The sequence below is a fragment of the Elgaria multicarinata genome, chromosome 21, assembly GCF_023053635.1.
Source record: "Elgaria multicarinata webbii isolate HBS135686 ecotype San Diego chromosome 21, rElgMul1.1.pri, whole genome shotgun sequence".
Classification (NCBI taxonomy): Eukaryota; Metazoa; Chordata; class Lepidosauria; order Squamata; family Anguidae; genus Elgaria; species Elgaria multicarinata.
This window is the reverse complement of record NC_086191.1, coordinates 1,093,759-1,162,050: the sequence shown is the minus strand read 5'-3', so window position 1 is coordinate 1,162,050 and position 68,292 is coordinate 1,093,759. Positions and strand designations below refer to the sequence as shown.

Genomic DNA, 68,292 nt, shown 5'->3' with positions numbered 1-68,292 from the left:
CAGAAGGTGGTGCTGGGGGATTATTGCTCTGTGCCGTGGCTCCTAAGCCATGGGGTTCCACAGGGCTCTATCCTATCCCTTATGCTGTTTAACATATACATGAGGCCACTGGGGGAGGTTATCCGGAGATGTGGTCTGAGGTGTCATCAATATGTGGATGATACCCAGCTCTACCTTTCCTTTTCATCAAACCCAGGTGAGGCAGTGGCTGGTCTGAATGGACTGGATGAGGGCTACTAAACTGAAACTTAATCCAGACAAGACAGAGGTACTGTTAGCGGGTGGTTCATCTGTCCGGCGAGGTGATGTTTGCCCTGTCCTGGACGGGGTTGCACTCTCCCTAAAGGATCGGGTCCGTAGTTTGGGGGTGCTCTTCGATCCAGAACTGTCACTTGAGGCACAGGTGAACTCAGTGGCAAAGAGCACCTTTTATCAGCTCAGGCTGATATATCAACTACGCCCTTATCTGGACAGAGATAGCCTAGCTACAGTGATCCATGCTCTGATAACCTCTCATTTGGATTACTGCAATGCATTATACGTGGGGCTGCCTTTGAAAACAGTCCGTAAGCTTCAACTGGTACTAGACAGGGCAGCACGGTTACTAACAGGGATTGGCCAACGAGACCACATTACGCCAGTCCTTTTCCAGCTTCATTGGCTGCCAGTCCAGGTCCGGGCCCGATTCAAAGTGCTGGTATTAACATTTAAAGCCCTAAACGGCTTGGGGCCAGGTTATCTGAAGGAACGCCTGCTCCCATATGTACCTGCCCGGACCCTAAGGTCATCCTCAGGGGTCCTTCTCCGTGAGCCCCTGCCAAAGGAAGTGAGGCAGTTGGCTACCAGGAGCAGGGCCTTCTCTGCTGTGGCACCCTGGCTGTGGAATGAGCTCCCTAAGGAGGTTCGCTTGGCAGGTGACGTTATATGCTTTTAGACGCCAGGTGAAGACCTTTTTATTCTCCCAGTATTTTAACAGTTTATAAATAAATTTTAACTTGGTGTTTTAAATTTGTAATTTTGCATTGCTGCTGTTTTTATCTGGTTGAGCTTTTATATTGTATTTTGTACTATGGTTTTATACTGTTTGTTTTATACTTTGAATGTTTTTAATTTTTGTGAACCGCCCAGAGAGCTCCGGCTATTGGGCGGTTAGAAATGTAATAAATAAATAAATAAATAAATAAATAAGAACAGGGGGCAGGATTTTACCAGGAGCCAGAAAAGAGAAACCGTTGGGATTTGGGCTTCCTCTGAAACTTTCAAGGGATTCCTCAATGTAGGAATGGTGAGGTGTGGTGGGGGAGGTGGGGAGGAAATCATTGCAGAACAGGCGGAAGATCAGTGGAGATATAACCTATTGAGCCATTGGCTAGAATTCTGCCCGGATGCAGGATTTTATTTTTTTCATCCAGAAGTAAAAATCCCCTTTTCCTTAATCGAAAGCTGAAATATTGGGCTGGGGTTTGAAACCTCCCCATAGAACCTCACAGGGCCCCCATCACCACCACAGCCTCTGAGGTTCATCAGATGACTGTTTTATTTCTACTGCCCACTTACGGATGTTTGTGCATCCTTGATGTCCGCCTCCCGCTCGTTTTTCCATCACAAAATAGACCCCCAAAACTCTGACTTTTTAAAAAAGAAAAAAATGAATGCGCCACGATCTCCTGCTGTGTGCAGGAAAAGCAGCGTGCTAGAAACAGCCCCTGAATGGGCCACGCAGGGCAGGCAAGCGGCTCCCACCCCTCACAAGTGCTTCAGCTGCTAGAGCAGCAACAGCCCTACAACATACCTCTCAAAATAGTTTCAAATGCCAGTTCTACGTTTGTTGAGTCCAGCGCAGACGTCTCCATAAAGAGCAGGCCGTTGTTTTCTGTGAAGAACAACAGTGAGACCCTCTCAGACCTCTCCCAGTTTTTTTGAGGATAAATGTTGAAAAGAAGTGGATTTGATTTAAGTGAAGGCACTTGTAAAAATTAGGGCCATGCACTGCTTCGGTTCCCAGGCATTTAACAGCATTTAACAATGCTAAGTTTGTTTTTTAACAGACCCCAGAACTTTTGTTTTTAAATGGATACTGTTGTTTTTATGTTTTTGATGGTTTTAAATTTTGTATACTTTTTTAACGTTTACTGTTTTCAACTTTTGTAAACCGCCCAGAGAGCTTCGGCTATGAGGCGGTATATAAATGTAATAAATAAAATAAATAAATAAATTCATGAACCGAATCCCGAACCGAAGCAGGGTGATTTGGACCGAATCGATCCGAATCCAGATCAGGACTGGATTAGTCCAAAGTGGTCCAGAGCGGGGACCTAGGAAACCGCATCCAACCTGCTTCAGACGTCCGAATCTCGCTTTGGATCTGGATCCAAAGCAGGGCAGACAAGTCCAAAGTGGGCCAGGAAATGGCCTTTTTCAACCATTGTCGTTTGCAACAGTAGATCTACAGCAGGCCAGAGCCATCATCTTCCTTAAAGATGGGCAGCTCTCCTGGAGAACAGGCAGCTTGCCAGCATGAGCCAGGGATTCAGGTAAGTCCTGCAGTTGGCTGAGGGGCAACAACTCACCAGGTTCAGGGGCTAAGCGGGAGGGGAGGGGAGTCTTATGGACTCCTGGTCGGCCTCATGCCCAGCTCTTCCAGCACCTGTGAGAAACCAACTCCAAAGTGGGCCAGGGTGGTTTCGAGGCACCCCAAGGCGAATCTGCCTCCAAGGTGCACAGCCCTACCAATTTGGAAGCTCTGAATCGGCCTCTGAAGTAGGTTCAGGGGTCCGTACACAGTCCTACTAAAAACTTGCAACAGGAGCAAACATGTCTTGGAGGGGGTTGGGTTGCAACGGGCCCACCAAAGAAATTCTAAGACGTTAAGCTTCAGAGCTTCCTCTGCACATGCCACCAAAAAAAGAAATGTTCACATCTAGGGAGGCGCTAGAGGTGATCTTCTCAAATGCTTCCTCCTAAATCCCCATTTACTGAGATAACACACCCTCCCAACATTTCAGAGCTGTTTTAATGGAAAAACAGAGGGTTTTAATGGAATTGTTTTATATGTTATTGTAAAGCACCTTGATGCCAGAAATGGTGAAGCAGCGCTATAAAAATGCTTTAAATAAAATAAATAAATAAATAAATAAATAGAAACGGGGACACACTTGATTCACTTGATGCTTGGGCCAACAATCACTTTGTGAGCACACACACACACACACACTTACACACTGAGAAAGACCTTCAAGGGGCAGCAGGAAAAAAGACAACCAAGAAGTCTGTCTCATGAAAGCGGTCAAAGACTACTGGGAGTATTATTGGGGTGTCATGTTTAGCTGATTAATCCACTGGAGTAATCAATTTAAAATGTGCCTGTGGTGGATTGGGCAGTAGATGCCATTTTTAAACAATAGATTATTATTTTTTAAAATGATGTATAAGAATGGCAGGTGTCAAAGCCGCCCTCTTAGAAGAGACATTTCCTCAAGGGTGAGCAAGACCGGGAGAGATGCCTCTTCTAAGACGAGGCCCAAGTGGAGGCTGCTCCCACATTATGGGATATCGTCTAAAGACGGAGTATGCTGGCTTTTTTCTTTGGAACCATTCTTTTTTCCTCAGATGCAAATTGATTAATTGTGCAGATTTCTTAAACCAGGTAATAGACCCAACTAACAGGGCAACCCCGTTTCCTTCCTATTGTTGCTGCTAGCTGTTCACATAGATGCATGCAACCTCTTCTCTGGGCCCAATGTGTTCCTGAGTCCATAGCAAGGCAACGTCTGATGCCTAGGTGAAGCCACAAACCTGCTCCTACCTGCATACATCTTTGCCTCCTCTGTCGGGACCTCCCGGGCTTGGGTCAGGTCCGTCTTGTTGCCCACCAGCATCACCACTATGGTGGCCTCTGCATGGTCATAGAGTTCCTTCAGCCAACGCTCCACCACGTCATACGTCTGGTGTTTGGTGATGTCGAAAACCAAGAGGGCGCCCACCGCTCCCCTGTAATAACTGAGACAACAGAGAGGGAGAGATCAGAATGGGCATGTGGAGAACTGGAAGCTGCCAGAGGGAAGGGAAACGCACGTGAGCTGGTCCACTGTCCTTCACCAGGTGCCACCTTTGCTTGGGGCTTCTTGCCATCACATCTTAAAGAGGTCTTCACTTCCATCACTTCCTCATTTCCCACCTTGGTTTGGCACCTTCTGTAATGACACTATTAGAGTCCACCCCAGCCAGGGTTTCCTCAGACGTGCTGGACTGCACCATCCACCAGCCCCATCATCCGTTGATTGCTTCTGTGCTGAAGTGTCTAATGAGGTGGACATGCCAATATGGGTCAGATTACTTTTTGGCAGAGGTGGGGGGAGGGTAGTGGTTTTAATGGTATAATACATTTGTGATCATTTCTTACCAACTCAACTATTCCATGATTCTATGAGTTTTGTCTTGATTCTGGAATTTGTTTAGTTTTTTTCAAGGGAGTTAAGAGTAGTTCTTTCTTGTGGTCATGTCTCAAAAACTCATGAGGGAGAGAAGACCGTCTGTAACCAAGCAGCTGTTTACCCAACACAACCATGGACTTTCCCTCATCAGGCACAGCTGCACGGGGTTCTGCACATGTTCAGAGCACATAAGGCAACAGTGAGGCCAACACCCAACTGGTGCTCTCCATGAATTAAGCATATGCCTTAGAATAGGCCCTAGGACCATTTGCCATCTGATCGTATTCTTCAGTGGAGGTAAAAAGAGGCCTTCAAAAGTCTGAAAACTACAGAGTCTCCTTAGAGAGCCAGTATGGTGCAGAGGATGAAGTGTTGGACCAGGAGGCAGGTTCAAATGCCTGTTTTCCTGTGAAGTACAGCCCCTGTCCACAAATGCCTTTCGATTTGGACGCTACTCTTCCTCTACAGAATTTGGAGCAGCTGCTATGGACTTCCCAGCCAGCTTTCCATTCGTTAAAAAGCCCACACAGAAAGACAGAAAAGCAGAAATGTGTGTTTGTAGATTTCCAGAGCAGTAGCCATGGTCTTCACTGCTACATATCCAAGAGTCTTGTAGCACCATTAATACTAATAGCTTCAAGTTTTCTTATTCCAGTGCGCACTTTGCCAGGTGCACCTGGTGCCATGCGTTCTTTCCGCAACAGCTCATGCTGCAATAAACCTGATGGTCTTTAAGGTGTCACAAGACTGCTGTTTTAGCATTTATACGGTGCCTTAGGGTGCAGTCTGTGCATAGTAAACATACATACATCTGGGCTGTACAGATATTTGGGGAGCTTCACAAACACTTGTTTGGAGTACTTCACAACATGCGATAGGGATTACAACAGCCCTGTCAGGTGGTCCGTTGCTTTTATCCCCATATTACAGATAAAGGTGCTGGGGCTGAGAAAAAGAGAGGCTTGTCCAAGGCAACCTGGCGAATGTGTGGATGAGAGGAGATCCAAAGCGGTGCTTAGGCCCTGCCTGGTCTGCAGGGGAATCCCTCCCAGGAACTCCTCCCCCCTCCAGCATCCCCGCTCACTGCTTACGCTGAAGTGATGGCGCGGTAGCGCTCCAGCCCAGCCGTGTCCCAGATCTGGGCTTTCACCAGGGCATCTCCCACCAGAATAGTGCGGGTGGAGAACTCCACTCCAATGGTGGTGCGGCTGTCGTGGTTGAACTCGTTGCGGGTGAAACGGGAGAGCAAGTTGGTCTTTCCTACCCCAGATTCTCCAATCAACACCACTTGGGGAAGAAAAGAAGAAAGTCCAGTCAGGCAAAATGCAAAGTGCCTTTATAAATAAATTACACAGAGAGAGAATACAGAGGATGTCCACCCCCCACAGTCCAGGAGGGACAAACTAACCAGCTTTTGTGTGTTCGGAGCACTTCACGGGCACTCTGTCAGGAACCAGTAGGACAAAAGGGGGATGACCCTTCATCTTGCAGGGAAGGGCTGAGGCAGAGAGAGCAGCACTTTGCATGGAGGGCACTTCCAGAGGAGGCGTTTAGGGTGCCGTTGCTTCACCTCAGTCATGGAGGCCCAGACAATGGGCCTGTTCAGAAGACAGCTTAAGCCCTGCTGGTTAAGGCTTTGGGTTAAGCATCAGGGTTTAAGGTGTCCTGTGTGATGTGTTTTGCTAACCCCTGCTCACTCACTAACCACAGTCGGACCGTCTGCAGCAGGGTGAGCGGCTCGAAGTGTGGCTCCAACTGTTGTGCGCGACAGAAGGGCTTGTGGTTAGTGCAAACCCCAGAGAACCACAGTTTTGTCAACCCCAGAGCCTGAGGGGTCGTCTGAACAGGCTCAACGCGACCCTCTTGTGTTTGCTTACCGCTGCTTCCATCTTTTTTCCTACCACAGAAAAGTTTATGAATTTAATTTCTACCCCGCCTTTCCACCAAAAATGTGCCCCATGTGGCTAACAGTAAATTCCAGATTAAAGATGAAATTTTAAATTTTAATAAAAGCATAACATATAAACAAGTAAACTAGTAAAACCAATTATAAGCACATCAACAGAAGAAACGATCAGCATCCAAATTAAGCTCCTCTTCAGCAGCAGGCCAGCTTTCATGGCAAAGCCCGTCTGAATAAAAACCCCTTTGCTTGCCAATGGAAGGACAACAAAGAGGGGGCCAACCGAGCTTCTCTCAGCAGGGAGTCCCAGAGCCTGAGAGCAGCCACCAAGAAGGCCCTGTTAAGGACAAAAGCCCAGTACAGCTGCACAAGGCCTCCTCGTTGCTAGATCTACGAGCCCTCCCTCTGGAGGCAGCCTGTGTGGGTTGGTATTGATACTGCATCTAGCACAGTTATCATACAAGGCATTGTAAGGAGCGACATGAGCTGGAGAGAAAGAGCTCACTGGGAACTTACAATAAAAAAAACGGGCGGTGGAGGAGACAGCAAGGAGAGGAAACAGTAAAGTCAACAACAGAAGAACGTGACAGGGAAATGCAGGCACATACATACATTTAACCTTCATTTCAGTTGGGGGTTGAAGGTGTAACGCCAAATATTTCTCAGGGGAAACAGGGGCACCTGTTGCTTGTCTGATTTTGGGACACTGAGCTTCACAGGACACACTGACTGGGTTCACACAGTGCACTAACTCACACTCAGCAGCTGATTCTTCTTGAAAAAGCCATCTTGAGAGCCCAGGGCTTGTTGTTGGGTTGTTTGGGGTGGTTCACAAGCCACCTTGCAGAACAGGTCCTGAGTCCAGCAACATGGTTCAGCTAATCCATGGTTCAACTAACAGCCCACAGTTCAACAGCAGGCCACACTCAACCACTGAGTGTGGGGTTAGCATGTTGTGTGAATGGTCCCATTCCCTGGCAGACTCTGCTCTCACTGCTGTACTGCTATATTCATCGGTTCAGTAATACTCTCTCCTGTTGCAGGTTCTGAACCACCTCGATTAGTAAATGGACCAAAAGGTTCCTTAAAAAACCCCATTGAATATATTTAATTTCACGGAGGAACTGCTCCTACTCAGCTTCAATGCAAAACGCTTTCAGCAGCATTTACTCTCCGGAGAGGCTGTGGTGTTGGTGGAGATGGGGGCAATGCAAGCGGAGGTGTGCCCCAATACGTTGGGTTCATGCGTGAGCATTTACACACATGCGCACTAAGGCCACAATATAATACTCTTGGGTCAGGGAACCGAAACCTGAAAAATCTGAGCGCACTTCTGTGAACGTGAACAAAAAAAAATGTAAAATGCCTTCCCTGTCTCTTTGGGAAAGATAAAATAGGGTCAAAATAGCCAGTGTGGTGTAATGGCTAAAGTGTTGGACTGGGAGTCAGGAGATCCGGGTTCTAGTCCCCTCTCGGCCATGGAAACCCACTGGGTGACTCTGGGCCAGTCACAGACTCTCAGCCCAACCTACCTCACAGGGTTGTTGTTGTGAAGATAAAATGGAGAGGAGGAGGCGGCCTTGGGTTCCTTGGAGGAAAAAGGGCGGGATATAAATGCAATAAATAAATAAATAAATAAATAAAAAATAGGGCAGAGACAAGGGTCAGAAATATTATCAACAATACAAAATATACCTCGTCAGCCCCAGGATGTGAATCATCCTACACAATACAGCTACTTAAGGGCGGATGAGGTAAATGTAGGGAGTTAAACCACAGGCTGCATAGGAAAAAATGGGTCTTAAGGGCCAAACTAGGCGAGGTGACAAAGAACAGCAGTTTGATTTCCAGCTTCTAAAGTTTCACAAAAAGCACATGGGGGGGAGGGGAGGGGGGCTGGGGGGGGCATTTCCAATGAGGGTTGCCTTCCCCTACTGCTTTTCCCATTAGGGAAAACGTAAGTGTACCTGCAAATAGCATTGTTGGATCAGTGATCTTCATAAGGAAAACAGTGAGAGGGAAATGAATGAACCGCCCCTGCCCCGCCTCCCCACGCACACACAGCATTGCAGCCCCAGCCCGAATCTGTGCACGAAGATCATCCCTGGTTGTGTTTTGAAAAAAAGTAATGAGAAGGCAGGCCTGGTTGTGCACATCCGCCATCTTGTCCACTTTGGCCCTAGAACACCAGGCAATGCGCAGGCTCCCATTTCACATCCTGTGGCTGCCCAAGTGTATTTTGTGTTGTTGATTTTATTGGCTAGGGCAATGATGTGCTTTTCAGGTATAGTTTTAACTATCCCAACACCCAGCCAGCTTTTAAGTCAGTGGGAAGGCGGCCCTTGGAAAGGGCAGATTCCGCCAACATTGAGTGGCACCATTGACTCCACCATACCATGAATGATCATGAAGAGAAACCAGCCACTGAAGTTCAGGGTTAATTTTAACGCCCTTTGCTGTTGCTAAACAACCTGGCCTAGCACAACCTTCTGCCAGCTCAGTGACTTGTTTACTTACTGCATTCCTTCCTCCCAACCAAATTCACACTTGGACCTACCTATCTACCTTTCTTTCTTTCATTATTTGTCAGCGACTCCATCTCTTTGTAAAACCTCGCCTCAAGTCACAGCTCCCACTGCTAAGAAATTCCACTGGCCACTCCCCAACCATCATGCACCACAGAAGTCCATTTCCCACATTCACAAGCTGGGGGTTGCAGTGCAAAAACAGGTTCAGGGGGGGCTTTTTAGCTGGGATGCCTCCTATTCTGCAGAATCTATAGCAGTTGCCCAGATGTCAGGTTTTCTTTCCAGTCCCTGTAGAGTTTTTGTGGGAGACCAACACACCAGTTGGCATCCTGGACTTCCACCACCTTGCTGTGATCACTATTATTGGATTAGCAATAATCACTATTATTGCTAATCCAGCTGTTAACGGTCAGCACTGGGTTTGCAGGCATCAGAAAGGCAAGCAACTGTAATGTTTCTAACTCTCTACCTGCTCCAATTAAGGCTCTGTGTTGGTCTAAAAACCAAACAAACAGCATGAGGAATGAGGGCTTCTCAGAAACCAAAACATATTGTTGTAAGTTGGGGGTCAGTCAAGCTGATCTCTTGCAGGTCTCTTCCAGGCCCAGAGTTCTTGGTTATTTACTAATACAAGAGTGGAGATTTCACAGTGTAAACTTTGCTCTGAAATCTCAACTTGTATTTCAATATTAAACAAACAAAAGGCCTTAAGTCTTCTGTGACCTAATTCAAAAGGAGCCAAACTCCAGAGTAAGAGCTGCAAACCCTGCTTGGAGATTTGGGGTGGGGTGGGGTGGGGTGGGGCACAGGACAATATAGGTTGGCATTAATCATTTGGAGCTGCTCAATGAAGGAGAACAGCAAATGTTATAAATCCAACTCGCACATGGATTTGGGGGTGGTTGGATGGCAAATCTTCTCCCCCACCCAACATAGCGGCGGGGTTGGGGGGCTGCACAAGGCTTGGAGTGTGGCTCCATCTCGCACGGAAGGGTGGCCCACACTGGCCTTGCCAGGACTGCCCGAAGATGTGGCATCAGAAGGCATGAGAAAAAGGAGGAGGCATGATCAGAACAACTGGATGTCAACATGGCTAGTTGACATGTGTGGCGTTCAGCCCAAGGCACGGCTGGCTGACGGTTCCTTTCCAGGCTCCATTCAAGGTCTGGGTTTTGACCGCTAAAGCCCTGAAGAGCCCAGGGCAGAAGACCTCAAGCAGCACCTTCCGCCACACGTGCCCCCCCCCCCTCGCCCACCCAACGCAGCTGGGTTCATTTCCTGGGGTCTCGCTGTCAGGAAGGGCGGGCGGGGGCCTTTCCCTCTGGGGCCCCGGAGACTGCGAACAGCCTCGCTTGTGGGCAGGCGGAGAAGACGGTTTTATTTCCACATACTTGGGTGTAGGGTTTCGTGCTGCTGCCGCCGCCGCCGCCTTCTTTTTCCTTGCCAGATTGTCATTTCCGATACTTTTAGTGTTTCCCTTTGGGTGGGACGCAGCAGGCTTCGCCACGCCTGGAGCGAGAGGCAGCCCCGGGTCCCACGCCGAGAAGCGCCCGCGCCCCCGCCCTGGCGCCCTGGAACTGGGGACGCGGGACGCCAAGCTGGGACCTCGGACAGGCGAAGGCGCTGCTTCTGCCCCGCCCTCGTCCCGCAAGCTCGCGTCGGTTCCGCGCGTGGACGCCGCAGCTGCCCCCTCCCCGGCTCAGCGCGGAGCTCGCCGACCCGAAGCGAGGCGCCGCGGGCAGCGGCCCGGAGGGCGGAAGGCGCTCACCTTTGAAGACGAAGTTGTAGTCCTCCTCGGACGCCCCCATGGCTCCTCCTGGGCTGCCCCGGTGCGCCCCGCTCAGCCGGCAGCAGGGCTTCGCTCGCGTCCAGCCCGCCAGGCAGGGGCGGCGCCGGCGGCGAGAGGAAGGAGCAAAGTTTACCTGGGCAAAGCGGAGGGCGGCGGCTGTTTGGACGGAGGGCGGCGGCGGCGGCCGGGGGGGCAATGGAGCCCGCTGCCGGCGAGGGCGAGGGCGAGGGCGAGGGCCGGGCAGGCAGCTCAGGTGCGGGCGCGGCAGGTGGAAGGCGCAGCGCTGCCTGAGTCGGCGGGGCGGGGCGGGGCGGGGCGCTCTCAGCTGTTGCGCTGGTTCGGCCGGTCCGGGCGGCGCTCACCTGGGCGGGTCGCGGGGGCCCGTGGACGCCCGGGCCGCTCCCCCGGAGGTCAGGGGAAGGGGAAGCGGAAGGGGGAGCGGGGGGCTGCCTGGATGGCGCGGCGGGGGCGTCGCTGTGCCAGCAGGGCTCCTCTTAGGTTGCATTATATGGCTAGGATGATGTTAGAGGAATAGGCTTATTTATTTATTTGTTTGTTTATTGCACTTCTATACCGCCCCCATAGCCAGAGCTCTCTGGGCGATTTACAGAAATTCTAAAATTGAGATAAAAACAAGTATACGAAATTTAAAATTCTAAAACACAGAACATACACACATAAAGCATTAAAAACCGTTTAAAAAAACCTAAACATGTTGGTGATTAAGATGTGCCGCCATATGCCTGGGCAAAGAGGAAAGTCTTAACCTGGCGCCGAAAGATAGCAGCATTGGCGCCAGGCGAGCCTCGTCAGGGAGATCGTTCCACAGTCTGGGGGCCACCACGGAAAAGGCCCTGTCCCTCGTTGCTTTATCAAACAGTATCAAGGCAGCTTGCCAGCAAGCCTAGACCGATAAATACATTCCTTGGGTTACTCACAGCTCCACAACAGGCTGAAGTTCAGCAGGTAACACCTTGAAGAGGCTGCTGAACTTCAGCCTGTTGTAGAGCTGTGGGCTTCAGCTATTGGGCGGTATAGAAATGCAATAAATAAATAAATAAATAAATTGTTGAAATTCCTCTTCATTTGTCACCTGCTAAAAGTGACAGGATGTCTTCCAGACGGGGCAGCCCTATGGAAACCCCTGGCCCTGGCCCTGTGAAATGGAGGCAGCCAGCGCATCTAGGCCTCTATGCACATGCAGGGCACCATGGTCCCAAGGTCAGATGGTGCCTTGCATGCCTTCAGGCAGAGAAATGACACAAAGGTGAGAAATGAATAAATACAATAATAAACCTGTCCGGGTTGTTGTGCATCCTGATGACTCATGATGGGGGGGGTGGGGGGAGGTGCTGAGAGGTAATGATCTTATGGCAGAAGTAAGAGTTGGCGATCATCCTCGCTCACAACCCACACTCTGCATGGCACACCAGCTCACAACTCAGCAGTTTTCACAATCTGCACACTATTTCCTGAAGGAGGCTGTATTTTATTTCTATTTGGTGCTCAAGGCAGCTAACAATAATAAAATGCAAACAAAAAAATAAAATCTGACAAAACCCAATTAAGAACACAACAATAAAAGAAATATGTTTTATAGCTAGGTAATGTTAAGACTCCGAATGCAACAGCCTAACTGCAGGAGCAGCGGCATCATTTTGCTCACACCAACAACTGGTGCATCAGCTCCACTGCAGTCTGGGAACCCTCCTGCTCATAAGGCTGAGTGGGGACCTAGACCTCTGCTCAGAGTAGGGCCCTAGACCTCTGCCCGGAGTGGAGGCCTAGACCTCTGCCCAGAGTCCTGCCCTGTTGGAACCGGAGTCAGGAAGAGGAAGGTTTTCCATTTTGGATTCTGGGCCTATTTGAGGTGGTCTCATTAAGGACCTAAGAGTCAGGGCAGTCCAGTGTCCCATCAGTGGCCAACCAGCTGCCCATCAGAAGTCCACAAGTAGGACGTGGGTGCAAGCCTCTTCGTTGTGCCTATTAAGCAGTAGTGAGGCTGGCAAAAAAATCTAATTATGCCCCTTCCATTTCATCCTTAAAATGCCGTTTGGCAGAACTGTTCCGAGTGGTGAAGAGCTGTTGGGAAGAGGCTCAGGCTCAGAGAAGCCAGGATTGGAACCCTCGGTCATCTGCTGTAACAAAAATCGCTAGGCATTTTGAGGAGAGAGTTGCTCGTATTTGCTCAGAACTTGATGCCACAGTTAGCGCAGAGCCTGGTCATGTTTCCTGGGATCAGTTCCAGTTGTTGTAGCCTGATGATGTGGAGAAGACGCTTAGATCAGTCCATCCCACCACTTGTAAGCTTGACCCTTGCCCATCTTGGCTAATTCAATCCAGCAGAGGTGCATTGATTGGATGTGGGTCCAGGGGGTGGGAAATGCCTCACTCTGTCGGGGTGGTGGTGGTGCCTGCTGCCTTGAAAGAGGCTGCAGTGCGCCCTCTCCTGAAGAGGATGTGAGAACTGCTGCCCCATCGCTAAGATCCCCTTTTGGGGCAAGGTGCCTGAGCGTGTGGTGGCGGGGCAACTTCAGACGTTCTTGGAAGAAACGGATTATCTGGACCCATCTCAGTCTGGTTTCAGGCCTGGGCAAAGTGCTGAAACAGCCTTGGCGGCTCTGACTGACGACCTACTCTGGGTGAAAGACCGGGGGAGCGCTACCCTCTTGCTCTTCCTGGATCTCTCGGCAGCTTTTGATACCATCCGGGGTCCCAGGCAGAGCAGGCCCCTTCCCTTCACCCAATGCCTGAAACCTTTGAACTGGAGATGCCGGGACTCCAAGCATTTGCAGGCAAACCTGGTGCTTCCCTACAGCAAAAGAACTACCAACTTTTAAGTCAAGCGCTCTAGAAGTGGATTCTTTTTCAACAATGGAAGTTGGAATTATTGAGATTGTTTACCATTGGATTCTGAATCAGAAGCCTACACTGTGCTCTCAACAGTGCTGTCACAAACTTGCTTAATTTCTAGCCTCCCTGCCATAAACCTGAATAACTAATCCGGTTAGACCGGAAGAGTGGAATGCAGAAAGTGATGATAACCTCAGGTACATAACAAGCTCAAAATGCAGCCTGAGGGGTTGGCTGGTAAACAAAATGTCCCAATAGTATCATTTTCTGAAGTATTTTTAGTTTATTTATTTATTTATTACAAAAAACAAAACAAAAAACAAAAAAACTTGATGAGTTTGTTATTTGCAATTAAAAAGTAAACCTCATTCAAAGCAGAAGCAGCAATATTGTCACTACAGGAACTGCTGGTGTTTCCCTCAGTGCTTTAAAGATGAACATGAAAGTTTTCCAACTGTTCCTGAACTACAATTCAGAGTCTGCCATTCACAGCTAGATAAGCTACAATTGCAACACCAATTTTCCTGAGCTACAAATGAAGAAGCTACTTCTTCACATGTCCTTCAAGGTTCAAGCAGTTCTAAGTGGAGTTCTTTGAACAGGAGACCCATGCTGGATCTCAAACTGCTTTCTAACACTCCTAAATCCCACCCGCTCCAGAAGTGGCTTGCCCTGGCTCAGCTGCTCTTTCAGAAATGGAGAAAGCAAATTAAAAATTCCTTCAGGCATGCAACGTGTGTCAAACCAGTTTTAACTCTCATGGCTTGCTAGGAACTGCTATTGCACAAAGGTGTTGGGGATCACACACATCCCTCAAAAACCCTCTTGCTACACTTCGATTCCCTAGATTCCTTTGACACATATGAGCCACCCAGGCGCAATCAGACCAGTTTAACACTGCCATGTAGACACATCCTTCACATAGGGCTCCCTAGATTGTGGACCCAGGAGTCCAATACTAGAAATGTAGATAGCTCTGGCTTGTGCCATCACAAATGTCTTGGTGACTTTAAAAATGCCTAAAGATCCTGTTGATTTACTACTATAAAATTCCCAAAGTCCAGAATTTCGAGTGACAAATTACATCCGAAGTGTGACGGGCCATTGTCATTTGCTTTACTTTTTTATTACTTGTACTCAAACAAGCTTAGCGTTGCCATTCAGAAGCAGGAATGAGCTGGTTATTATACATGGCACTTCCTGTGCTATGAAACTGGGATTTATAATCTAAGTGAAAACAAAACAAAAAAACTGAAAACAAAACTCCCCAATAGCAAAAGAACTACCAACTTAAACTCAAGTGCTCCAGAATTTGGCAATGCTTCACAGGAAGGTGCATTCAAATCTCCCTTCTCAAACAGGTAAAGATTCATTCAGGACAGGATGAGAAGGAAAACAAAAGCATTAAAAGATTAACACATGACCACACACATGCTGCAAATCATCCACTACTACTTAAATGGCTCCAATTCAAACCGCGTGGGATGCTGTTTAAAGAGACTTCAACAGGCTTTGGGGTGAGAGAACATGGGACTCCTGAGAAGATTCCTCATAACAAGTATAGCCCTTCTCCTTTGATGGGACTGAGCAAACTGGTTCATATTTTATCGTTCCATGTGCACATGGAATTCCATCCACTAAGCCACCCCTGCGAATGAGCAACGCAGTGCAGGTTGTTCACTGAACAACCTATGGTACACTTGACAATCATGCTTGTCATGGGTTGTTCTGCCGCACCAATCACTACTCCTTTTTGTTCCCCAGAAGTTGTGTTTTTTTGTTTGTTTGTTCTTTGGTGCCTCAAATATACGCAACTGAGACTTTCGCAAGTGAGCGCTGACAGCTGTCAGATATATGTGTACACTTGGCTGGTCAATTTCCTTGTATGTTTTAGGAGTCAAAGGAAGCACCAAAGGAAACATACAAGGAAATTGACAGGACGAGATTGCATAGGCTAATTTTTATGCAGCTGCAAAGGACCAGGGGAGAAATAATACTAAGGGGAAGGAAGGACCCGATTGTGAGGGAAAGGCATGGGTTAACTTGGATCTGGGGAATGAAGTTGTTTTAATTGCGTTTTATGGTTTCGTAGGAAGATAAGGAGGCCAGGCCAGCTGTCTGGGGGAGAAGAGACCGGAGCCAGACCAGCCATATCTGTCAACTGGCCTTGAGTGATTAAGCATCCTGGTCGAAAGGTGTGAAGACACTTCAAGAATCAAAGCTGGAGGGAGGGGGGGAAAGATTGAAAAGAAAGTATAAAAAGCCCCCTGTGAAAGCAACAGGGTGGTTGTCGGCTGGAAGCAGAGCGTGGGTGACGTAAGAATTATTAGAGTCTAGTTTTATATTGCCTGTACTGGGTTCTTATATTATGCATGTTTTTTATTGAGATTTTACCTTGCCTATCCCATGTATTCCTACCCTTAGCCTGAATAAAAGGTCTTAAACCTCACGTTGTGAGCTTGTGAGTGTCTATGCCTGGGGATCCGTGCTAAATCCAGTAAAGAGCCGGCAGAGCGCTGGGGTCTCTTCCTTTACACCGATAGCGCAAGCCAGAAGCACTGGAAAAGGAGGGGGAGCCGAGGCAGCAGGTGCACCAAAAGGGACTGATGCTGCTCACTTCCCCCCACTTTCCCAACACTTCCACGAGTCTCCAGCTAATCCAGAATTTGGCAAGGAGGAGGTTTTGTGCTTTTGTCCATTTGGTGCTTCTACATGTTTGGTTCCCACCCACCCACCCACCCACCCACCGCACCCACACACACACACTTTTTTTTTTTTTTTGCTTCTGAATTGTGCTACCCGGTCTCTCCTTCCCCTTACTATTATTTCCTCCTTCCCAGCTATGCGCAAATGAGCCTGCGCTTCCTCATCTTGTCAATTGCCTACTCCACTTTGACAGCTGAAGCAGACAAAGAAATTGACCAGGCGAGACTACACCTACCTGGCAGCCATAAAATCGCACCTAAGCACTTGTGAACGACTGACAGCAGCAGCAGCAGCAGCAGCAGCAGCAACTTCAACTGCACATTTTGAGGCATTAAAAAATGAAAATAAAAACTGCCTGGGAACAAGCGACCGTCCTTCCGAAGTGCCATTTCAGCCGCTGACAAGACTGCAGAAAGTGGGCGGCCCGGGCTCTTCTACTGCTCTCGCAGGGCAGCTCTGTCGCTGACCATCGCAGCCCACAATGAAACCCTCTCACAGGTCTGGAAGACGATAACTCACTGTGGGGGGAAATAACCCCAACAAGCCGTGGGTTCTTGGCGTGGCTCGTTCCAGAAAAATAAGCCACCCTGCAGGAAGCTCTCTGGGCTTGGACAGGGCAACCCACCACAGCTGTCTGTCCATGATGCGTTCTCGTGTCATGTGAATCCAGTCTTTTGAGAATCAGCAACTTCTATTATGAATAAAAAGAGCATGTTTTTAGCCCTCATTATCAAGTGCTGAACAGATATTAAACGACGACACAGACAGAGTCTCGAGGGTCACAATATATGATGGAAAAGGAAACGAGGGGAGAGGAAAACCAGCACTGGAGCAGCTGCCCTTTCCCCGACCCATGGATGGGGCCGGGCTGGTCTCCCCCTTGCCATGGCGTCCTTCCTGAAAGGCTGGAGCTGGAGGTGCCGCTCCCTTCCCTCCTGCAGCCCCGGGCCAGCTGGCAGGGAGGGACATGAGAGCCTAGCAAATGGGCTCGCACTGCTCTTCTTGGGAGACAGGTGGTGCAGCCAACCAGTGGCCATTGGCACAGGCCAGGGCCGCCTCTCTTCAGCTTTACAGTCCCAGGCTGGGTTTTTTTTAATATATCCCAGAATACATCTGGAAAGTGTACACACCATATCGGCAAAAGGTGTTTTGTTCAAAGGACCATGTCCCCACCACCATGCATGTTGGGGATGCTGCAAACCAACCAACACAAAGGAACTAGTGCAGAATGCTGCAGCTCGGCTGCTGTCTGGAGCTGCCCCTTTCCAGCATGTAACTCCTCTGCTGAGGGAGCTGCACTGGCTGCCTATTCACTACCGGGCCAGGTTTAAAGTTCTTGTACTTGTGTACAGAGCCCTAAACAACTTGGGACCAGGATACCTGAGAGAGCTCTGCCTTCTCCCTTACCAATCTGCCTGGTCACTGAGGTCATCCGAGGGCAATGCTCCTAGTGGTTCCACATTGACCCATCCGTCAATTGGAAGCCACCAGGGGAAGAGCCTTCAGTGTGGCGGCCCCCCCTCCTATGGAATTCCCTGCCACCAACTTTGGGTTCCTTTCAGCCTTTCCTTAATGACCAGCCACAGTTCACTGTACATTTTGCTTCTTTTTAAATCTATTTTAAAGTGTTTTATTCTGTTATTTTATCTTGTACACAGCTCCGAAATTTTGAATGGGGAGCGTTATATAAATATTGTAAATAATAATCCACAACTCTGTATTGTTAATTTGGCAGGCACCGTTCTGCAGCTGTTAAACATCCATGCATGTACTATTCCCAGACTGGTCTGTGTAGCCTTTTATCATTTGGAAGATGGAGTGCTTTGAAACGTGAAGCCTGATACATTAAACTCAAGCAGGTTTGCTCAGGTCAGTCCTACTGAGTTCAAGAGGACTTCTTCCGAAGTGCAGAGAAGGCAGCAGCCTCAATATGGGCCTTCATAATCGTTTATTTACAAACATACAAGTTGACAAAGTATAAGGGAGTGCGGAAACAAGCACACAGACCAGCTGTATTAGGCCCAGAGCATCATCTGAACTTTGAGAATTCAAATCGAAGCTGATTCCATCCTCTGCTCCTTGTGTGTGCACACTAGAACAGGCAGAAGCACCTTTAAGATCCAAGTCCAGGAAGCTTTGCACAAAAAACAGCTTAACATCTTGTTACAGTGCACTATTAGTGTCAAAATCCTTGCAGGCCAAACCCTGATGTGTGTGGGGGGTGGGGGGAGGCACTGTCTGCCAAGTGATTTACAAATTCATGCTTCCCCTACTGGAAATAAGCCCATCCTGAATAGCAGGTGGGAATATTTGCATGGGAGAAGGCAGGCTTGGGAAGGCTTAAGCAATGCAACACACACACCCCCCTCTCAGTGACTGATTCTTCAAACGTATTCTCTGAACTGAAAGGAGCAGGAAGGAAGGTTTTAAGAATGCTTTTTTGATCCTTTGCTGCCACCCAGAGGCCGCCTTCAGGACAGATTCCCAGCTTGGCAACAGAAACTTTAAAAAATGGTTTTGCCTCCAGAGTTTTCTGATCCAGGTTATATCTTCAACACTAGACTCAGGCTGCAATAAGGAACCCAGTGGCACAGCCCAGTGCTACGCAAGTTAACTTGGAAGTAAGCCCCACTGTGTTCAGTAGGATTTAGTCCAAGTAAATGCGTGAAGGATTGTAGCTGTACCGCATGTGCTCATTTCTGTCTCTGTGTATATGCAACACTTTCCCCTTTTTCCTTCATGCTCTGTTGAAAATGGCAGTGATGCCAGGCCATGACTCACTTGAGGGTCCCAATCCATTCAGGGATACCCAATGGGGTGGACCAGTACTTTAAGTTCCATCTGCTGCTTTCCACCCACCCATCCAAACGGTTACCAATCCAGCCTTTTATGAAATGATTTATTCATTTTATTGTTAACAGCGCAGTTCTACACTTAAGATCACTTTGGTCTCCCAAAGGGTGCCGCCCCTCCCCCCATCCTGAAAGAGACAGAACTCAAGCCACCCTTTTATTCTCTTCCCACCGCCATTTCCATCTCTGAAATCCAGGCCATGCCAGAGCCCCGCGCGACCCTCAGGGCTGACGGGAGGCAGAGTCCACAAGGCAGAAAAGCATCTTTGGCGAGCAGCTCCGGGCGAGAGAGGCTCCACCGGCTCAGGACGCAGCCACCTGGGTGAGGGGGTCTTCGAGGTATTGGACCAAAGCTTGAGCCTGGGAAAAAGCACATGAACAGGCTGGTTGGTCACGTGGCTCCCACAGAGGCATTGGCCCAACTCCGATGCCACTCCAACCGGGGTTCACTCTGGTTTACTATCATGTCTGAACCGCAGTAAGATGGCAAACCCAAATCAGAAACCAGAGCTTCAAACGGCCTCACAGAATAGTTAGTGCCAACTATGGTTTGCTGAGAAGCCTGAAAACACACGGCCATTGCTCCACCTCCAGAGGCTGCTGCACAGCACCCAGACGTGGGAGCGCTGAGCGGATAGGAAACGAAAGCACACACAGACACGGGCATTCACATGTTGACGGCCAAGTGGGGAGCGGCCACGGAAAGGGGCAACGGCAGGCCTCCAGAGGGGCAATTGCACCAGTTACTGAGGCAGTTGCGTGACCAGTGTAGGAGCTAGTGGTGTTTGCCCCACAGGGCCACGAAAACAGAAATCAGCTTGCAGAGGCTGCCTCCCACTGGCCTTGGCCTGCGAGGACACCCGGCCACTGACCACTGCTGAGGGTGGAGGCGATAATCAAAGACCCCTGGCTTTACCCAGATGAGCTGCCACCTGCAGAGTTGCCCCATTGCTCAGTCTGACTGGCATCAGCTCTGCAGGGCCTCGCGCCGAGAAGGGTCTGTCCTGACCCCTGTTAGCTGGGAGGCAGCCAAGGACGGAACGCCAGCCCTTCCGCATGCAAAGCCGGGGCTCAGCCACAGACCTGCGGCCTCGTTCGCCCGTTCGCTCCAAGATGGCACCACGGAGAGGGGAGGGGAGGTGAAGAAGCAATACTGTTCCTGCCAAGTGCCAGAGGGGATTCTTACTGTATTAAAAATCATTGGAAAAGCATTACTAGGTTCAAACATGTAACTGAACTAAACTGGTTTGATAAATATTATAAATATTAATAACAGAAGTCATGAATACAGTATACCTTTGGATTTTTCAGTGAAAAATCATAGAATCATAGAATAGCAGAGTTGGAAGGGGCCTACAAGGCCATCGAGTCCAACCCCCTGCTCAATGCAGGAATCCACCCTCAAGCATCCCTGACAAATGCTTGTCCAGCTGCCTCTTGAAGGCCTCTAGTGTGGGAGAGCCCACAGTTGAAGTTGATATGCCATAGTTGAAGTTGATATGGTATTGATCTTATATATAACTTCATTAACTAAAACAGATTCAGAGAAGATGGAAAATACCAGATGCTCCAAGGAAAACAGAAACCTTATGGAAGTTCTGGAGGACATGGGATTTAACGGAACTAAATGTTTGATTTGGCTGACAACTGGAAGGAGACTGGATAAAAGCCGTTTTCTCACACTTCTGGCACCGATATAGGAATTGGTGGGCTAGCCTGCATGATACGACAGCCACGCATGGGTTGTTTGACTCCCAGTGAGGCTGCACAGCCTGCCGACCGCCATTTTGCATCTTTAACCTCCAACCGAGGGTTGTCGTGTCATGCGAAGTCGTCCAGCACAGGTCATGAAAAGGTCAGACAACCCTGTGGGCAGGTTTACACAAGCTGGCAACTCCTGGTCAGAGGCTAAATATGCAAAATGGCACCTGTGGGCTCTGTGGCGCACCGTGGGTTGAATGTGTCGCCAACGCTGGAGTTGGTGGGCCAGTCTGTGTGTCGTGTGAACCAGGTCAGTGAGAGCTGTCCCTTTGATTTTGTTGCACCGCTCTGATTCTTATTCTTTTCGATCACTGTATCATACAGGCCCAGGAAGCAAGAACGTGGGAGCCCAGAAGGAGGGTGAACAGCAAGGGCAAGTCGAGAGCCAGCCAAGGGCCTATGAGTGAGCCAGGGGGCGTGGGGGCCTTACCTTTGCCTTCAGCATGCCGAAGCCCACCGTCTCTTTCGCGTACATGCACAGCAGCAGGTTGGCAACTCTGGTGATGGCAACATGGCCCTCCTGGGATGTCGTTTTGTTTTGCAGGATGATGAAGAGAAGTGGAGGAAGAGATAAAAAGGAAGTAAGAGTACACAGGAAGTGATTCATAGATTGCAGAATCCAGAAGTGTTGCTTTATACTAGGGGTTGGTGACTTGTGGCCCTTCAGATGTTTTGGCCTACAACTTCCATCAGCCCTAGTCAGTGCAACCAATGATGTGAAGGATAACGGCAGTTGTAGGCCCAAACATCCAGGGGGCCACGAATTGCTCACCCCTGCTCTATAGCAATTGGTGGCCATGGTGTCGGTTATACTGGACCTGTAGAAGTACCACCTTCTTCCTCAGTTCTTAAAGGAACAGGAGCCTCAAGGTCTCTAAGCAGATGTCACTCACAAGCCTCCCTTTGGTAGCTGCCACGAGGTGACACAGAAGTGGAGGTTTTCCACCCCGCTCTTGTGGCCGTTGCACAATGCCTGTGGTGCTCAGGCCATGGCCACTGCTGGTAGCCGCTAGTCTCCACGGAGATGGGCGTGTTCCAACCCGACACTCATTGTGTGCTGGTTAAGGTAGAGCCCATCTACACACTGCACTCACCACGTGGCAGCTTCGTCAGCCAAGAACACCCCAGCAACACGCAGAGGATCGATTTGACCGCTACGGTTGGTAAAGCTTGACTATTTGTTGAGACGCCTGAATTGGCAAACCCCGTGGTTTGAGAGGGGGCAGCCAGCCGGGACGAGAAGCTGTGGTTTGAAGAGGATTTGCAGATCGTCACTTCTGCAAAATGGGCTTTGTGCTATCAGGGTCAGGGGGTGCTGCTCTGCCTAGAGTACCACAGCCTAGAAAGGGGCAAAATTAAAGACACCACTGCACCTCACTGGTCGTTCACCAAGCATGCATGGTCAGTCCCCATGCCTTAAGCTGGTTCCTTGTGCAAATAAAAATACTCCAATGACAGCATTTCACTCCTGAAAATTTTGCAAAGGGTGGGAAGATATGTTTTGAGTGGACAAAGATCTGGAAAGAAAAGAGTTGAAAGAGACCCCTGACCATCCCTGTGGTCCACCATGCAACCTTCCCTGAAGCCTCCCAGAACTGCAATGCAAGAAAAGAAAAATCCCTCCTTAGCAGGGAAAGGGAAACCAAGTGATTGGCACTAAAGGTTTCTGGGCCAGCACATCATTGACTGCGTTGCTGCTGGAGGTTACAGTATAATATAGCCATAATAATGCAGTTTACACAGCATGGCTCTCTTGCAGTCATGCAAGAGAGCGCACCAGGGACATGCAGCAGAGCCCGGAAAGCGGGGGAGGGGAAGGTTCAAGCACTGTTCGCTTGCACGTCTGGAACACAATACATGGTTTAGTTTGTCAGCTGAAGTTACCACAAGCCATGATTTGGCACAACGTCCAAATTGAGTGGGTGAGGAAAGAGCAGGGGAGCATTTTTGGATAAGCAAGATGACTCATCATGTTGCTATTTCAAAAATTATTAGAATTTTCACATAGAAAAATAAGAGAGCGCTGATGGAAATAAAAATCCCTGTTCAGACAACGGTTAGGCCGCTAACCCTTTTGCAACAAATGGTTAGTGAGCGTGTTTAAACCATGGTTATGTGGCCACCACGGTTAGGAACGGTTCACACAACACACTAAGTCATGGTTGACATGACACGCCAAGCCATCATGTTTAGCTCAAAAACTTAACTGTCATAGTTAGTGTGTTGTCTGAACAGGATCACTGTTTAGCTCAGAATTCTTAACCACTGTGGCTCATCTGAATGGGATCCCTGAACGAAGCGTTGCCAATTGCCATTCTCTAGCTCTTGCTTATTACCCAATTTCCCCTTTTTCAACTCCTTGGGTAAATTAGACGGAGCGAGACATGGGGGAGCTAGCAGCTACTCCCATCGCCCTGCAGCGATTTCTACCCCCACCTGCTTTCTTTCCAGGGTGGTGGGGAAGCCTCCAGAACTCTTCAACAGCCGAGCTCTCTCATAATGGGGTCACTCCATGTGATGCGCAGCTAGGTTCTTCATGTGATGCGCAGCTAGGGAAATGCCTCCTCCCATATGTACCTGCCCGGACCCTAAGGTCATCCTCAGGGGTCCTTCTCCGCGAGCCCCTGCCAAAGGAAGTGAGGCAGGTGGCTACCAGGAGGAGGGCCTTCTCTGCTGTGGCACCCTGGCTGTGGAATGAGCTCCTTAAGGAGGTTCACTTGGCACCTACATTATATGCTTTTAGACACCAGGTAAAGACCTTTTTATTCTCCCAGCATTTTAACAGTCTATAAATAAATTTTAACTTGGTGTTTTAAATTTGTAATTTTGCATTGCTGCTGTTTTTGTCTGGTTGAGCTTTTATATTGTATTTTGTACTATAGTTTTATACTGTTGTTTTATACTTCGAATGTTTTTAATATTTGTGAACCGCCCAGAGAGCTCCGGCTATTGGACGGTATAGAAATGTAATAAATAAATAGGTTCTTCCTCAAGCCCACTCTAGCATTCGCTTCAGGCCTCCTCTGGCCCATGCTGATGGGGGCTGCTAGGGTAAGCAGAGGAACTCTGCTCCATTTAGATGGGGTGGCCCATAACCGCCATGTTCCGTCTCTTCAACATGCCTCAATATCTTGAAGAGCACCATTGTGTTTCATATAGGAAATGAGCTGCCATCCCATGAAAAGGGTGCACTTCTAGCCACACCTGGAGATCTGAGGATTTGCCCAGGCCAAAAATGGACGCTCTTGAGTTTCTGAAGCTTCGCAGGACAACCATGGCACAACAGGCCTCAGGGACACCAAAGAATGAATGAGACGTACCATACAGTCCATTAAGATGAACTTCAAGTTGTCCTCATTGAATGCTTGGTGTCCGTTCTTGTCATAAGCCACCCAGATGTTGCTGGCGATAGCAGCTGTGACTATGGCATCTGTGTCTCCATAACCAGAATATGCAAGGAGAGAGCCCTCATTGTTCAGAAGCCTACAGGGGGGAGAAAGAAGAACTGCAATAATTAGAGCCCATAAGTATCCTGGGTTTTTATTAATTTTAGATTTATATACCTCTTCCCCATTTGCAAAATCCTGAAGTAGTTTACAGCAAACTATAAAACAATACATCATTCTAAAAGCACAACAACATTTAAGCACGTTGATGGCTGGGTAAAAAAGTACATTTTTAATAACTCCTGACAGCACACAAAGGAAGGGGTCATTCCTCAGGCAGGGTGCCACCACAGAGAAGGCCTGCAAGTTGCCCATCTTTAATCTAAGGAAGCCCTGAATGAGTTACCATATGCATCCCAGCCCATAACATCTGCATACAGGGAGGGGGGAGAGAAGGGAGATTGTTACAAGTTTTACAGAATAAGCAATTTATCTGTTTGGTTGTTTTTAAATTGTAGGCGATAGTTCTAGCTGCCTGTGCCGCCCTTTCATATTCTGTACTAGCTGGCCTTTATTTGCACCCGTTAGGCTACTAAAGAGGGCTGTAAGAGTGAAGACGCACCCAGCCCTCAGAACCACCACCCACCCCTCCCCATATGTCACCGCTAGGGTGACCGTGTGGAAAGCAGGAGGAGGAGGAGGAGGACAGGGCTCCTGTATCTGAAGCAGCTGTAATAGGAAAGGAGATTTCAGCAGGGGTCACTTACATGCATGCAGCACCTGGTGAAATCCCCTCTTCATAGAATCATAGAATCGCAGAGTTGGAAGGGGCCTACAAGGCCATCGAGTCCAACCCCCTGCTCAATGCAGGAATCCACCCTAGAGCATCGACAGATGGTTGTCCAGCTGCCTCTTGAAGGCCTCTCTTCATCGCAACAGTTCCAGCAGCAGGAGCCCTGCCCTCTTTTGTATCTGGTCACGCCAGGCAGGGCTCCTGCCGCTGGAACTGTTGCGATGAAGAGGGGATTTCACCAGGTGCTGCATGCATGTAAGTGGCCCCTTCTGAAATCCCCTGTCCTATTTACAGCTGCTTCAGATACAGGAGCCCCGTCGCCCTAGGCAGCGCCGCCTCCCAAAGGCCTTCAGGCTCGGAGTTTGGTCCCTTCAGGCTCCAGCACCCCCACCCCACCCCCCACCCCGAGGCAGGAGGGCTGAGGCGAGAGGCGCCCCCCATCTCCCCCCACCCACCCAATGAATGCGGCCTCCCCCGACTCGGCGCGTTTGCACTGCAGATCCCATCCTCCCCATGCAGCTGCCCTGGCTGGGGATGGTGGGACCTGCTGTCTAGCGCCTCAGGGGGCGCGGGGTGAGAGAGGCTGCATCCTGACACCCACCACCAACCACCTCCCCCCACTAAGGTGGCCGGCCTCCTCAGGAGAAAGGCCGTCGTCGATCCAGGGCCTCCCTCAGCACCCGCTCCTGGAGCACCTCCCTCTCCCCCCGCCCCCCATCACTCACAGGGTGCTCTGGACCCCTCCGGTGTTGGCCTGGCTCAGCACCTGCGTCAAGGCCTTGGGGCGCAGCATAGCGAGCTCTCCGCAGGGCCCGGCCTCGTCAGCTGACCACGCTCGGGCGCGCCACGCATGCTGGGAGATGTAGTCCCCACGCCCCGCAGCCACTTCCGGCCCCGGCAGCCCAGGGTACAGTTGCTCCTCCGAGCCGGGTGGCGCCGCTCTGACAAAACGAATCCCGCGGCGGGCCGCTCTGCCCTCCGCGTCGCTCTCGCGCTCCTCCCAGGCTGCAGCTTCTCCTCCGAAGCGGACGGCGCCGCTATGATCGTTGCACTTCCGGTGCAGGCTAGAGCGGTTTCCTGCTAACCGTTTTATTTAAGCGCCCGGCTGGTTTTTCTGCCAAGTCAGTTAGCGAGCGGGAGGGCGTCGCCATGGAGACGCCGCCCTTGCCCTCCGGCCATCTGTGCTTAGGTCGTGAGAGAAGCGGCCTGTATCAGCGTCGAGTCCGGGAGGCGAGGAGAGCCGCGGGACGGCTTCCGGGACAGGCCGGAAGAAAGAAAGTCCTGAGCGGGGAACCGGAAGCACCGCGGGGGCGCTCGGAGCCACCCCCTCCGTCTCTATGGTAGGCGCCGCCGGCGGGGCCGGTCTGGCGCTGCCTCCTCGGTGTCTGGCGGGCGGGCGGCCAAGATGGCGGAGCTGAGCGGCGGCATCGGCGGGCCGGGGTCCTCGTCCTCCTCGCAGCCAGGCCCCGGCGAAGGGGAAGGCGGCGGCGTGGGCGGCCCGGAGGCGGGCTCGGGGGGGCTCCTCATCCGCGTGACGGTGAAGACCCCGAAGGACAAGGAGGAGATCCTCACCGGCGAGCGCGTCTCCGTCAGGGAGGTCGGTCTGGCCGGAGGCGGGGCGGGGCGGGGGGCGGAGAGGGAAACGAGGAAAGCTGCCGGAGCCCGAAAGTATCCGCGGAAACGGGCCCCGGCGGCAGAGCGTCCCCGCCAACAGCCGCCGTCCTTCCACGGGAGGGAGCGAGGCAGCCTGGGTCAGGCACAGCGGGAGAGGTCGAGCGGGAGGGGGCGGCAGGAAGGCCCAGAGGAGGGGGGCGGGGGGCGGCGAGATCTGGGCTCCGGCGGGGGCGGAGGGGGGCTTCCATCGGGGGGGGGGCAAGCGGCGTGGCGGCAAAGCAGGGGAGGGCGGCTAGCGCAGCGGAGAAGGAAGCAAAGGGGGGCACAGGGAGAGAAGGAGGCGTTGCCCAGCAGGCCAGAATGGTCTCCCTGGGTCAGAGGGCAACTGGGTTGTTGTTGCTGCTGTTTTGCATAGGCTGCTTTTGGGGTCAAATCCTCTCACAGTGGCTACCAACATACAAGATCCCCATAGCAGTAATGGGAATTAGCAGCACCGTGCCAAGGAGGCAGCAATATCGCTAACCATGCAAGGTTTAGCTCGACATAAGGACAATATAAATCTATTACAGGTAGGAGCAGCACCGCATCACACAGCAGCAAATGCCTTTGTGGCGAAGATGAGATCCAGCCCTGGGGGCCTCCAGGGTCCTTCCAGAACAAAAAGCAATTTGGGGCCTGGGAGGGCTCTTGAGGGGCAAGTGCAGATTGGATTAGGATCCAGGTGAAAGGGATTAGAAAACAGGTACTCCCCAGGTGACTGCTGTGTTGGGAGGCCAGGTGCTGTGTGGGTGTGGAGGCAGAGCCTGGCGGGCAAGACAGGAGGCGGAAGAGCAGCAGAGCTTGAGGAGGGCAGGAGGCTTGCTGGCCCTCTGGGCTCAGGGTTTGTCGCCATCAGCCATCCTTTCTGTCTGACCTAATATGCGTTTTTCTAGTTTAAAGAAGAAATTTCCAGGCGATTCAAAGCCAAACAGGATCAGCTGGTTCTGATCTTTGCTGGGAAGATTCTGAAGGACGGGGATACGTTGAATCAGCACGGGATCAAGGATGGCCTAACGGTGCACCTGGTGATCAAAACCCCACAGAAGTAAGTGCTTGCTAGGACCATTCAAGCAGCTGCAGCTCATAATGCAGATACTTTTTATTGATAGCTTTGCAGTGTTTTTAAATAGCTCCTGTTTGCCCACTGGCCATGTTTCTGTTGGCAGCGTTTTAGTTGCCCTCAAGCGCTGTGCCCATGGCGAGTGGCCCTTCAAGCCTGGGGCACTTCCAAGTTCTTGTGCCACAACCTTTGCCTGCTGCTTGGTCTGGGCCTGTGTAGGCAGCTGGTGCCTGGCTTAATCACTACCATCTAATCCTCCTTCTTTCAGAACCCAGTTTGGAATTGTAACAATAATAATTTGTATCTAAAGGACTGTTTTAATGCAAGCTGCCTTTGCTCTCTTTTTACAGTTAAATTACATTTTTTTAAGAGATGAAAAGTATACAGTGTTTAGCTTCTAGCAGACTTATTAAGGAGTGGCTTGGTTTTCTGCATTGCAAAATGTGTGCTTTCTGTTCTCCGTGTTCCTAGAGTTCTGGAATACACTTGAACGTTTTAATGCACTTTGCAGGGAGGTGACGGCTGTCTTTGAATTCAAGGACAGCTATATGTCCCCTTAACAGTTGAATCTAGGTTGAAACCCTAGCAGGACAAATTGCTCCTTTGCCTTCCAGATAGTGCCACCATCCCTTGGTTTTATTTTTAGGGTTCAAGATCCTTTAGCGGTGACTGCTGTATCTTCTCCTGCTGCCGCCACCGCTCCTGCTGCTGCTGCTGCTACCACTGCTGCTACTACCATTACGCCCTCCGCAGCCCCTGCTTCTCCTGCAGCCCCACCTCAGCCGTCCACATCCAGCAACACACTCTCAGACGCAGGGAACAGCAGCCGGAGGAGCAGCAGCGGATTGGGAGCTACACCAGGCCCAGCTGCAGAAGGAACACCTGGTGGGGCCACCTCCATCTTGTGTGAGTAGGATGGAATAAGTTGGCTGATGGGTTTCTCAGAGAAGGCAAACTGTATGGGCAAGTTGTGCCTTGGGTTAGCTGTTGGCTTTCCCATTCCCTCAGATGCTTCTCAGGTGAGGGTCTGGAGACAAAGTCCTACAAGGAAAGGTTGAAGGAATTGAGTATGCTTAGTTGGGAGAAGATAAGACTAAGAGGCAACGTGATGGCCATCTTCAAACATTTTAAGGGTTGTCACATGGATGATGGAGCAGGCCTGTTCTCTGTTGCTATAGACTTGAACCATACAAGAAAGGGGACTTCAGTGGGAAAGTAGGGTGAGCTTCTGAGGATCAGAGCTGTTTGGCATTGGAACAGATTGCTAGGAAAAGCAATGGGCTCTCCTGCACTTAGGCTTTAGAGCCCTGTGCATGTGGTGCCGCTCCAAAGAGGCGCCAGAAAGTGTGCACTACCTCCCGTCCATGCACTAGTTGGGGCCTTAAAGGCCCTCTTCATGCAAGGTTAAGAGGAGGTTTAAAACCCCGATTAGCACGGGAGGAGGAAAGAAACGTGATTGCCCCAAGGCTGGGGAAATTGCGTATTTCCCCCCTGTAATGGAGGAAATAACGTTTCTCTCCCACACTCGCCAATGGGGGCCTTAAATGCCCTGTTAATAGGGCCTTTAAGGCCTCTATCAACTGGGCACGGGGGAGAGAAACGCAATTTCCCCATGGCTAGGGAAACTGTATTTTCCCCCTCCACTCTAATATCTCCCCCCCCCCCCTCTGGCTGTGTTAATGGCACGCGCCATTAGCACAGCAGGGGCCAAGAACAAAGGGCACATGTCAGGGCGGCCCCGCGCCCGGCTGCTCTAGAAGGCTTGAGAGCAGTTGGGGGTGGGCTTGTCCTAGCACTGGGGGTAGGGGTCTGCCTGGGCCCATGAGATCTTCGATCCAATGCAATCTGCACTGTAGGTTCTAAGCAGAGGCTGAATGGCCACCTTTCAGGGACTCCGTAGCAGCAGATTTTCTGCATCAGCAAGGGGCTGACTAGATAACCTGTGAGGTTCCTTCCAGCTTCTATGATTCTGTGCCCCCTGTCCAGGCAGGCATGGGCCAGCTGGAGGAGAGCGAAGTGCTAGCGAGAGAAAGGACCCCTTTTACTCAAGACATGGATGGATTGAATCCCCACTGACAGCAAAGCTTCACTTGCTCCACATTGAATTTGTGGGGATGGGGGCCGCGTTACATGATCTGGGAAGAAAGGAACTTAGGATGTGTCCCTGTGGGTGGCATAGGAGGTGGTGTGGTCAAGAGAATTCCGGCTCTTCTTCTTCTACCACGCTGGGATTACTTCCCCCACCTTCCAGACCTTCGCAGGCAGCACAACTATGTCTCTTTTGCCTGTCGAAGAGGTGAGTGGTGCAGGGTGTGGGTGCTCCAAGTAGGAGCGTGGGAGACTCTTGAGTTCAGAAGCTGTCTTGGGGAGAAACTGGGTGTTCTGTGTGACACATGTGAGAGTTTGCCTCTTGCGAGAGCCTTGGCCCTTTCTGCCCCTCCACACGGTTGGCCTGGTGGGTCTCTCTGCCCCTCCTGAAAGCTGCTAGCTCCGCAGCAAGATCCCTGGGCCAAGGCTTGGGGTTGCTACGGCTTCCCTTCCCAGCAGGCCAGTCTGATTCTGTAGGCAAGGCTTCGTGCAGTGGTGGTCGGACAGTTTAGCTCATGCCAGTTGGCCCCAGGCAGCCCTCTCTTCGTTGGGGCTCGCATTTCCTAGCTGCTCCTTCCTCTTCTAGCTGGCTTTGGCGGCATTGCTGGGCTCGGTCACTTGGGGATGGGCTCGGCAAACTTCATGGAGCTTCAGCAGCAGATGCAGCGGCAGCTGATGTCCAACCCGGAGATGCTGTCCCAGATCATGGAGAACCCGCTGGTCCAGAACATGATGTCCAACCCAGACTTCATGAGGCAGATGATCATGGCCAACCCTCAGATGCAGCAGCTGATGGAGCGCAACCCAGAGATTAGCCACATGCTGAATAACCCTGAGCTCATGCGCCAGGTGAGCAGTTGTTCCCTTTCTTGTGGCTTGAGGCAGTGATTGTGCGTCACACTGAACCATGGCTTGTGCTAACCATAGGTCAGAGCGCAAGGCATAATTGGCAAACTATGGTTTAGGGTTGCTTGTCTGCTTTCATCTTTCTTTGTTGCAACCCTGTCTCCAAGAAGCAGAGCAATAGCCACGACTAGAGCTGTGAAGGCCCAGGGAAAATTAGGAGAAAACCTGGCTTTTTTTTTCTTTTTCAGAGAACTGTTTTTGTTTCATCCAAAAAAAAAATAACAGTTTTGGGTTATGAAATACTTTCTTTCAGAATTTAAAACAACATATTTATGAATTGTTACCAAGATTTTACTCCCTGCAAAATTATTTCTAAAAGCTATGTAATAAGAACACTTTTATAGGAAAATTAGAGATGAAAAATGTCTGGAAATAATGAAGCCATGGGGAAAATGTTTTTTTAAATCTTCTATGTAAGATTCCAAGTATAATTAATTAATTTCTTTCATTCTTCTTTAAAATTGTTGAACTAAAATATATTTTAGTGATAGACATTTATGCTCAGTTACCCAACATGTGGGTAGAGACATCATTGTGCATTCCTGACAGGGCTCTATTTTATCCCCTGTGCTGTTCAACATTTACATGAAGCCGCTGAGAGTGGTTATCCGGAGATGTGGGCTGAGGTGTCACCAATATGCGGATGATACCCAGCTTCACCTCTCCTTTTCATCAAACCCAGGTGAGGCAGTGGCTGTTCTGAATCAGTGCCTGAGCACAGTAGTCGACTGGATGAGGGCCAACAAACTAAGACTCAATTGAGACAAGACTGCTAGTGGGCAGTTTGTCTGTCCAGCGAGGTGATGTTCACCCTGTTCTGGAGGGGGTTGCACTCCCCCAAAAGGATTGGGTTCGTAGTTTGTGGCTGCTCCTGGTTCCAGAATTGTCACTTGAGGCACAGGTGGATTCAGTGGCAAAGAGCACCTTTTATCAGCTTTGGCTGATATACCAACTGTGCCCTTAACTGGACAGAGACAGCCTAGCTCTGATAACCTCTCATCTGGATTACTGCAATGCATTATACGTGGGGCTGCCTTTGAAAACGGTCCGGAAACTTCAGCTGATACAAAACACGGCAGCAAGATGACTAACAGGGACTGGGCCATGAGACCCACATCACGCCACTCCTGCTCCAGCTTCACGGGCTGCCAGTCCAGGTCCGGGCCCGATTCAAAGTGCTGGTATTGACATTCAAAGCCCTAAATAGCTTGGGGCCAGGCTATCTGAAGGAACGCCTGCTCCCATATGAACCGGTCATCCTCAAGGGTCCTTCTCCGTGAGCTCCTGCCAAAGGAAATGAGGCAGGTGGCTACCAGGCGGAGCAGGGCCTTCTCTGCTGTGGCACCCCGGCTGTGGAGGTTTGCCTGGCACCTATGTTATACTCTTCTTGATGCCAAGTGAAGACCTTTTCTTTTCCCAGTATTTTAACAGTTTATCATCTTAGTTTTTAACTTTGCTGTTTTAAATCTGTATTTTAAATCTGTATTAATCTTTGCATTGCTGCTCTGTTTTATCCTGGTTGTGCTTTTATATTGTACTTTTACATTGTTGTTTTACACTTTGAATAGTCTTCTTGGTTTTAATTTTTGTGAACCGCCCAGAGAGCTTCGGCTATTGGGCGGTATAGAAATGCAATAAATAAATAAATGTGCATTCTTGACAGTTTGGGTTTTGTTCTATAGAGTCCTGTGTTTCTGATGTTTTTGTAGTGTAATTCTAATCCATTCAGACAATAATTACAAATTTACCAACTGAGTTTGCTTTAAAAAAAAATATGAGCAAACTGTGTTATACATAAAATGACTTTTAGGAACAGATAAGCTGCTTTATGTTTCTAAAGCAGCCCTCCCCAACTTGGTGCCCTCCAGATGTTTTGGACTACAGTGCCCAGCATTCCTGGCCATGCTGCCTGAGGCTGATGGGAGCTTAAATCCAAAATATCTCAAGGACCCCAAGTTGGGAAAAGCCGTCTAAAAGAAACAACGTGACTTCAGATCTGTAAAGTGCACTAAAAATACTGATTATTTCCCCATAATTTCTGTTTTTTTCCATGGCTTCAAAATTTCTGTAAGTTTTACATCTCCAGCCATGACCAGCTTACCAATTCGGGCATCACACCAAACTGATGGTGCACAAATGCACTTCAACCCCTGGTTTCTGGCTTGTGAACCAACCAGCCTTTGTCTGTTGCACCAAGGCAAATTAAGCTTTCTTTGCTTAACTTGGTATCCAAAAGAGTCTGAATTTCTTGCATTGGCATTTTCAATATTGGCATTACTGGATTCAAGAAAGTTTCCAATCTCTCAGGTCCTTTGTCTTTTTCATGTCCATCAATCCTTTCTTGTTTCCTGTTGCCCACTTGGCTGCTTATTGTTAGATGAAGCTGAGATTTGGTTTGTCTGCCATTATTCCACAAACCACAGTATCTGTCCTGAGGAACTTGCCTTGATGCTCTTCCAATTTATTTATTTAGAATATTTATATACAGCTCCCCATTGAAAAATTTTGGAGCGGTGTACAAAGTAAAATGAAAATAAAAACAGAATAAAACACTTAAAACAAATTTTAAAAGAAGCAATGATTCAAGTTGCTTCTTGTAGGCTTTTTAGAAAAGCAGCTATGGTTGCCCTATCTCAGAAGGCCTTTGGGCTGGCAGATAGACATGGCTAATACTGTAAGACATTGGCCCTGTTCAGAAGACACCTTAAACCATGGCTTTAACCATGGTGAGTAAGGCAAAAACCATGGTTAAAGCTGTGGTTTAAGGTGTCTTCTGAACAGCGCCAATGTATGTCTGTGAAATTATTATGATTATGGAATTGGGGTTTTCGGATCTCAGTACTCTGAGAAATCCTTGTTGTAATTGCTCAAAGTTTTATGTTCCTTCTTCTCTTCCCAGACAATGGAGTTGGCACGCAATCCTGCTATGATGCAAGAAATGATGCGGAACCAGGATCGGGCCCTGAGCAACTTGGAGAGTATCCCAGGAGGGTACAATGCCTTGCGCCGGATGTACACAGATATCCAGGAACCCATGTTCAGTGCAGCAAGGGAACAGGTATGCTAAGTGCCATTTAACTGGTTGTCTCTTTAAATTGCTAAACTGATTGAGACATAATCTCTGTTAGGATTAGTCAAGGTTCACAATGTCCAAGATTCGCATATTCTCTTGAGATAGGAAGATAAATTCCTGTGATTGACTGTAGCGCTTGGGGGTTGTTCTTATGAAACTTTTGAACCTCGTTCCCTCTGAACTGAATCGTGCCAGAACACGGTTTGACTGAACTTACTTTAGAATGCAGCCCATAGTTCCAAGCGTATAACCAATTAGGGTTTGGAGCTGCTGGTTGGCTTTCATTTTCTGTCTCTCGAGCACTCCCATTTCTCTGGTGGATTGGTATCAATTCAGAAATCACCCCTAACCCTAGGTTTGCAAATCATGGTTTGTACTCTGCTCAAGCTATGATTTCTGGTTTGCCAGCTAATTGCAGACTGTGGCTTGTTAAGGCAGACATCACACCAAACCACGGGTAAGCTTCCATAATTATGGTTTGTGTGATGTCTGAACAGAAGCTCAAGGCTGCTTACAATAAATAACGTTTTATCTATTTAGTTAGTTAGTTTATTGCATTTTTATATTGTGCAATAGCCGAAGCTCTCTGGGCGGTTTACAAAAATTAAAACCACAAAAAGCGTTCAAAATATAAAACCAGTATGAAAGCATAATATAAAACACAATATAAAACCACAACCAGGATAAAATAAAGCAGTAATGCAGAAATAAGTACAAATTTAAAATAAAAATTTAAACCAGCAAAGTTAAAATTAAGTTACTAAACTCTTAAAATGCTGAGAGAATAAAAAGGTCTTCACCTGGCATCTAAAGGAGTATAGTGTAGGTGCCGGGCGAACCTCCTTAGGAAGCTCATTCCACAGCCGGGGTGCCACAGCAGAGAAGGCCCTGCTCCTCCTGGTAGCCACCTGCCTCACTTCCTCTGGCAGGGGCTCACAGAGAAGGACCCCTGAGGATGACCTTAGGGTCCAAGCAGGTACATGCGAGAGCAGGCATTCCTTCAGATAGCCTGGCCCCAAGCCGTTTAGGGCTTTGAATGTTAATACCAGCACTTTGAATTGGGCCTGGGCCTGGACCTGGACTGGCAGCCCATGAAGCTGGAGCAGGAGTGGCATGATGTGGGTCTCATTGGCCAGTCCCTGTTAGCCATCTTGCTGCTCTGTTTTGTACCAGCTGAAGTTTCCGGACCGTTTTCAATGAAATTTTGTTTCAATGAAACTCATGTTGTGTAATTCAAAGCTCTATTTTGTAATATCTTTACTTCATCTTATTTGCTTGCTAATTCTGTCAGGCAGGATTAGGCTGAACGTTTGGGAGGCCACTGATCCACAATATCTCCTTTGTCTAGTTTGGCAACAACCCCTTCTCTGCCCTGACCGGGAATTCGGACTCCTCGAACTCGCAGCCTCTGCGGACGGAAAACCGAGAGCCCTTGCCGAACCCCTGGAGCCCCACCCCCGCTTCTCAAGGCCAGGCGCCGAGCAGCGAAGGGAGCGCCGGGTTGGTCACGAGCCAGAGCCCGCCGGCCGTGTCCAACCCTTTGGGGATAAATGCCGCCAACCTAGGGACCGGTACGTACGTCTCCGCGCAAGTGGCCCTGGGCCCTGAGTCAGGATTCTGGCAGCAGCGTCATTGGCTGTGCTGGGTGATCACCCTCGCCCTTGATGATCGTGACAGTTCTTGGGGTTTAAAAACATGGCAGTCGTGAAGTGTAGTTGCTTAGGCTGAAGCGTTTCCACTTCCTTCTTTCGCAGTTTAAGATCTAGGATGTTGCTTAAATGGACAACTCCTGTTTTTCCCATGAGGCTCTCTGCATTGACCAAGAAGACCTTTTTCCTGAAATGTGGTTACAGCTTTAGACACTCTTTTAGCTCGTATGAGGTCATCTGTACAAATCAGTGTTTGCCTGTGAGGTTGGTGCTGTTTAGCCCTTGGGATGCAACCCTGCCCGTTGTGCCCTCGCTGCTTGGAAGCCCCCAAACGTGGGCTGAAGCAGCGCGAGGAGCTGAGGCAGTTGTGGCCTCCGTTTATATCACTTTGAATTGGGTGAAGGTCTTTTAGAGGACGAAATTTATCGTAGGGAATAAGTAGGGATTTCTTTTCTTGTTTCTTGTATTCGTTAGTAGTGGTAAAAATGATACGTTTTGAAAATAAAGTTTAAAAATAAAATGAATTTTTAGTCCTCGTGTGACTGCTACAGACCTGGAAACCAGAAAGGGGCCTCGCCTCTTTTGCCTGGCTCCCAGCTCCTGTCCCACTCCTGATGACTCAATGCATCTTCTGCCCCAGGCATGGGGCTGGCATAATGTTCCGGTTGTATCACGGTTGACTGGTGGCCACAGTGTGTGTGTGTTGATTGCCAGACCTTTGAATGTACCTGTGCTAGTAAAGAAGCCAGAAAGCTGCTTCATGCTTATAGACCGCCCATGTCTGCAGTGTTTATCAAGATGTTGCATTGCATGCTGGGACTTGGAATCCACTGGCCTGTTGCTGGGTAGTAAAGAGGAGTGTGATCAAAAAGCCTGCTGCCTCCGTTGTCCTGTGGTGTAAATCTTGTGTAGCAGCATTGCATGTTTCCTAGTTTCCATCTCTTCTCATTTCCCCTTCCCCCCCCCAACCCCATTATTGCAGGCATGTTTAATAGTCCCGAGATGCAAGTCCTCCTGCAACAGATCTCTGAGAACCCCCAGCTCATGCAGAATGTGATCTCCGCTCCTTACATGCGTACGATGTTGCAGACGCTGGCCCAGAATCCCGACATTGCGACACAAGTGAGTACAGCCCGCTTCCAAGTTTGGAGGGCGCCATCAAAAAGGAAGGCCCACTTAGAAAGGAAGCTTCCTGGAGTTCGACATTGAACAGGGTTGCATTTCTAGCAGAAAACTTTAAAATCTCCATCTGACTGACAAAACTATAGCTGAAACACCTTACACTTGCACTTTGGAGTTTTCTTTTTAAAAGTTGCAGTATACGCTTTGCAGAACTGCCCCCCTTGGGTAATAGTGAATTGATTACTTGTCTTGGAATTTAAAGCCACCATGATGATTCAGTTGTAAATCCATCAGAAAAGAGATGGACTTGAAACGCTCCTAGATCCTTTGCTTTCCATGGCATCAAATTGCCAATTGCTGCTTACCTGGGTGTAGGACGTGTGCGAGAAAGAGCTGCTTCCCCATTCTGAGCGTCCCCCCTTCTGTTTCCTTGCAGATGATGGTGAATGTTCCACTCTTTGCCGGTAATCCTCCGCTTCAGGAGCAGCTGCGGCTCCAGCTGCCAGCCTTCCTACAGCAGGTGCGGAGCCTAGCAGTGTTGCTGTCCTGACTTTCCAGATGTTTACACGCCGGTAAAACCTAACAGGAACTGGTGCTTAAAAGAGCTTTTTTGTAGAGGTTGAGAAACCAAGTCCATGGTGGGGCAAGCAAAGCCCCTTGTTCTAATCGTAGCACGGAAATGACGTGGGGATCTGGCACGTTCCCTCCCTAATCGGTATTTGTGATAACTCTGGGAGATCCACAGGAAGCTGCCAGGACCACGGCCCATGTGCAGAAAGAGGGTCTTCTGCCACCTGACCCTTTTCATTTGAAGTGCTGGGGTTGAACCTGGGGCCTGGGGCTTGCAAAGCAGGTGCTCCCCCACTGAGCCCTGGTCGGCCAGGCACTTGAGCTTAAAGCTCAGGGGATTAAAAAGAGTGGCAAATTGGCAATAGTTGACCTGGTGCTAAAGTCCAGGGTGCTCACTGCTGGACAGAAAACAAAAAATGGAGATTGCCCTACTACACCAATTGAAACTCCGAAAGTTGGAAGACACTCGAGACAAGTGTGGATGGTTAAGAATAATTGTGATACAAAGTCACTGAATACCTGTATGAATCGCTGCCTCCTAGATAATTTTGATTCTACAGCTAACATAGCTGAACTGTTTTCCATGATCGCATGGTGGTTCTGAAGCCTTCAGGGGCTGGGGGGCCGCCCTGCAAGCGCCTGCCGTAGACTGGGGGAAATACACCGCTGTGGCTTCTCTCCCTGGCCACAGCATAGCTTCACAAATTCCACTGTCCCATAATATCCATGTAGGGTGATTCAAAGCCATGTCAAATCAAAAATGGTTAATAAAACAGTATCAAAGCCATAACAATTGCTTAATAATTTGGTTATCAGCAAGAACAAAATAAACCTACCTCTGGCATTGGTGGTAGCAGCAGCGGAGCATGTCCTCATGAAAAGCTAGGGAGGGAGGTGGGACTGGTCCTCCGTCCCAGGCGGCGTTAGCAGGAGCAGGGTGGACTCTCTCTCACACACACACTCACACACACACACACACACACACGGCCGAGGTGGTCAGCATCAGGGAGCAAAGCACTCCTCTCCGGTGATCCAAATGAGCTCTGGAAGGCCGCAGAACTCATTGGCGGACAAACCAGATGAAGGCCAGTGGAGATCTTCAGGTGTGTAAGTGAAGCACAGCAACCCACAGGAGTACAGGTGGCAGTGGGGTAACAGCCCTGCAGCTCCTCAGTGCTGGCAGGAGTATCAAGCTCTCCAGCTAGCCAGGACCCGAAATCTCCAGCACTCTTACTCCGCAAGGAAGTGCAGAACGCCTTTCCAGAGAAACAGGGCGCAGGCTCTTCTTGGCAGCAGCTCACTGTTGCCCTCCCTCCACAGATGCAGAGCCCCGACTCTCTCTCAGTCCTGACCAACCCTCGTGCCATGCAGGCCCTGCTCCAGATCCAGCAGGGACTCCAGACGCTGCAAACGGAGGCCCCGGGACTGGTGCCCAGGTAACAGGAAGGTGACGTGGGCTGGGCGGAGGGATGCAGCACTGCGAGGCGGCTCCTCTGGCAAGGGGAGCCCTGTAGCAGGCAGCTCTTGATGCGGATGGGAGGATTGAGGCAGGAGGCGGCCTTTTTGTTGGCTTCCTGGAAGCTGCATGGAAGAGACCACTGTTTGGCCTGCAGCCACTGGTGTTGGGCTGGTGCATTCGGTGGGAGGGGCCTTGTAAAGCCACAGAAAGCAGCAAAACCCAAATGAGAACGGTCAAGCGCCTGTGGGCCACACTGGCACCTTTTCGCTCATTGTCCAGGATTCCGGAAGGCGGGAGCAACTGGGCAGACTCTTGCCTGCGCTCTTTCCCTTTTATAAGCAAAAGCAGTAAAGTGCTTTTCCTATTTGGGTTGTTTTGAGGGCGGGGGGACTTAATTAGACATTATTATTTCTGCCTATCTTAGGTGGGTTTGATCCTCCATTTCAATGTCCCAATCACTGCAGCACTTTTAGTGTTTTTAAGAAACCCAAAAGGAATCTCCCTGGTTCCTAGATTTCAGCTGGAGTCCGCCTCTTCACCTCCCCTCCCCTCCCTCCTTCTGCTGTGATGCCAGTGCTGGGTTTAGGATCAAGCCAAGTAAGCCATGGCTTAGGGCCTCATATTGTGGGGTGCCTCTAACTATGTTGGTGATAACTAAGATGCATTATAATTGAAACCACTTTGGTTTAAATACATTGGAAAGTCTGCTGTGACTTGCAGCAGAGTTGCCTTATGTAGACAAAGCGTGGCAACACAGCATTTAGTATTGGAGGGAATAAGTGCAATCTAGAGCCAGTTTAAAAGACATACAAATCATCTTACTTTGTTAGCCTCCTCTGAAGATGTGTTTAAAAGCACCTTTTAACTGCAAGCATCCCCTAATGCTGGGTGGTACCCTTCCATCACCCTTCCTGCTATAATGTAATACCCCTTTTTTCTCTCCGTTGTTATGGGATGGGGCCGCCTTGGCACTAAGTGAGTTTCCCGCCTTTCCTCCTCCTGCAGCCTGGGGTCTTTCGGCATGGCTCGAGTCCCGCCACCCTCTGCCGGAGGAAGCACAATCCCCGAGACGCCCATCTCCTCTGCTTCAATGCCTGCCAGTGCCTCTCCAGCTGGGGACAGCAACCCCCACCAGCAGCTCATGCAGCACATGATCCAGCTACTTGCCGGCACCAACTCTCAAGTAGGTGGTGATGGTGGTGCCCTTATTTCCCATGTGTGAGTCTCCTTTTCTTGCCAACCGCTGGGTGCACCATCCCAGGCGGGCGTAGGGAGCTGCCTTAGTCGGACAGCCTTCTATTGCAGGTCCTGTTCCCAGCTTTGCTACCCAGTATCCTTTTAACTGAGGTTGAACTGGGCCTTTTTGTGTGCAAGGCAGGTGGTTGGATACGGAGTGGTGGCCCACATAAGGAAGTGCTGTAGAATCATAGAATAGTAGAGTTGGAAGGGGCCTCTAAGGCCATCCAATCCATCCCCCTGCTCAATACAGGAATCCACCCGAAAGCTTCCCTGGCAGAGGTCTGCCCTGATGCCTCTTGAAGGCCTCTAGTGTGAGAGAGCCCACCAACTCCCTAGGTCTTGGCTGCTAGCAGCCCCCCAGCCAGCGGATGATGGCCTCTGGGGTTGCAGGGGTCGGGATATGGGCAGGCTGCACACCAGCGTGTTGTATAAGTACATGGGGACAGAGGAAGCTGCATCAGACTGAGTGACAACCCCTCCTCCTTGGTCCACTCAGCCCAGTACTGTTGACACAGACAGGCAGCAGCGGGTCTCGGGCGTTTCAGGCAGGGTTCCTTCCCAGCCCGACCTTGAGATGCCAGGCATCAAACCTGGGGCCTTTTGCATGCAAAGCAAGTGCCCTGACGCGGTTGTGCTTCCTGTGTGATTCCCTTCTCTCTCTCTCCTTCCTCCCCTCCAACCCCCGGCAGTCGCAGAGCCCAGAAGTACGGTTTCAGCAGCAGCTTGAGCAGCTCAACGCCATGGGGTTTATCAACCGGGAGGCCAACCTCCAGGCGCTCATTGCCACAGGTGGAGACGTCAACGCTGCCATTGAGAGACTGTTGGGCTCCCAGCCCTCCTAACGTTGTGCGCCCCCCTCCCAGCCTCCACGTGAGATCTGCACACCGGGACCTATCGAGGGGACTGCCATTCTCACACCCATGTTCTCCAGCAGCTGCCCACACATTCAGAAACTGGAACAAAAACGCCTTGAGCTCAGTGCAGCCCTGCTCCCCCTTTCCCTCCCAAATGCTTTAAAGACTGCATTGTGCGTGGATTTTAGTTCTCATGGCCATTTTGAGACATGTATTCCCCCCCTTGCCTCCAACCTTTGCCTACCCCCCCCAAATTAGGCTCCTTCGCTATAGTTAATAGAAGTGTAACTTCTAGAATAACCCCAAATGATTGTGTTGGATTAGCTTGATTTTTAAGTATAAAAGCTGTATTTCTTTTCTTACCTGCCCATCCTCCTTCCAACCAAAAGGGAAATATCAAGGAAATGTCAGCTGTCCTCCCCCTGCCCAAAGACGTTTCTCATGAGCAGTGAGAAGGAAGAGACAAGGTTTTCAAGTGCCAGTAAGTGTAAAGGGATGTCTGGGGGTGGGGTGGGGGTTTATACACACAAGAATAGTTTGCACGGCACGATTGCCCATGCGTCGTTGGGGCTGCGCGGGAGCAAATGTCTGTGCTGTTCCTGCCCCCATATTTCCAGTTTCCATGTTTTGCTGTTGGATGAAAACTTTGGGTTGTTTCTCCCTCCGTAACCTGGAGTGTTGGGTTTAGACGTCCAGGGGTACTACCCAGAAACCTTGTTTTTTGCACAGCAGCAAAGGGGCAGGAGGCAAGCATACTCATTCCCACTGGTGTAACAACCACCCATGGGTACTTGTTACATCTGAACTAGATCGCACTCTGGCACTATTGTCTCTTTGCAGGGACTCCAGTCCCTCCTTGCTGGATGTGAGCATCTCTCAGCCTTTCTGCTTGGCTTTAACGGTTACAGAATGTTGATTAGATCTGGTCGAGATATGGAGTCGGAGGCCTGCCAGGAGCTGGAGATCGATGTGTATGTTTGCTTGCGGAAAGGGATGCTGGTGCAAAGGTGTGGCTGGCAGGGCCGGTGCCAGACTATTTTGCGCCCTAGGCAGGTGAACTGCTTTCACCCCCCCACCCCCACCCCCCCAGTGTACCTAGGCGCATTGCGCCATCTCGCCTGCCCAGCCGAAGCAAAGGCAGGATGCTGGGGTGGGATGGGCAGCTTCGGAACAGCACACCCGGCCGGAAGCCACTCTGCGAGAGCGACTTCCAGGCACGCCGTTCCAAAGCTTCCCCCCCCCCCCCCAGCATTCTGGCTTCGCTTCGGCTGTGCACCCACCCAGCCAAAGCGAAGCCAGGACGCTGGAGTGTGCGTGTGTGGCTTGCTTCAGCTGGGTGGGCGCCCAGCCAAAGCGAAGCCAGGACACTGGGGTGGGCGGGCAACTTCGGAACGGCGTGCCTGGAAGCCGCCCCCTCAGAGCCGCTGTGGGAGAGCGGCGTCCGGGTGCGGCGTTCAGCGCCCCCCTTATCTTGGCGCTCTAGGCGGCCGCCTGAGTAGCCTCTATGGTAGCACCGGCCCTGGTGGCTGGAATTACCTTCTGTCATCTGCCTCAAAAGCCTCCGTTTGAATGTCACTGCCTCCTTCAAGCGTCTGAAAATATGACTTGTAATTTTTTCCTAGGCCTCTCCTCCCCCCTGCCTGCCCCCAAATCCTGTTCTTGACATGGCTTCTCCAGTCAAACATGCTTTGATGCTGCTGTCTTTGGGAGGCTGCTCCTATGAAGAATGGAGGGTGGAGACACTACTGATAGTCTGTGCCTCCTTTATATTATCCCTTCTCCCTCCCCCCCCTCCCGGATTTAGTTCAGGGTGTTTAAAATCACCTGCCTGCCGAAGGATGATGTCCCAAGAGCCTCCGGCAGTGTAATTTGCAAATAAATTTACGTACAGTTTTTAATCCAGGAATAAAATGCACAAAGCATCTGTCTTCATTTGGTGGAGGATTTATTCTCTTTTCTTTTGCATCTTGTACCGCAAAGCGCCTCTGCCATGGCCTCCCTTGGGTCCTCTTTGGGTATGCCCTATCTAGTTTTGACCCTAGCCAGCTCTCTTTGGGCTTGGAAAAGGGGAATCAATTCCATCGCCTTTGGATCAAAAGGTCAGAATTCTGTGCTGTGGTGACCTATGTAAATTTTTTACTCTGCTAATTATGGGAGGTAGAAAAAGGTGCTACGCAAGCCTTTGCAGTCATGTTCGTGGGAAAACTTACTTCTCGGCTTCTCCATTAGCCATTCCGCCACATACTATGAAGCTAGAAGCTAGAATCCAGCTTTGCTTTGCTTTTTTTTTAAAGGAAATTGAAGAAAGCTGAATTCCGTGGCTTCTTTCTACTCCTGTGGAATTACAATATGCCTGTGTTGTCTTAGAAGGAAAGAGCAGTTGCTCTTCCGAAAAGTTCCAAATGTCTTTAATATAGAAGGGCCCCAGTATTTACTCAGAGTAAAGTGGGGCAACAGGGCTAGGCACGCATAGGGGTGTATTACTTAGTCCCAAGTTCCTGATGAAGGGGGCATTGTGCTGTAGGGCCGCAGGGACATGGGCTGCCCAAAGAGCTGCTTTACAATGTCACTGCGTGGGTGGAGGATTCAAGTGTAAAACCTGCCTCAGACCGCAAACAGAAGACAGCAGCTACTGGGGCCCTGGGCTGATTCTTTGCTCCAGCCCCAACATCTCACCTTGCAGCTCTTGGCACAATCACTAGCAGCCTGTCCCTGGGTTAAGCAATAGATTCAAGATCAAGAATGCAGAATGGGCATCCACGGAGCAGCCAAAAAACACGTTCTCACTGAAATACCAATTGCCATCTGCGGGTGCTTCTACACTAGGCTGGATTCACTGGAATTGATAGCTCTTCACTTACTACGGAAAATCCAGATGATGTTGCTGTCAGATGGGTTACATTCCAGGCTTTTCCCTGTTAATGTCTCCACTTTTAAAAATAGTTCGTTTATGCCTGTGTTCCTGACTAAAATGTAATTCTACTGCCAGCCTGCCTGGTGTGAGGCACCTAAGGAAGGACTGGTTGACAGGGTAGGTGGGGGCCCTTCTAGCATTACATAAAATCATAGAATAGTAGAGTTGGAAGGCCATCAAATCCCCCTGCTCAGTGCAGGAATCCACCTTAAAGCATCCCTGAAAGATGGCTGTCCAGCTGCCTCTTGAAGGCCTCTAGGGTGAGAGAGGTCACTAGGTAACTGGGTCCATTGTTGTACTGCTCGAACGGTCAGGAAGTTTTTCCTGATGTCCAGTGGAATTTGGCTTCCTGTCACTTGAGCCCGTTAGTCCATGTCCTGCACTCTGTGATGATCAAGAAGAGATCCTGGCCCTCCTCTGTGTGACAAACTTTCAAGTATTTGAAGAGTGCTATCATGTCTCCCCTCAATCTTCCCTTCTCCAGGCTAAACATGACCAGTTCTTTTAGTCTCTCCTCATAGAGCTTTGTTTCCAGATCCCTGATAACTTTGTTGCCCTCCTCTGAACACACCAGCTTGTCTGCATCCTCCTTGAAGTGTGGAGCCCAGAACTGGACGCAATCCTCAAGATGAGGCCTAACCAGTGGTGAATACAGGGGAACCAGTGCCTCACATGATTTGGGAGCTATACTTCTATTAATATAGCCCAAAATAGCATTTGCCTTTTTTGCAGCCACATCACACTGTTTGCTCATACTCCGCTTGTGATATACAACAATTCCTAGGTCCTTTTCGCTTGTAGTATTGTTGAGTCAAGTGTCCCCCATCTTGTAACTGTGCATTTGGTTTCTTTTTCCTATGTGTAGAACTTGGCATTTATCCCTATTAAATTTCATTCTGTTGTTTTCAGCCCAGCACTCCAGCCTATCAAGATCACTTTGAAGTTTGTTTCTGTCTTCTGGGGTATTAGTTATCCCACCTAATTTTGTATCATTTGCAAATTTAATAAGTATTCCCTGCACTTCTTCATCCAAATCATTAATAAAAATGGTGAAGAGCACTGGGCCCAGGACTGAGCCCTGCGGTACCCCGCTCATTACCTCCCCCCAATTTGAAAAGGTACCATTGATAAGTAATCTTTGAGTTCAATTCTGCAGCCAATTGTGGTTCCACCTAATAGTTCTTCCATCTAGCCGACTTTTAGCTAGTTTGTTAATCAGAATATCATGAGGCACTTTGTCAAGTTTTGCTGAAGTCAAGATATACAGTATTATGTCGATATCTTTTTTCTGATTTTTTTGAGTGCTGCTGCTTTCAACTGCTAACCATCAAAGGTAGTTGGGCTTAATCTGCCTGCTTAATGAGTGCTTATTTTATTTAAAATGTTTCTTGGCCATCTTTCAAGGCAGGAGCCCTCAGAAGGTGACATACAATAATAAAACAAAGTGTTACAGTCTTGAAACCAATCAAAACAGCAAACTGTTTTATAAGCTGCCCTGGCGCATCACTAGGCATCAGGGCAACTGGACGGTGATGTCTTACGTCTTCTGCTGCAGAAAAAAATAGGTTTTGCTTTGTGGTGTCCTGTGGAAGACCTCATCTGAGCGCAGCTGTTGTGATGGTGTGGTAAACATTATTGTCTTGTCATTCACAACGTGGGCCATGTTTGCTATCTCCCTCATAGAGCACTTGAAAGGGGGAGACGGATGGACATCTGAAAAGCTTTTTAGGTTACAGAAAAAAGCTGATGGGGGCATACAGTAAGAGGTTTGTATAATTATGTGTGGTAATCAGGTCATTTGAAGAAATTGATGGGACAGGAGATTCAGCAAAAACCAAAGGAAATATTTCTTCACAGGCCATTTAATTAACTTCTGGAATTAAGTGCCACAAAAAGAAGTCTAGGAAGCCACCAAATGCTGGCTAACAAGAGGAAGAGAGGCTATTCTCTTGTGGGCTTCCTAGGATCATTGAAATGGACGTTGGGTCTGATCCAGCATGGCGCTCGTGCAGAGCCAGACTACGGAGCAGTAAGTACTGCTGTCTCCTGTGTCTGGCAGAGGAGAGGAGCCGCTCTCCAAGGTCTCAGGCAGAAGGCCTTGACTAACCCACATCCTTTTTCAACAGGCGACGCTGGTGACTGAATCTGGGCCTTGCCACAGGCCAAGCAGGTGCTTGCATGGCCACTGAGCCGGTGCCCTCAGGGCTGCTCATGGCAAGGGAACACCGCAGGGGCTGAAGCCCAAGCATCACTTGCACTGGCCATGTTGCTTGGGGGTGATGGGAGGTGAGGGCCAAGCCATCGGGGGCTGCTCGGGGGTTCATGGCTATTTCTGCCTGCAGTTGGGAGTCTTGCGAGGTGGAGCAGCCCTGGCTCCGCTCACACGCCACACCCGGCCAAGCAGCCGCTGCGGCCTTCCTGATCCAAGCGCTCGGGGGGCCGCGTTGACCGAACAGGCCAGAAGCTGCCGCCCCCGCACCCCAGGTGCAAAGGGTTCCGAGCCAGCGGGTGAAGTGGAGCTAGGGTGACCCTATGAAAAGGAGGACAGGGCTCCTGTATCTTTAACAGTTGCATAGAAAAGGGAATTTCAGCAGGTGTCATTTGTATATATGGAGAACCTGGTGAAATTCCCTCTTCATCACAACAGTTAAAGCTGCAGGAGCTCTACTAGAGTGACCAGATTCAAAAGAGGGCAGGGCTCCTGCAACTTTAACTGTTGTGATGAAGAGGGGATTTCACCAGGTTCCCCATATATACAAATGACACCTGCTGAAATTCCTTTTTCTATGCCACTGTTAAAGAGACAGGAGCCCTGTCCTCCTTTTCATAGGGTCACCCTAGCTGAGCCAGCCTCCCGCAAGCTGCAGGGGCTGATGGGCGTCGTAGTCCAGCCCGTGTGGGGAGGCAGAGCAGCTGCCAAGAGCCGCCCCAGGCCCCGGCCAGCCCAGTCGCCGCCGGGGCGCAGGGAGGAGTCTGCCGGCCCGGCCGCGCCTCCTCTTCCTAAGATGGCAGCTGCTGCGGCGCCCGTTTAGCCGGTGCCGCGTGTCGTAGCAGCCCGGCAGCCCCCGCCCCAGGAGGGGTGAGTTTGGGGGTCTTCTGCGGGGGGGGGGAGGGAGGGGGCAGAGCGGCCTTTGGGCAAGCGCCAGCTCCCGGAGCACACCGCGCTCCTCTTCCCCAAGGAGCATCGCCTCCTTATTGTCCTCCGGCTTCCGAGCAGCGCTCCCCGGCCATGCGCCCTCGGATGTGTTGGCTTGCAACTGGGCATGATGGGTGTTACAGTCCAACACATCTGGAGGATGGCCGGCCGCGTTAGACTGGCGCCAACCTAGTGCAATCCGGGGGTGCGTGGCTGGGTGGGTGTGGGAACCCGCGTCTGTGTCGCGCGTTCACGCCTAAAATGCGGGGGCGAGGAATGCTTGCAGCACCCCGGTCCTCTTGTCTGAGTCCGGGCCTGAACATCCCACCCCACTTTTCTGAATGTTCACTTTGTTCTGCAACAGTCTGGCCCTCCTAGAGATGCAACATTTGGGGAAATTTTGAAGCTATGGAAAGCTTATTTTTCTTCTACTCAATTGCAGTTCAGTACTTAACTTCTGTCAAGGCTAAATGTACTCTAGTACATTAACAACATAAAATGCATAATTTCTAACTTAGTATCCAAAGTTGTACTATTTAGTATATTTATTAAACTTTCAGGGCAATTTTATTTATTTTACTATCTTCAGACCATCATTTAGGATAAAAAAAAATCTGTCCTAAGGCAGTTTACATAAAAGAAACCTAAGTGGATATACTCAGAAATCAAATCCACACTGTTTAGTCCCAGGTAAGTGTCCAGAGGGTCGTAGCCTCAATCCTCTACTTAGAAGCAAGTCCTGTTGAGTTCAATTGGACTTGTTTCCAGGTAAGTGTGTATAGGATTTTGTAGCCTTCGTTTTGTACAACAAATTTCAAATATGCTTAATTATAGAGTGAACTGCAAGCCAATACAGCTTGGGAACTATCTTAGCTTTTGCCATTTGGGAACCATTTCATACAGGCACAATATTAAGGACTAGTAGCGTATTTATAACACTGGAAATGGAGAACTCGAGAATAATTTCTGCATATGCTGTAGTTCTCTTACATATATTTTTTCATAATACCCGTTTTGAGTAAGTAAAACCTTGTCTTAAGCATTTCATTCATTCTGAAAGAGAAAATATTTTGTAGGAGTATTTTCAATGGTTCCCCAAAACTTCACTTTTTTCTGTCAGTAAAACTGAAAAAAGAAAAACATTTTCAGGTTGGAGGGATTTCCTATGATTTTCTGCCCTGGCTTTTCTCTAAGCCTTGACATCTCTGGACCTTCCTTAGATTTAAAAGCCAAGACAGCTGGTGGGGGGCCTGAGCTAGAGAAAAGACGCATAGCTTACCTGCTTAGAGTTCAGTAGGACAGTTAGGTTTTCTATTCTATGTTTTTCATTCCAAGGAACAACATCCTCTTGGCGTTTAAATCAGCAGACGACATAGGCTGTTGCAAAATAAATGAAGGCAGATGAGAGCCCCCTGGGGTATGGTGTGACAGGCATGTTAATGCATCCCTCTGTGCAATGTTGGAGGAGGCGGTGTCCATACACCCAATAGCGTATGAAATTTAAAGTAGAACCCAGTTCCTATTGTTAGTGTTTGGGGCTGAAATAAGAGGATGGCAAGTTACTTTGACTTCCTTAATTTGAAATGGTATGTTGTGCTTTAAAGCCATGTTGAGTTAGTGCCTCTCTCTAATCATATGATCTTCTTCTCTCTCTGATGACTAGGTGATCTTGGAGGGCAAAACAAGGAACCAGGTGTCTTTAAGTTAAAAGGTCCCCTTTATGTCTCTACCCACCTTCCATCATGAGCAACGTTTCAGTGGAGAAGAAGAGCAAAGGATTGAAATTTGCCGAAAAGCAACTAAAGAGGCATGGCTGGAAAAAAGGTATGGGGACTTACCTGTATATATGTACCTGTAGGGCTCACCTCTCCCCACTATGGATAGAGCAGGCACAGCTTTAGACTCATCGCAATATAGGACAAAAGGACATAGGTTATTTTCTACCCCAAGAAAAGCTGAATTCTGTGACTTATATAAATGTGAATTAAGTCAATCTGCAGAATTTCTGCAACATATATTATTTTGTGTAGGAGGGAGTTTGAAGCTATGTCTAACACTCAAGTCCCACTGCTGGATTTTTCGCCCATCTTTCTCCTTTATGAGATTCCTCCAGGAATTGTCTGCATACTCAGGTCTTCACAGACAAAAAGATGAGGAACTTAGTGTAATTATAAAAATAAGAAAAAAGGTACTAATAAATGCTGAGTCTAACCCAAATCTCAGACATCCCTCTGGGTTTAAAAATTCTGCTCTACACACTTTCAGGTGTATCTTTTGTAAACATAAGGAACAGATATGCCTTGGTTTCTTTTAAAATGAAATCTGAGATTGACCTGATTTGCATATCATGGTAGCAATTCCTGGGTCGTTTAACCCAGGAATTGTGGGGATGAGCAAAGAGTGCAAACCATGCGTTCATCGTTTCTGCTTTGAATTAACAGTCTAGGAACACTGTAGCTCAGTGCTGCTTTGCGTGCAGCTGTTTCTCCAGGAAGAGCTAGGAAAGCAACCAGCCTATTCACACAACATGCTAACCCATGAGAGTTTATTTTCTGGAACAACCCATGATGGGTTAGCATGTTGTCTGTAGGATGTTCCCCCCACCCCAGTAAGTTACTTCCCCCAAATAAGCCATCATAGAATCATAGAATAGCAGAGTTGGAAGGGGCCTACAAGGCCATCGAGTCCAACCCCCTGCTCAATGCAGGAACCCACCCTAACGCATCCCTGACAGATGCTTGTCCAGCTGCCTCTTGAAGGCCTCTAGTGTGGGAGAGATCACAACCTCCCTAGGTAACTGATTCCATTGTCGTACTGCTCTAACAGTCAGGAAGTTTTTCCTGATGTCCAGCTGGAATCTGGTTTCCTTTAACTTGAGCCCGTTATTCCGTGTCCTGCACTCTGGGAGGATCGAGAAGAGATCCTGGCGCTCCTCTCTGTGACAACCTTTTAAGTATTTGAAGAGTGCTATCATGTCTCCCCTCAATCTTCTCTTCTCCAGGATAAACATGCCCAGTTCTTTCAGTCTCCCTTCATAGGGCTTTGTTTCCAGACCCCTGATCATCCTGGTTGCCCTCCTCTGAACACGCTCCAGCTTGTCTGCGTCCTTCTTGAATTGTGGAGCCCAGAACTGGACGCAATACTCTAGATGAGGCCTAACCAGGGCCGAATAGAGAGGAACCAGTACCTCACGTGATTTGGAAGCTATACTTCTATTAATGCAGCCCAAAATAGCATTGGCCTTTCTTGCAGCCATATCGCACTGTTGGCTCCTATTCAGCTTGCAATCTACAACAATTCCAAGATCCTTCTCGTTTGTAGTATTGCTGAGCCAAGTATCCCCCATCTTGTAACTGTGCATTTAGTTTCTATTTCCTAAATGTAGAACTTGGCTTTTATCCCTATTAAATTTCATTCTGTTGTTTTCAACCCAGCACTCCAGCCTATCAAGATCACTTTGAAGTTTGTTTCTGTCTTCCAGGGTATTAGCTATCCCACCCAATTTTGTGTCATCTGCAAATTTGATAAGCGTTCCCTGCACCTCCTCATCCAAATCATTAATAAAAACATTGAAGAGCACTGGGCCCAGGACTGAGCCCTGCGGTACCCCACTCGTTGCCTCTCCCCAGTTTGAGAAGATTCCATTGATAAGTACTCTTTGAGTCCGATTCTGTAGCCAACTGTGAATCCACCTAATAATTGTTCCATCTAGCCCACTTTTAGCTAGTTTGTTAATCAGAATGTCATGTGGTACTTTGTCAAAAGCTTTGCTGAAGTCAAGATATATGACGTCCACAGCATTCCCACGGTCCACAAGGGAGGTTACCTTATCAAAAAATGAGATCAAATTTGTCTGACAGGACTTGTTCTTGACAAATCCATGTTGGCTTCTAGTGATCACCGCATTGATTTCAAGGTGTTTACAGATTGACTTCTTTATAATCTGCTCCAGAATTTTCCCAGGGATGGATGTCAGACTGACTGGTCTGTAGTTCCCAGGTTCCTCCTTTTTGCCCTTTTTGAAGATAGGGACAACGTTAGCCCTCCTCCAGTCGTCCGGCACCTCACCCGTCTTCCATGATTTTGCATAGATAATAGACAAAGGTTCTGAGAATTCTTCTGCTAGCTCCTTCATTACTCTAGGATGCAGTTCATCGGGCCCTGGAGATTTGAACTTATTCAAGGAAATTAGGTGTTCTTTGACCATTTGTTTATCAATCTCAAACTGTAATCCTGCCCCTTCAACTTCTGCTTCACTTTTTCTAGGGGGGGTCATAGACCCGCTTTTGGGAGAAGACCGAGGCAAAGTAGGAATTGAGCACTTCAGCCTTTTCTTTGTCGTCTGTTATCAATTTGCCATCCTCATTAAGCAGTTGAACCACCATTTCTTTCCTCTGTCTTTTACTACTCACATATCTGAAGAAAGCCTTTTTATTGCTTTTAGCATCCCTCGCTAATTTCAGCTCATTCTGAGCTTTAGCCTTCCTGACGCCATTTCGGCACTTCTGCGCCACTTGTCTGTACTCTTCTTTTGTAGCCTGGCCTTCCTTCCACTTCCTATATGTATCCCTTTTTGTTTTCAGGTCATCTCTAAGCTTTTTGTGGAGCCACATTGGTTTCCTCTGTTGTCTTCTATCTTTTCTCCTTGTTGGAATTGTTTGTAACTGTGCCTTTAACATTTCCTTTTTTAAATACTCCCACCCATCCTGCACTCCTTTTCTCATTAGGCTCCCTTGCCACGGGACCTTACTTATTATAGTTCTGAGTTTATTAAAATCAGCTTTGCTAAAATCCAGAGTACGTGTATGACTACACTCAACTTTTGTCTCCTTCATCATCAAGAATTCAAGTATGACGTGGTCACTTTCCCCCAGAGTTCCTGTAACTGCCACTTCATCCACTAAGTCATCCCTATTGGTCAATAACAAGTCAAGGATTGCCGATCCTCTAGTTCCTTCCTCCACTTTCTGTAGGAGAAAGTTATCACCCATACATGTCAGGAATTTCTTGGAAGGGCCGCTTTTGGCAGTAATGGTCTCCCAACAGATATCAGGGTAATTGAAGTCCCCCATCACTACTACGTCACACTTCCTTGAAACACTGGCAATTTGTTTCTCAAAAGTTTCATCCTCGTCTTCTCCTTGATTGGGTGGTCGGTAGTAGACTCCGATTATCATATTCTTTTTATTCCTAGCCCCATTTATTTTAATCCAGACGCTCTCGACGGGGCTCCCAGTCTCATCCGCCTGTATTTCTGTGCAGGGATAGGTATTTTTAACATATAGCGCAACTCCACCTCCCTTTCTATTTCTTCTGTTCTTTTTGAACAAGTTATATCCTTCAATTGCTATATTCCAGTCATGGGAGTCATCCCACCACGTTTCAGTTATACCTATCAAGTCGTATTTGCCTTCATGTAATAAGAGTTCAAGTTCGTTCTGTTTGTTTCCCATGCTCTGGGCATTAGTATATAGACATCGAAGACCATGTGCTTTATAGTCTGGCTTTGTTCCTACCTTGTTGCAGACACTATTTTGGGACACTGTTGGAGCTGCTCTCTGTACTGTGGTGCATTGGCCTTCATCCATTGTTGCCTCGAGGTTTACGTCTCCCGCCCCCGTAAGATTCAGTTTAAAGCCCTCCTGATGAAGTTCTTCATGCTGTGGCCGAACTCATTCTTTCCAGCCCTTGTGAGGTGCAACCCATCCCTTGCCAGCAGTCCATGTTCCAAGTAGCGTAGCCCGTAGTCCCAGAATCCAAAACTCTCACGACGGCACCACCTTCGTAGCCAGTCGTTCATCCGGAGTATTTTTCTTTCCCTTTCTAATCCTCTTCCAAGAACCGGGAGGATGGATGAGAAAACTACCTGGGCCCCAAAGTTCTTCAGTTTCCTTCCCAGAGCTTCAAAGTCTGAAATGATTTCTTCGTAGCTCTGCTTGGCGACATCATTTGTTCCCACATGGATGAGAAGAAAGGGGTATGTGTCCATGGGCTTTATGAGCTTTGGTAACCCTTCAGTCACATCTCTAATCTGTGCTCCAGGGAGACAGCACATACTTGGGTTTCAATCCCACGCAGCAGGGAAATCCCACGCAGCAGGGAATTTACTGTAGACCTGAGAACCTAAGGTCTACAGTAAGGGTTATTTTACCCATGGTGGGTTAGCATGTTGTCTGTCACGCAGCATAGGTTACGGAGATGGTTTACAGTGCTACTCAGCGAGAGCGGCCAAAGGCACTGCCGCTGTTCTGCTCCTTTCAAGCAATCTCTATTCCTGCTGCGAAGGGAGTGGGAATGCCTGCCCCGCTGGGTGGGAAGGACTACAGGAGGAGGAGGAATGGAATAAACTACCCTGTGTAGCTTGTTAGCCTGATTGTCTGATGGGAGCACAGTAGGTTGTTTGCATAACCACGTAACTGGCCACCCACCATGGGTTGGCGTGATGTGTCAACCCAGCCAGTGTTGGTAATAGTGGGCTAGATGGACCGAGGCTCTGACTCAGCATAATAATAATAATGATAATAATAATAATAATATATTTGTTACCCGCCCTTCCCTCTGGATCGAGGCGGGGTACAACACAAATAAAAACACCATAAAATACGTAAAACTAATTCAAACATTTAAAACCAGCACATCATTAAAAGCAGCACACCATTAAAAAAGGCAGCTTCCTGTGATCTTATATTCTGTGCTTTTCCTGCACTTGCGTGGTGTTATAGTCTGCATTATCGTTCTAGTTCTGCTTTTGATTGTTGTGGACTTATTTGCTCTTTTACGAAAAGTATGGGATCATATTTGGAACACACTTGATGCAAAGGTCTTTTATATCCCTCCCCTTTGTTTTTCTTTCCCCTCCCCCTCCCCCTCCCCCCCTATTCCTTTTTTTAAAAAAACCAACACCTTCTTTAGGTAAAGGACTTGGGAAGCGAGAAAATGGGATCTCTGAAGCCATAAAGGTCAAAGTGAAGTGTGACACAGCTGGGGTAAGGAAGGGGGCGCTCTCGAGCCAGTGAAGCTGCAGGCGGCCGAAACCCAGGCCAGCAAGCCCAACAGACATGCAGGGGCTAGAAACAGTGCTGTTGGCGAGCTCCACGTTGCCTCTGGTGCACTTTGAGGAGGGCGGACTCTGCATCACGGGCAATGGCTGCCCCTTCCCTCATCCCTTGCTTAAATTCATCATTTCCCTTTCGGAAAAAAACTCTGAAGGTTTGCCTCTGTTTCGTTGGTCTGAAGGTTGGTGCTGCCTGTTCCTTTCTGGAAGGCTGAACCTTGAAATGAATCACCATTCCCTTTCATCTGTTATTACTCACATTTTTAACTGCTTCTCAGCTAAAAAGAGGCCCTTGAGTCAGCATGGGATAAATATATTATCTGCATATATGTATTTACAGGAGTAAATCAGATCAGTTAGTGTTTCTCATACAGTGGTAAGAACATATGGTGTGTGTATAATATATATATATATATACCTTCATGTTCTTAGTTTGTAGATTTCTGTTCCCAGCTTCTACACTTGTTTCATGCAATCGTGGGGTGGATTGAGTTCTAGCTAAAGTTTGCAGAGAGTTATCCACATCTGCTGTGGAATTCATAGCTGACTGAACAGGAAAGAATTTAAAATGCAGATTGCTAGAGAATCAAGAGGGCCTGGGCAGTGGGGGGTGCTGCATGGTCTCCCCCCCCACACACACACACTTGGAATGAGCGGCCTTTGGGGATCCCTTCCAATTTAGGGAGTTCTTACTGTCTTGAGAGGTCTGTGGGGGGCCCGTGAGGAGCCAGGGTTTGTAACTTCTGCCTCTTCCCGACACAGGTGGGCCACAACTCAGCTGAGCAGTTCACCTTCCACTGGTGGGACCACCTCTTCAATGCATCTGCTGCTAACATTGCTGTCGAGGCTGAGCAGGTAAAGAAGGCACCAGGTAGACCTGACTTTGGTCTGGGTACCAGTCAGCAGCGACCCATAGAAGGCACAAGCTCTGTCACAGTTGGGATATTGAAGGTGTCGGCTTTAAACCTGTGGATTGGGGCTCTTGTAAGCTAGGGGAGTATCTGATTTAAAGGCTGGCTGGGCCTTCCTAAATCTGTGTGCAACGGCGCAACGGTGGCAGAAGTCCGTTACCTCCTTGACCTGCTTGTGGGCTTCCTGAAGCATCTGGACAGCCACTGTGGAAAACACCGTGCTGGATTAGGTGGTGCTGTCTTCCAGGGGGGTCACTTGGCCATCCACAGTCCTGTTATTATATTGGCTTGGATCCAAATGTAGCCATGCTTAGAGTCGAGCCATTGAAATCAATGAGACTAGATTTAGCCTTGACTAACTTAAGTCCCACTGATTTCAGTGGCTTTACTCTAAGCATGAGCAGGGGGTTGGACTCAATGGACTCTTCCAACTCTGCTATTCTGTGATTCTATGTTCCAACCCAGGTTGTGTACAAACATGCTTGGGTAGCCCAGCCGTATTGTCCCTACCACAAGTAAACAGAGTTCAGCATCCTCTTCCCACGCCTGACAGGAAGTGCAGCCCTTTTGGGGGCCAGGAGCAGGTGCTCTGTAGTGGTGAAGAGTGTGAAAGAGCAGGGAGGCCATTTCAAATCCCAGCTCAGCCTGGATCTCGCCCGGGGTGGGGTGGGGGTGTTGAGGCCAAGCCTCCCTTCTTTCTGCCCCTGTGCTATGGGACGGATCAGGACACTGGCGCGCTTTGCAGGGTTGTTGTGAAGTTCACTGCAGCCATGTTTGTGAAGCCCCTCCCCTTTTCTTTTCCTAGGACGGTGTCCAAGTGAAGGTCTCTGGGCAGGCTGGAACAATAACTAATAAAAAGCCCCGTAAAGCGCAAGTGGGGAAGGACATGCTCTACGGCCGCTTTGTGAAGGTGACGCCACGATTTGAACCTGTAGCGCTGTTGAGGCTTGTCAGTGGTAGAGCGTCTACTTTGCATGCCGGCAGTCGTGGGCTCTGCTCTGGGCAGTGGGGGGGAGCGCTGCCAGTCAGAAGGTGGATCCAGAATGGTCTTGAATTGGGCCACAAGAGCTTCGTGTGGCTTCTCAAACGTTGGGAGGACCTGAACACAGGTTTTGCCTGCCCGGGGTCCAGAGGATTGAAATGGATTGGCAGCCGATTGAGGACAGGCCAAAGAAAGAGCTCTTGCTAAAGCACGTCATAAAAATGGATGGACTCCACTGCCACTCGCAGAGGAGGAGGAGGAGGGACAGCAGTGGCTACTCGGCATGGTGGCCCCATAGAACCTCTGTGTTCAGAGGCAGCCTACCCCCTGAATACCAGCCGGTGGAGAGCCACAATGGGGGAGGGCTGTTCCCTTCCTGCCCTGCTGACGGGTTTTCTGGAGGTCTCTGCTCGGCCCCTTTGGGAACCGGGACACTGGGCTGGCTGGGTCTCTGCTCCTTCTGGCCACTCCTTTTGCTTCCCTTCTCTGCTGCTTCCCCAGCCAGCCTTGCCAGGCGGCAGGCAGCTGCAGCCGGCTCTGACCTTCCACCTTTGCCCCCTTTCAGGCAGCCACGTTGACATCTGGCGGAGAGCAGCCCTTGAACCCGGCTCCCTCTTCGGACAGCAGCGATGAGGATGAGAAGCTTGACCTGTCCACGGCTAGGAGGTAATGGGTGGGATTTGGCCGGTTCAGCCTCGGTCCAGTTGGCTGGGCCCAGTCAACTGCTCCCGAGGTTGTTCTGCTCAAGAGCATCTGCGTTGCTGGCAAGAGAAGAACTCTGGGCAGGAGCCTCTCCTCCTCGACTTCCTTCCTCTCTTTTGCAGGCTCACTGATGAAGAGCTGGTCCAGGCTTGTGGGGGCAGAACAGCCCACAAGTGAGTATGGTGTTCCAGCCAGCTTGTGCTTCCCAGCTCTCTGGGAAGGATAGTTTTAATGGCACAGGCAGGTCAGCATTGAGATGGCAGCTACCTTTGCAGCGGTGGTGGGCTCCGCTTGAGAACCCGGGGCTGGGGGAGGGGGAAACAATTTGCAACCTTCGTAAACTGGCCACTGGCGCTTCCTACCCGCTGGTATTACTGCTGCCGCCGCTGCCTTAACCCTACTGCATCAGAGAATTGGTGGGCTAGGCAAGGCCACATGGAGCAGGCTGGAGCAGGCCCGCGGCTTCTGCCTCCTGACCACTGGTGCATGAACTGAAATCCTGACCTCTAAAATTAAGCTGTGGCCAGGTGTGGGGGGCTTCAGCGTGGGCTGCTTTGTAATGCGCCGTGTGTCTCACCCTTGCTGTCTCCAGGGGCGCTCGACACGGCTTCACCATGAGTGCCAAGTTAGCCCGGCTGCAAGAGCAGGAAAAAGCTTTCTTGGCAAGCCGCATCCAGCAGAAGAAGAGCGAGCCGGAGGCCGGGGAGGAGGCAGCCTTGAAGGGCAGCAGCTGTGTGGATAGAGAACGGAAGCGAGCCAAGAAGGGCAAGGAGAGAGATGTAGGTGCTGGAGCTGAGGAGAGCCTGGAAGGGACAGGAGAGGAGGAGGAGGAGGAGCAGGAGGAGGAGGAACCCAGAAAGACGAAGCTGAAGAAGAAGAGGAGGAAGAAGAAAAGGAAGCTGCAAGAGCAGAGGGGAGGGAGGGAGGACAAGGAGCTGCCGGCAGAAGCCACGGAGCGGGAGGACAGTTGGGCCGGAGCTGCCACTCGCAGGGGGAAGAAGGCAAAGAGGGCATCGCAGTGAAGGGGGAGGGGGGCGCATGCCCCAATTCCGGGAGCCCCGTTCTTCTGGCGACGTCCTTTGTGAACGGCGTTCGGCCCAGTTGGCTCATCTTGTGACACGGAGACCAGCTGACGTATCATCTCCTTTTTAGTAAAAATAAAATAAAAAACACTATGTGTGTGGAAAAAATGCAGAAAGAATGTGTTTAAAATACATGGATATGAAGTCTGAGAGGCTGCATGGATTGGTTTTGCTGCCTCAAGCCAAGGCCCATCTTGTCTGGCATCCCCAACCAGGTGTCCACAAGCAGGGTCACGCAGTATTGCTCCCTGGAAATTGCTGATCAAAAGGAGATCTGAGGTGGGGGTGGGGGGAGAGAAGAGGGTGGCCTCATATCTCCTCCCCCCCCCCCAACTGGCTGCATTCCCTCAGGGTCCAAGTTACCCACCCCTCAGCTGTTGCTTCTGAACAGGGGAGGGTCCATTCAGCTGCAGCAGGGCTGATAGCAGGGCTGGGACCCCCACTCCCCAAAAACAACACAAGCAGAAGGTCCACGACTTCTCCATGTGCCGAATAACAGCGGACTGGCGTGGCACTGAGCCACCTAAGGAATTGGAGGGGCTGGATTGGACCCGCGGTCTTTTTGCCGAGAATCTCTCATCTAAACGGTGTCTAGTAAGTGCTTCAGCTGTCTGGATGAAGAGTTTAAAAAACAAACATTCTTTTTATAGGTGTAACACATTTTTATTGAAGGACAACAAGGACCTTTAGTTATCTTGAGACGTTGTGGCTCAGGATCATTTCGATTCTAGCAAAGCAACTTCTTTGCCCAGGCTTTGAGAGCAAACCTACCTTGCCCCTGAACGTCTCCTTCCTTGGCCTAGAATCACCGATGCAACTGGGTGGAAAACACTCTTTTCCCACCAACTTGCTCAGAGCTTTATGAGCCAGATCTGGAGCGGTCACTTAGTTGAGTTCTCTCTTCGCAGAGAGAGGAGGTTTGAACGCTCTCTCCTTCCCAGATCCTCTCCATGGCCAGCTTACGTGGCCACAGAGGAACCAGTGCTGCTACCAAAAAGCCTAGTTCACGACATGAAATGATGAACCCTCACGTCTTCACCCGCAGTTCCCCGACCCAGCCTATTTCTTCCCTATCTCTCCTCCTCCAGAGCCCACCGAAACAGAAGCCCCCAGCTGGGCCAGCCTCTAGGAAAGACGCAGGACACAGTCCGTCTCCGGGTAGGGAGGAAGGTTGAGCGAGTACTTCTTCTGCAGCGCTGCAGGCACAAACCTGCCCCCCAGGAAATGGTAGCGGCCTGTGAACTGCTTCGCTGCCTTCTTGGGTGCAGTGAGTGAGATCAGCATGTCTGGCTGCAGCCCGCCAGGGTTGCCTTTCTCCACGTCCCAGCCTGGAGAACCACAGGGGAAGAGAGACCACGGTTATGGAGTCACCATCCGCTTGCTCTGACATCCGCCTCCCCCAACCAGGCCCCCTCCGCAGGGCTTGCTGCTCCCACCATCCCAGAGTTGTAGTCCAGCACAGCTGGCAGGGGGGTGGGGGGAGGCAGAATTACTTTCACAAGGCCATGCTTCTTTGCGACGGCCCTCAGCCCTCTTCAAATGAAGAGGAAAAGGATTCCTGGCCAGAGGATTTCACAGGCATAATACCCGTACACTAGTTTGAAGGCTCTGAAGTGCTTGGTGTACATTGTCTTGTAATTCTTACAATAATCTTGTGAAGTGGAGCATATTGTCTCCATGTTGCAAATGGGGACCTGAGGGACAGGCAGGGGGGAGGCCCATTTGTGGCCAAGGTCAGACTTGGACAAAAGAGGGACAAGGGGGTTCTCTCACAAGGACTCAAACCGCGAAAGGGGGAACAGAACCAACGCAGGACAAGAATAGTTGAATGTTTATGAATCTACAGGGGTCTAACGCCCAGGGTGGTGGGCTGCTCGTGAGACCACGTCAGGCCGTCCATATGGAAAATGCAGGTTAATTCAATCTCTTCCGAACTACGGACCTACAATCCCGCCGTCTTCATGAGAGGCCAAACTGGTCACGAGCTGACTGGGCCTTGTTCCGGGAACCCATTTCCCCAAAATTCAAACCAGGGACCTCCTGATCTCTTGCACGCCATGCTGCCGTCCCTGCTCTCTTGCTATCCTAACTTGGAAGGCTCAGGATCTGGCTCTCTTAAGTCTATCTGCCCTGCTATGGACTTGTCCAGTTATTAAGTCCAGCTCCAGCCAGCTTGGCCAATAGACAGGGATGATGTGAGCTGTAGTCCAATAAGGTCTGGAGGGCCACGGGCCTCCTCAGTGTTTCTGCCAACAGAGATTTGCCCGGCCCCAATGCTGTGCTGCTTTAGGTAATATGTAAACGCTTGGCTCTTAGAGAAGGCGTTTGGCTAAGAACTTCACTACCCTTTAGCGGGGAGGGGGACAGCTCTTTAAAGCTGTTTTTTGTGGACGGTAGTTTGTTTGGTTTTTTAAGATTGTTTTCAATATTGCTGCTTGATACTGTCTGTTTACCACCTTGAACCACCTTAAGGAAAGAGAACTCAATTTAAGCTTTTAAAGTAATAAAGCATCACGCAAAAATGGAGGAAGTCACCAACTCTATTTGGGTATTCCCCCCCACCCGCCAAATCAGCCCAGGCGGCGCCAAACTTACCAGATGGAATATCAATGCTCACAATGGGGACGGTGACCTTCTCCAACGTAGCCAGGATAGTGGCAAAGGGCTCCCGCACAGCCCCTTGGAAGCTGAACCCAAAAATGGCATCCACCACCAGGCCATAGATTTCGTCAATGAGTGCAGCCTGCCAACGAGAGGGGAGCCTCTTTAAGGCGATGCCATGGGCCGGAGTGACAGAGGGATGGTCTGACAGGGAATTACTAGTAGTGGACTGGAAAAACGGGATGTCTAGCCTCTACTCTTTGCTAGAACATCAACAACAAACATTAAACTGTAGCAATATAAACTGCAGAAGCCATGAACAAAGAGAGTAAGACGACACATCTGAAAAGTAATTTAAACAGAGGTAGGAAATAAGTCTTGTTTACAACCCCAATTGAACGAGTCTCAGGTGTTTCAAGCCAAAATAGCCCTTTATTATGGGAAGAGCACTGAGGCAAAGAGTAGGCTCTGGGTGGCTGGTTCTTCCCAACTGTGTCGCGGATCTTTAAGGAAGGGAGGGAAGACGGGGGGGGGGGGGGGAGAAGGAAGGGCAAAGGGAAGAAGCCTGCTACAGAAAGCTGTTGCTCTCAATTTAGAAGTGGATGAGGACTAGAGCAGAATTTCTAGTTTTAAAAGATTTTAAAATCTTTTACAAAGATTTCCTCCCATTATTTAGAACATGACTGTTGTATCACATACAGGACTATTTAAATGAAAAACAACCTGATTAAATCAAATTAATAATGTTATCCTGCAATCCTATGTGCACTTACCTGGGAATAAGTCCCATTAAACCCAATGTTTTACTTCTCAGTAGACATGAATAGGATTGCATTGTACCACAGTATGTCAGAATACCCCAGAACTCTCTCCCAAGATAGTCTTAATCCATCTGTATCACTGAAACCACCTTCCAGAGTTTGAATCACGTATGTCAACATCATTATATTAGCCATATCCCATAGTTTTACAAGCTACAAATATCTAGAGAGCAGTCAGTTGTTTCCTTATTTGGTGACTAATATTTTTGCTACTGCCATTAAACAGGAATTATATTTCTTTCTGTTCTTTCTTAACCTGATTTAATATGCACACTTCTGGACTGGAAGGAAAGAGGGAGGGGAGGGAGGGAGGGAAGGAGGGCTGCTACCTACTTCTGATGGAAACTCCGAGAGGAACACGATGTCCATTTTCTTGCATTGTGTAGTTAAACCTTCAAAGAGCGGCTTGCTGGGCCGTTTGGGGTAGTACAGCGTTGGCTCATAGCCCTGCAAAAGAGAAATGTAGATCACGTAGGGCTCAGTGTTTTTCTTGATTGGTCTCAACAAGTATTAGTCAGGATGGTGATCATTTTAATATTTTTTGTAAGTGAGAAGACACTCTAATCAGAGGATAAATCCATAAAACAAAGTATGTGCTACACACACACACACGGAATCTCCCAAGTGCAGAGGTAATCTCACTCTGAGCATCATTTGCGAGAGAACAATAGCCACGGGGGGCGTCTCGTTGCCTGCTGAACTAGATGGACCATGGCTCCATCTTGTGTGATGGCTCCATTCTCAGCTTTCCCAAGACCCTCTTAACCCTAGTTTTGTTTTGTTTTTAAGTTCTGCCATTGTGCCATGCCATTAGGCCCGGCCAACTGGGTATGCTGGAATGCTAGCAGCCCTTCATCCTCAGAAACAGCGTGTGCGTCATTTCTGGTGATCAGGGGGCATCTTTTCCTAGGGTCAGGAGGTGCCAGGACAAGAACTGGAGCCCCCGGTTCCTTGGACCGGTGGCCCTTCAAGCAACGAGAGGCTGGAGTCTGTCCCTGGGCAGTAAAGAGGTCTCCCAGCACCTAATGTGGCTCCGTCCACGGGCTCTCCTCTCCTGGGAGGGCTCTTGAGCCAGCAAAATGCCTAGACTTGAGCCTCTTGCTGGTTTCTGGTATCACACACACACACACACACACACACACACACCAAAAAACATACGATCCAGCTACAGCATCCCTGACAAGTGGCTGTTGAGCCTCTATTGAAAAACCTCTAGGGAAGGAGAGCCCACCGCCTCCCGAGGCCGGCAGTTCCACTGCCAGACAGCTCTCACTGTGAGGACGTTTCTCATAATGTTTAGCCAAAATCCGCTTCCCTGCAACCTCCACCCCATGGTCCTCGTTCTCCCCTCTGGAGCCACAGAGAACAACGCTGCTCCCTCGTCTGCCTGGCAGCCTTTCAGGTTGCTGAAGACCCTTAAATCTTCTGGTTCCCATTCAATCTTATATGAATGAGAAATCAGAAGCATGTGGTCCACCTGACACGCAGTATGTCAATTTTGGAGAGTCAACCTAAAAATGTTGTAGTACATTTAGCTGTACCTTTACAAATTTTAAATAATATAGTTTTAAATAAATACATTTTTGTGAACCACTCAGAAAGCTTCAGCGGTATAGAAATGCAATCAGTGAATAAATAAATAAATAATAAAGTTCAAAAGAAAAAGAACCAGGGCTTGGTGAGACGGAGACAGCCTGACCTGGTATAACCTAAGACGCTTCCTATGTTCCTCTACATCTACACAACCATCACCACCCAAAGAGCTACATTTCTAAGGGACGGGCATACCAATATAAAACTCTTGCTTTCTGCATTGCATGCCACAGTAGCCATCTTGAGAAGGCCAACGCTACGTTACAATGAAGGCTCACTTGCAAATCTGCCCTGGACTAGAAAGGAACGGAGCAACTCACAAACATTTTTAGGTGCCGCGCGCAAACCAGGCCGTCTCCGCCGTTGTTCCCGGGGCCACACACAATCAACACAGCTGGCTGGCTGACGGTGAAGGAGCTGCTTGGGTATGCCTTAGGGTAGAACGAGAGAAGAAATGCAATGCTTTCTGTGTCTAGGCAAATTCCATGGGAGCACAGAAAGCCCATGGACTGTGGTGCTGAGCAAAGAATCCAGTATCCTGAGGATCTCACTTTTATTTTTATTTTTTTTAAAGGTCAGGCTTCTGATTATAAGGATCATGAGGCGGGGTGGGATCGCATTTCCTTACCCTGGGCTCTTTTTCTGGTTCTCTTCCGCCTTTGAAACAAGCACATGGCCTGTTTGAATAAGTCCAGAATAAGGCATAGGGACAGTGCCCTCTAGTGGGCATCTTGTAGCGCAACCTCAGAAGAGTCGAATTAAAAATTTTATTTTGTGACGCTAAAACTGAGAAGACGCGCAGGAGGTGGACGCCGTAGTCAAAAGGACCCGCGAACCTCCATGAGTGGCCAGTAACGAACGTGCTATAACACGCTCGTCTGATAACACACTCTGTATCTATGCTTCTGAAGTCTTCTTGGAAGAGAAAATTTACAGTGGGGGAAAGTGTAAATAAATAACGTTTACAGGGCCTGGGGACAGGGCTTCAGCACCCTTCTCTTATCCATCACTATCGAAAGCAAAATGAATTTTCCACATTTGTGGTTCTTTTTTTATATATATAATTATACTTCAAATCCTGCTCTTATAACAGGCTCCCCGGGGTCTCCCCACCGCAGGACAGCCAGGTCCACTCCTGCTTAGATTCCACACAGCTGCAGCCTGGGTCCCAATTTGGTTCATTTGTATAATTTATTTTGGTTGCAGGATTGAGTTTCTCTAGGCACAGAATATGGATTACCATGACTATATATATATATATATATGTAACTCATACAGGCCTGGCACAGAAAGCTAAAACAGAAAGTCGTATAAATCCGAAATCCTCTGAATGTGGTTTAAACAGCACGGAGTTCTCAAGTGGTCCATGTGAGGTTTGCGAGTTCTGCCATTTTATTTATTAAATAATGTTAGCAACCTGTAATTGTTAATGACATTAAGAGAAAGAAGCACCAGGTGGTCACCCAGCACCTTTGCAGTCATTGGCCAAAACACTGGAGAGGGGAGGTCTACTCCCCAGCCCCACCGCACTGGTCTTTAATACTGCTTGCGGCTCTTGGCAGGTACCACCTACCTGGGCAATGGCTGTGGCACAGCTCAGCCCAGCCAGTTCCATCAGCTGGTCAACACTGAATTTGTACTCATCAAACAGCTCTTGGTCTATGGCTTGAGCTTCCTTCTGGCTGGTTGGGAGAGAACAGAAACTCTCATTAGTTTTATCGCAGGGCATCAGCCCACACGCACACGCACACGCACACATCCCATCCTTAAACCACACAACAGCCCTATGGGGTGAGTGAGCCTGAAATGGGCTTTCTGGCTGAGCAGTGATTTGAACCTGGGTCTCCCTGGTTCCTGCTACAGGTTAGGGTTCTTCTTGTTATTTCTATGGACAAACTACTTGGAGGAACGCCTTGTCTGCTCAGCCTCTGCCCTGCCTGGTGAAGAAGAGCAAAGGTTTGGCCAGGGGGGACAGGTGCCTCCTTTTGACTGTGAGTCCAAAGATAGGCAGGGAACTTAGGGTGCTGTACTGGGGTGGTCACAGTGGTCACGCGCCAAGGACAGCCGCCTTCTTTGCCAGGTTTGTCTTATTTCTAGGCTCTCCATTCCAAATTCTACTTTTGTTTTGTTCCGACAGTCTCTAATAATGGCTGTGCCACATGTTTGTCATGACACATAAAACATGCAAGTTCATGTACGTGCGTGAAACAAAGAATGCACCCTAATAGATGTTCTTGGGTGGCCAATTATCTGCACCCCATTTCAATCTAGTTTCAGGCCTGGCTCTGGTGTGGAGACTGCCTTGGCCGCCCCCCCAGATGACCTATGCTGGGAGAAGGATTGGGGGAGGGGAGTGTGGCCCGTCCCATTCTCCCGGGCCTCTCTAGCTTTCAATACCATCAACCCTGGTTACGATACGATCAGGTGACACCCCAATTAATCCTATTCTGGCTTAATCAACCAAATGTATTTAAATAAGGCATGCAGGCAGGCTACACCTACTACAGAAACTATAATTTATCATCCCACTAATGTAAACAATCAATGGTGCATTCTTTAATTATTGCTATCCCGTTGAGCAAGAGCGAGGGGCACGGATCAAGACCACCAACCTAACCCCACAAGAAGGCTGAGAAAACGACCTTTTTGAAAAAATGCAATTTAAAGTCAATATAGGGACTGCCAGAAAAGCAAACCCTCAGACATTTTGACTTCTATACCTCAACCATTGTTTTTAGCTTGTGGGCAAAACTACTCTCGTCCTGGAGGTGGGTCAAAGGTAGGAGACGGGTAGAGGCACTCTGTGCATGCACAGATTCCTTCTTTTCTAAAGCCCCGCTGTTCTTCCAAGACCTCTTCCGGGATGAGTATAGCCATGTTATTCGGCATCTAAACAGCAGCGCAGGACGCGATGCGCTCAGCGAGTAGGTGCGCGGCTGGTCAGTAAGCGGGGCAGCGCACTCTGTGCTTGCTCAGGGGCACTCTTGGCGCCCAGCCCTCTTGGCCCCCGAGCCACGCAGCTCTTCCCGCGCTGCTCGCGGCCTTTGGGCCCCCGGCCCGGCCCCCGCTCTCCCAGCGCCCCAGACGCCCGCGCGCGCCCTACCCGAGGTACTTGAGCCCCTGCGCGCCCGCGGCGCTCTGCATGGCGGCGGCCTGGAGAGGCGGCCAGAGGCGGGCCTGGCAGCGTCCGGCAGGAGCCGCCGCCCTCGAGAGCAGCAGGCCGAGTCCCAGCAGGGCCGCCCTCCGCAGCCCGGACATGCGGCGCGGCCGGGCGGGCTCCTTCCTCGCCAAATGGAGGCGGCGGCGCGGGACCGTGCGTCAGCGCGCGCCCTCCGGCTCGGCCTCTCCACGTCCGCGGCAGACAGGGCTCCGCCTGGGCGGCTCACGAGCCCGCCAGCCCGCCCCGCAGGAGGCGCCTGCAGAGGAGAGGCGGTGCACTCTGTCCCGAGTGCCTCTGAGAACGGGCAGAGTGCCATTCCCTCCCTGCTCATCCCTTTCCTCGTTGCCGCCAGGCAACGCTGGCCCGGAGACCTAAGCTGAGGTTGCTTTGGGACTATACGATAGCTCTGTTTAGAGAGGCTGTGCTTTTAAGCAGGATAGGAGTGCGATAAATATATAAAATGAAACGAGTAGGCTGCACACGCGGGCATTGTTGGTATGGGGGTGTGGGGGGTGTCTGGGGGCCTCTTCTGAGTGGGCGTCTGAGACGGGCCCGTGGTGACCTCATCCATCCAGTGGGGCGCCAGGAATATCCTGACACACGAACACCTGATAGATCCTCGGTGGGCAGGTGTGTGTTGTCCCCTCTTCACCTGGGCTGCAGCCAACAATGGAACTGCCACGTATGCCAAATCATAGAATAGCAGAGTTGGAAGGGGCCTACAAGCCCATCGAGTCCAACCCCCTGCTCAAGGCAGGAATGTGGACGGGGAGGCATTTTTCTTCCTTTCTCGTAATACTAGAACCCAGCAGGGTCACCTCGTGAAGCTCAGTGGTGGGAGATTCAGGAGAGCAAAAGGAAGGACTTCTTCACCCAGTGCAGAGTCAGACTCTGGAGGATAAGGCTATCAATGGATGCTCATCCTGATGGCTGTATGGGGGGGGGGTGTTGATTGCAGGGGGGAAAGCAGCCGTTGTGGCTTCTCTCCCTCACTCTTGTGAGTGCTGCACTTCATATTATTGCATTTATATGATTACCACCACCACCCCGCTGCCCTGCACCACTTTCTGCAAGTCGTGGGTTGTAGGATGGTTACAGAACTATCCCCACTGTGCTGCACACTGGGTTTGCATGACACACGCCAATCCATGCTGCAGTGCAGGTAATTATGTAAGCAACTGGCAGAGGGAGAAGCTATGGTGGCTTCTCTCCCCCACCTCCAGGATCCTCCAAATTCAGTCAGCACCTCCAGTATCAGAGGCACTGTGCCCATGTACGCTAGTTACTGGGGCACATGAGTGGGAGGATGCTGTGGCACTCATCCCATGCTGTTGCGGGCTCCCCGCAGGCACCTGGCTCACCACTGTAGCAGCAGGATGTGGGACTAGATGGGCCCGTTGTGTTTTGCAGCAGGGCTCTCCAGATGCTCTTATGGGTGTTCAGGTTCCTACGGAGGAGTGTAGAACTCTGGCTACTGGCAGCTGGGAGGCAAACAGTCACAGGAACACTTTGTGCTGGTAGGCCCTCGGTGTGGCCCTGGCTGGTGTGGGAACAGGATGATGGCTTGTTTGGGCCCACGTTGGTCTGAGCCACAGCAGAGCAGTTCTTGTGTTTTTACGTGAAACTGTGTTTGTCCCTTGCTACCCTTCCTGCTCCTCTCCCTCCCACTGATGATATTAAAATTGTTCATCAATTAATCTGTGTAGGCAAACCACAGAGAAAAATGCAAGACCCTCTCAAGAGGAAACAGCAGCCGGTGAGCACTTTGCCTCCAGCAAGGCAGCCCTCTGGATACAGTAGCGCCTCCTTCTATGACCTCACGAGCCTCTCCTCCCTGGTGGAACCCACCAGCTCTTCTGGCTTTGAATATAGCAGTTCTTTGGGATACAGCAGCTCCTCGGAGAGCCCCAGACCATCCCCCTCGGGGCAGAGCAACAGCTCTGCTGCTGCCGTGGCGGCCCATTCCGTGGTGCCCACGGAGCCTTTGGCCTTTGAGTATAGCAGCTCCCCCATTGGACGTTCCTTACTTTTTGAAAGTGGACCTTCCCTGGAAAGCCCTGTGCACTTGGCTCTGGGGGGCGCCACTTCCCCTGCCCGCAGCTCTGTGGGTGAAGGATGTGTCATGGACTCTGACTATCAGAGTCTTGGTAGGGATTTTGGAGCCTGCTTCACCTGTCCTCCAACTTCTGAGGGGGCCAGCCCAGAGGAGGGGGCCAGAGCCTCTGCCAGCTCTCCCGCACAGTCTCCTGGATCTGGGCCTCCGAACCATCCACAGAGGCCCGGCCACCAAGAAAGTACAAGCGGGCCGGCCACAGAGGGTGAGCAGGACCGTCAAGGCCCCCTCCGGCGCGTGGTGTTTTCCCCAGCTATGGCACTAAAGCACCTGAGTGGGCACTGTGGCTGCTGGCAAGAAAAAAGGAAGCGCTGGGAAAGAGATTTGAGGCAGCAATTCACCAGCACGGCTGGCAAAACCACCTTCAGCTCACCGGGACGGCTTCCGCTGGGGCTTAACGGCTTATAGCCAATGGGCAGTGGCCCTTTGCCTCTGCAAAACACACCTTGAATGACTACACAATAAAATGCGGATGAGATGCAGTGCGTGTTCTGCTTACTGGGCTGAATAATGTCTCTCCCTGACAGGGGAATCAAACATCCGTGC

The 68,292-nt window shown here is 49.7% G+C and overlaps 5 protein-coding genes across 5 annotated transcripts in view; 2 read left to right on the top strand and 3 right to left on the bottom strand.

Annotated features, from left to right (window-relative positions):
* The window catches only part of RAB25 (RAB25, member RAS oncogene family), a 12,382-nt gene extending 1,709 nt beyond the window's left edge, over positions 1 to 10,673 (bottom strand). Inside the window, exons 1-4 of the mRNA XM_063145910.1 lie at positions 10,633 to 10,673; positions 5,525 to 5,720; positions 3,806 to 3,999; positions 1,793 to 1,873 (exon numbers count right to left, since the gene is read on the bottom strand). Of these exons, the coding sequence (XP_063001980.1) occupies positions 1,793 to 1,873; positions 3,806 to 3,999; positions 5,525 to 5,720; positions 10,633 to 10,672 (511 nt within the window). The 5' untranslated portion in view covers position 10,673. The remainder of the gene's footprint in view (positions 1 to 1,792; positions 1,874 to 3,805; positions 4,000 to 5,524; positions 5,721 to 10,632) is intronic.
* An 8,424-nt stretch (positions 10,674 to 19,097) lies between these two features.
* Positions 19,098 to 25,837, bottom strand: LAMTOR2 (late endosomal/lysosomal adaptor, MAPK and MTOR activator 2). The gene is made up of 4 exons (XM_063145648.1): positions 25,730 to 25,837; positions 24,146 to 24,308; positions 21,256 to 21,345; positions 19,098 to 19,424 (listed from the first exon to the last, which is right to left on the bottom strand). Exons 1-4 carry the CDS (start codon positions 25,795 to 25,797, stop codon positions 19,368 to 19,370), a joined length of 378 nt encoding a protein of 125 aa, XP_063001718.1. The 5' UTR covers positions 25,798 to 25,837; the 3' UTR covers positions 19,098 to 19,367.
* Positions 25,838 to 26,352: 515 nt separating this feature from the next.
* On the top strand, positions 26,353 to 42,609 carry UBQLN4 (ubiquilin 4). Its single transcript, XM_063145899.1, has 11 exons — positions 26,353 to 26,601; positions 27,551 to 27,702; positions 28,364 to 28,623; positions 30,392 to 30,654; positions 33,611 to 33,769; positions 35,133 to 35,355; positions 36,416 to 36,555; positions 36,992 to 37,075; positions 38,446 to 38,561; positions 39,590 to 39,767; positions 40,513 to 42,609. The coding sequence occupies exons 1-11, from the start codon at positions 26,410 to 26,412 to the stop codon at positions 40,663 to 40,665; spliced, it is 1,920 nt and encodes a 639-aa protein (XP_063001969.1). The 5' UTR covers positions 26,353 to 26,409; the 3' UTR covers positions 40,666 to 42,609.
* Positions 42,610 to 46,579: 3,970 nt separating this feature from the next.
* Positions 46,580 to 57,550, top strand: LOC134411952 (G patch domain-containing protein 4). The gene is made up of 8 exons (XM_063145676.1): positions 46,580 to 46,670; positions 48,391 to 48,551; positions 53,640 to 53,713; positions 54,544 to 54,636; positions 55,498 to 55,602; positions 56,240 to 56,340; positions 56,499 to 56,549; positions 56,969 to 57,550. Exons 2-8 carry the CDS (start codon positions 48,470 to 48,472, stop codon positions 57,396 to 57,398), a joined length of 936 nt encoding a protein of 311 aa, XP_063001746.1. The 5' UTR covers positions 46,580 to 46,670; positions 48,391 to 48,469; the 3' UTR covers positions 57,399 to 57,550.
* Positions 57,551 to 58,124: 574 nt separating this feature from the next.
* Positions 58,125 to 65,756, bottom strand: NAXE (NAD(P)HX epimerase). Its single transcript, XM_063145908.1, has 6 exons — positions 65,577 to 65,756; positions 64,047 to 64,155; positions 62,794 to 62,904; positions 61,214 to 61,327; positions 60,054 to 60,201; positions 58,125 to 58,786 (listed from the first exon to the last, which is right to left on the bottom strand). The coding sequence occupies exons 1-6, from the start codon at positions 65,729 to 65,731 to the stop codon at positions 58,584 to 58,586; spliced, it is 840 nt and encodes a 279-aa protein (XP_063001978.1). The 5' UTR covers positions 65,732 to 65,756; the 3' UTR covers positions 58,125 to 58,583.
* Between the last annotated feature and the right edge of the window lie 2,536 nt (positions 65,757 to 68,292).

Excerpts from the sequence above, each read along its gene's own strand:
- UBQLN4 (XM_063145899.1), top strand. The coding sequence starts at position 26,410 with ATGGCGGAGCTGAGCGGCGGCATCGGCGGGCCGGGGTCCTCGTCCTCC. Across the intron at positions 27,703-28,363 it reads GTGATCAAAACCCCACAGAA|GGTTCAAGATCCTTTAGCGG; the intron begins GTAAGTGCTTGC and ends TTTTATTTTTAG. Across the intron at positions 28,624-30,391 it reads TGGGGCCACCTCCATCTTGT|CTGGCTTTGGCGGCATTGCT; the intron begins GTGAGTAGGATG and ends TTCCTCTTCTAG.
- LAMTOR2 (XM_063145648.1), bottom strand. The coding sequence starts at position 25,797 with ATGCTGCGCCCCAAGGCCTTGACGCAGGTGCTGAGCCAGGCCAACACC. Across the intron at positions 24,309-25,729 it reads GGAGGGGTCCAGAGCACCCT|GCTTCTGAACAATGAGGGCT; the intron begins GTGAGTGATGGG and ends TCCCCCCTGTAG. Across the intron at positions 21,346-24,145 it reads TCATCTTAATGGACTGTATG|GAGGGCCATGTTGCCATCAC; the intron begins GTACGTCTCATT and ends ACGACATCCCAG.
- NAXE (XM_063145908.1), bottom strand. The coding sequence starts at position 65,731 with ATGTCCGGGCTGCGGAGGGCGGCCCTGCTGGGACTCGGCCTGCTGCTC. Across the intron at positions 64,156-65,576 it reads CAGGGGCTCAAGTACCTCGG|CCAGAAGGAAGCTCAAGCCA; the intron begins GTAGGGCGCGCG and ends TCTCCCAACCAG. Across the intron at positions 60,202-61,213 it reads TCTCGGAGTTTCCATCAGAA|GCTGCACTCATTGACGAAAT; the intron begins GTAGGTAGCAGC and ends TCTCGTTGGCAG.
- LOC134411952 (XM_063145676.1), top strand. The coding sequence starts at position 48,470 with ATGAGCAACGTTTCAGTGGAGAAGAAGAGCAAAGGATTGAAATTTGCC. Across the intron at positions 55,603-56,239 it reads TCTACGGCCGCTTTGTGAAG|GCAGCCACGTTGACATCTGG; the intron begins GTGACGCCACGA and ends GCCCCCTTTCAG. Across the intron at positions 56,550-56,968 it reads GGGGGCAGAACAGCCCACAA|GGGCGCTCGACACGGCTTCA; the intron begins GTGAGTATGGTG and ends TGCTGTCTCCAG.